General features: G+C 46.6%; 7 non-coding genes across 7 annotated transcripts; 4 read left to right on the top strand and 3 right to left on the bottom strand.

The window, feature by feature from the left end:
• Nucleotides 1-5,945: 5,945 nt before the first annotated feature.
• On the bottom strand, nt 5,946-6,019 carry trnan-guu (transfer RNA asparagine (anticodon GUU)). The gene has a single exon. It is a non-coding gene; the product is annotated as a tRNA-Asn (tRNA).
• Nucleotides 6,020-19,463: 13,444 nt separating this feature from the next.
• trnak-cuu (transfer RNA lysine (anticodon CUU)) lies at nt 19,464-19,536 on the bottom strand. Its single transcript has one exon. It is a non-coding gene; the product is annotated as a tRNA-Lys (tRNA).
• Nucleotides 19,537-33,250: 13,714 nt separating this feature from the next.
• Nucleotides 33,251-33,323, bottom strand: trnav-uac (transfer RNA valine (anticodon UAC)). The gene has a single exon. It is a non-coding gene; the product is annotated as a tRNA-Val (tRNA).
• Nucleotides 33,324-49,052: 15,729 nt separating this feature from the next.
• trnav-cac (transfer RNA valine (anticodon CAC)) lies at nt 49,053-49,125 on the top strand. Its single transcript has one exon. It is a non-coding gene; the product is annotated as a tRNA-Val (tRNA).
• A 1,746-nt stretch (nt 49,126-50,871) lies between these two features.
• Nucleotides 50,872-50,944, top strand: trnai-uau (transfer RNA isoleucine (anticodon UAU)). Its single transcript has one exon. It is a non-coding gene; the product is annotated as a tRNA-Ile (tRNA).
• A 12,660-nt stretch (nt 50,945-63,604) lies between these two features.
• trnae-uuc (transfer RNA glutamic acid (anticodon UUC)) lies at nt 63,605-63,676 on the top strand. Its single transcript has one exon. It is a non-coding gene; the product is annotated as a tRNA-Glu (tRNA).
• An 803-nt stretch (nt 63,677-64,479) lies between these two features.
• On the top strand, nt 64,480-64,552 carry trnak-cuu (transfer RNA lysine (anticodon CUU)). The gene has a single exon. It is a non-coding gene; the product is annotated as a tRNA-Lys (tRNA).
• Nucleotides 64,553-72,089: the final 7,537 nt, after the last annotated feature.

The following is a 72,089-nucleotide window of genomic DNA, read 5'->3' on the forward strand; positions in this document are numbered from 1 at the left end:
TACGCACGGTGGGATTTTATCTTCACAACTGATTTTATTTTGTGTGCACGATAGGAAAAACCGGTGCTGCTCAATTTGATAAAAGTTGCCCCAGATCCCTGAAGACTTTGAACCAGAAAGCTAAAATACAGTGAGTAAAATGGGATATGGTTTTCGAGTTGAGATGCAAAGCACAGGCCAAATGATTGAAGTATTGAATGTCCCTGAGTTAGCATTTGTTTGATTGTGAAAAAGAAGGTGAGGGGTTAATTAATGATGGTTTCCCGTGAAAGCAAGAGAAAATTTTTCGAGCAAACCATTCGGTGACTGTCCGGTGAGCGCTGTTTCTGATACCTGGTGGGAATGGGCGGGGATTTTAAAGCCCCTTGTATTGCAGAACCTTCATATAGACGAACATCGCCAGCTTACTGTGTAGGTCTCATGGTGCAACGGTAGTGTGTCTGATTCCAAATTAGAAGGTTGAGTGTTCAAATCACGTTAGAGTTAGTGTTTTTGTTGGATATTTTTCTTCCAGAATTAATATTTAATTTGCAGTTTGACAATAACCAGACCCTTGCTGCAATGTCTGTCTCACTGTTTACCCGGTGTCAGGCAGAGATACGCCTGCTGCCCTTATTTATTTCATGTGACAGGACACAAAAGTTCAAAATCAACCTGCAGTTGGCCACATAAAGCGCTGCATAGTTAGGATGGACGAGCGGTCTAAGGTTCTGTGTTCAAATTGCAGCCTTTTCTGAAGGTGTGGGTTCGAATCCCATTTGTGACTTTTCTTATCTTTAAGCGGAACCCATTTGTTTTGTCATCACCAACTCCTTAAAAGCGCAATTCAGCAGTCCACCTGCTCGCTTAACATTTCCATCTGACCTCGTGCTGAAGTTTGTTCATTCTTTTGTAGACCATCAATCAGATATTTTGCCCTGAGCATGTGAGGAACTTTTATCCCGATCTCATTGGGTTTAATTTTGGTAATCTGGTGCTGAAAGTGGAGATGTTTCCGCAGTGTAACTGTTAACACGTTCGCCTCACACGCGAAAGCACCTCGGACGGACATATTTTCTGGAGCTTTCTCATGCATGTTCAGAGGAGAGTTTGTTCTCCTGTGAAAGGTCAAGAGATCAGAAGAACGTAAGAGTTAGGAACAGGAGTCAGCCATTCGGCAAATTTTCAAGTTTTCAAGATCTTTCCGCCCAGTTTCGGACCGGGGACCTTTCGTGTGTGAGGCGAATGTGATAACTACTACACTACGGAAACACTATGATAGAATCTATCTCAGGATAAAACCACAGCTCTAACTTACACAGCTAGCCGAGAATTCAGGAACTTGTTTCAAGAGAATAGAATGAGGGTGCTATATTTAAGAAGGCTGTAAGTGTGGCCTTCGACAGCGTGGACCATTTTCCACGCCTCGGGAACCTACTATCAGCAAGGGCAGACATCGAAGACGAGGTCCAATACCGCCTCCCGTGTGCCAGCACAGCCTTCGATCACCTGAGGAGGAGAGTGTTTGAAGACCAGGACCTCAAATCTGGCACCAAGCTTATGGTGTGCAGGGCGGTGGTGATAACTGCCCTGCGGTATGGATCCGAGACATGGACTATATACAGCAGACATCTCAAAGCACTGGAGAAATACCACTAGGGCTGTCTCCGCAAGATCCTGCAAATCCCCTGGGAGGACAGACGCACCAACATCAGTGTTCTCGATCAGGCCAACATCCCCAGCATTGCAGCACTGACCACACTCGACCAGCTCCGTTGGGCGGGCCACATTGTCCACATGCCCAACACGAGACACTCTAAGCAAACGCTGTACTCAGAACTCCGAAACGGTAAGCGAGCCCCAGGTGGGCAGAGGAAACGTTTCGGGCACACCCTCGAAGCCTGCCTGATAAAATGCAACATCCCCACCGGCACCTGGGAGTCCTTGTTCCTCGGGTTGAGTAGCCTGTGCTGCATGATCCGTGCCGGATCGATCATCCTCTTCCACGTGGTATGTCACAGCACGTTTGCACATTCACTGGAGGTACCCCATCGTTGTGCAGCCTTTGCACACGTAGTGCTTGAATCGATATTGATGGGCCCGAGGATTATCCCCGCAGCACCATAACGGTGCTAATAGATTCACATCGATCCCCGATGGCGGACTCTGAGTCATCACAGGTCTTGCAGCGACAGACGTATAGACCCTGCCATATGCAGTTCGGCCTGCTAGCGACATCATTTTATGAGTACTTGCCGATGAGCTTCGATGTTGAGAAGATATCTGTTTGGTGTTATCATCCGTGGCCATGCATACCTGGCCGATCGCGATGGCCCTGCTCAGTTCTCGGGTTTCAGCAGCCAGAAGCTTTCGAATAATGACCTCGTGGCTGATGCCCAGCACGTAAAAGTCCCACTGCATTTGCCCCAACGCAGCTCCAAAATAGCAAGGTCACGCGAGGTGTCTCGGGTCGCTGACATAATCCGCCAGGTCCAGGTCCGCGGAGCGATGGTGCGTGTAAAAACGATATCTGGCCATGAGGATACTCTCCTTCGGCTTTACGTAGTCCCAAACCAGTGTGCACAACTCTGAATATTCCATCTCCGTTGGTTTTGTCAGTGTGAGCAGATTCTTGATGAGATTGTATATTTTAGGCCCACAGATGGTGAGGAGAACCGCCCTGTGCACGGCCACGTTAGTGTCTCCTTCCAGCTCATTGGTCACAAAGTACAGGTCGAGCTGCTCGACGAAGGCTTCCCAATCATCATCCTCTTTGGATCTCTCTGATATTCCAAAAGCAGCCATGGTTGCGTGAAATTTCGAATTCTGTTACTCGTCGCCAATTGTTATGCATAGAAGACTTCCCCGAGGCTGAGTACTGTGAGCTAAACTTAGTGTGACCTTAGTCTTCTTTATTACAACTGCAGTGTGCCTGAACTACATGGCAGCCAACCTTTCATACTGGCCCTGTTCGTGTGGGCAGGTGACCATTAGGAGTCCAACAGTCGCGCGTTCTGGTGGCAAGTATTACATCGTTACATACTTCACATAATTGTTATCATTAAGAAGTTATAATTCCAATGAATGCCTGAATCATCCGAAAGGAGCCTGGTTTGTAGGACAAGGCTACATATCAGGAAGGAGTGTAGTTAGATGACAAGGGAAGTGATATTCTGATTATAAGTTTGGAGAATAAAAAGAGTAAATGCTGGAAACACTGAGCAGGTCAGGCAGCATCTGTGGAGAGAGAAACAGAGTTAACGTTTCAGGTTAATGACCTTCCATCAGAAGTTGGGCAGTTGTGTTAGGTAATACTATTAAAAGTTTAAATTGTCACGTAGCAGGGGTAAGGAAAAGATATACAATGTGGCATTTGGAACAGATAGTTTAGAATCCGATTAATGTTTGATCAATTTGTACACCGAGCTGGGAACTGTAACGTGTTTGAGTTCTTCGGCTAACATTCGCAAGGTTTGGCTGTAAGTACTGTTAAGTGTATGTTTAATTATTGTCTGCTTAATAACTTTGACATTTAATGTTGCGGACCCTATTCCTGCACTGTGCGTGTTCCAGCTCTGTTTGGAGCAGCGATCCCTTCAATCCGTCGCTTACAGGGACAGTTGGATTCACCGTTTCATTGTTTGGTTACATTTCAAAGATTGAAAACGGCGCACATCAACCTGGTCACATACTCACTAACCGCTACACACTGGTCCCATGAGATGGAAGCCCAGTTACTGTTTCAAGCTTGAACGCAGGTACAAGCAAAACTCATTCACAGAAAGTTCAAGTCCCTGAGGCACCTGATTATTTGCACCGAACTCCTTCGCAAAGAGTTGCGGTTCGTGTGGGGTGATTTGGGCACATCTTTCCCCACAATACAACACTTCAACACTTCAAACATAACTCAACGGCTATAAAGCGTTTTGGGGCGTCATGAGTTCCTGAAAAGTGTTGAAGAAATGCAAGACCTTCTTTGCAAAAGTTCGATGCAATTTCAAAATTCTTGGGTAAATTGAGGGCTCGTCCAGGATTTGAACCCGGCCTCTCGCAAATTTCAAACAACAACCCGAAATAGGAATCATACCCCTTGCCAACTGTTTAGAAAATGTGAAGATAAGGTGTAACCATTATTGGAGCATTTTTAGTGTGTTGCTTTTCTTGATTGGAGGAGCACATGAGACGGAGGAGTTTTTTCGAGCTGTCCTCTGAAGCACCGCACAGTCCCACTCCGACAGTCAATGAGCTATTGGGACGTTAGTGTATCCAGGCTGTGGGTGGTCACCACGAGCGCAGCAGAGGGGTTTCTGCATTCGTTCTGGGTGGGGACAGTATTTTTCCCCTTCTCTCTTCCTCTTGTCTATAACCCTGTGCTTTGGTTTCTCTATTTATTCCCCTGTCTCAGTATTCTAGTATTTAAAATTGAACAAAAGATGAGATGGCTGTCACTGTGGAACAATTTCTCTCACTCAAAGTTAGACACACGACCGTTGCACCATGAGGTCTAGGTAGGTAGCCGTTGATATTCAGGTTCATATATAAATATATATAAATATATCGACATGTATCGTAGCTGTTCCCTGGTGGTCGAGGGGTTAAGATCTGGCGCACTAACCTGGTTTCAATCCTCGATCAATTCATCGCATAAAAATAATTGAGGTCTGTGAGAGGATTAATAATTGCTGAAATCACCATAAATACCAAGACTGTCATGTATCTCACACTACTGTACATAACTGTACCTTACCATGCCATAAATGACTGTAACCAGAGATGACCTGTAACCACAAACTTTCCTTACCACCAGGGGTGCATTTGCAGGAGAGAGTGGATACCTTTCCCAGACAGGTATATAAGGACAGTTCTCAGGCAAGTGTGGCATTCGAGACCTGTGTAATAAAGGTGCAAGTCCAGAGTGACCTTGACTTCAGTATGTGCCTCGTGTGAGTCTGTATTACAGGGTCAGGACTTTACAGTGGCGACGAGTTACGGGATTACAGAATCCACAGAATGGCGACCAACGGCTCAGATGAAAATTACAATGCTGGAGATAATTGCGAGGACTTTATAGAAAGGCTCCAGCAAAGCTTTGTAACCAAAGACTGGTTAGGCGACAATAAGGCAGACAAGAGAAGAGCCCATCTCTTGACCAGCTGTGGCTCGAAAACATACGCTTCAATGAAGGACCTGCTGGCACACGAGAAACCAGCAAGCAAGTCGTTTGAAGAATTGATCACACTGGTAAGAGACCACCTGAAGCCAGCAAGCAGCCTACACATGCCAGCTACCTCGGATCCGTGCCAATAGTCCCCGTACACCGAGCACAGGATCAGGAAAACCCCGGGGGAGAGGATATCCCGGTCACTGGGCCTTCCAGCTACAATGAACAAGTGCCCGTTTTGAAACTTTCCAGTGTAATAACTTGCAATTGGAACATCCAACAGTCAGGATTGCCGAGCGGTCTAAGGCGCTGCGTTTAGGTCACTGTCTCTTCTGGAGGCGTGGGTTCAAATCCCAATCCTAAAATTCAGTGTTTTTAATTACAAACTCATTTGTTTGGACACCACTCTGAAGTGCTTTGGGACATCCATCGAACTTGATAAAATGACCCCAATTCAATTACAAACAATGATATCAAAGTTACTTCTCAAACCGGGAATCGATCCTGGGTGGCTGTAGCGAAAGGAATGGTTTTGTGAAGCATTGAAATGTGCCCTCTAAATATCTTGCACTGCTCATTTAAAAACACGGTTATAATTTGTTTCAGTGCAAAATAAGGCAGGCTCGAAGGGCCAAATGGCCGACTCCTGCTCCTGGTTCTTGTGTTCTGAAACAGAGCACAGAATAAATTATTCAATAATCAACTCTCCCTCAGTTCGCATTTCTTTCATTGTGCAAATGAAGATTATGGGTTCATTAATGATGTTTTCCTGTGAAAGCACCATAAAAGTTTAAGGAAAATAATGCGTCCAACGTGGGGTTTGAACTCACAACCTTGAGATTAACAGTCTCATACTCTACCGACTGAACGAGCCAGGACTGCTTAAGTTGCACCTTCCTGTCACTGATCGCTGCCAGTAATTTGTTGGTTCCGCACCATGGGTTAATCTCAAACTTCAAACCTCGAAATTGGTTCTCCTGATTTCCAAGCCCCTTGTATTGCAGAACCTTCATTTCGAAGAACATCTCCACTGCACTGTGTAGGCCTCGTGGCGCAACGGTAGTGTGTCTGACGGTAGATCCGAAGGTTTTGTGATCAAATCAGGTCGGGGTCACTGTTCTTTCAGACATTTGTTTTCCAGAATTAATATTTCCTTTGCTGTTTGGCAATAACCAGACCCTTGCTCCAAGGTCTCTCTCACTATTTCCCCGGTGTCAGGCAGAGATACGCCTGCTGCCCTCATTTATTTCACATAACAGGACACAAAAGTTCAAAATCAACCTGCAGGTGGCCACACACAGCACTGAATCGTCAGGATGGATTGACTATTATCCCTACCACAGTGGATAACCTCATATTTCCCACATTATACTCACTCTGACAATTTACTGCCCAGCCACTGAGCCTATCGATATCGCTTTGCTTATTGTTTGTGTCCTCCTCACAACTTGCTTTCCCACCGATCTTTGGATCATCTTGGCTACATTACCAACATGCAGAGCACACAACCAATTATTGACCGACTGACTTTCCGTCAGTTAGCATTTCTTTCATTGTGCAAAAGCAGATTATCGATTCCTTAACGATGTTATACCATGAAAGCAAAATAAAAGTTAACCGAAAATAATTTGCACACTTGAAAGGAATATTTTTGTTTGGTGCAGTTCCGGTCAGAGAGATGTTGTGAAAGGAACTTTTTGCAGAGAGAGGGATTGAGTATTTCAGCTTGTTGCTGAACATTTCTCTCGGGGCATAGCATTAGGCGCTAGTTTCTGCAGTGTAGCGGTCATCACATTCGCCTCACACACGAAAGGTTCCCGGTTCAAGCCCGAGTGGAAACATTATTTCTGAAACAAACACTGGTTTTAAATGTTCATTGTTCATGTGACAATGGCCTCCTTCCGTGCTGTAAACTTCTCTGATTCCATGATGATCATTGAACATTTAAAACCAGTCTCCTAAAATACAGAGTGTGTAAAATCAGAAAAGGAATAAAACTTCCTCAATGATTCAAGTTTCACAAATTATTAAAATTAAGTTGTTGAAGTTTCGACTGTCCCTCAGTGATCATGTTAGCATTTATTTCATTCTGCTAAACAATGCTATCGGTTAATACCAGCAGATAAAAGCCGCATTTCAAACCCGGAAAAACTCATTCATTATTCACCCTTCCCAGTTCCAGTGCACAGAGGGTTATTCATCCTTCATCCCAGAAACTCAAATCCAACTTCTGACATTCCTTATTTCTAATTACCAACTCATTTGTTTTTACACCACTAAAGTGCTTTGGGTCATCTGTGTAATTTAATTAAATTACTTCACTTTAATTAAAAACGGTGGTAGCAAAATTACTTCTCTAACTGGAAATCGAACCCCGGTAGCTGTCGTGATCAGAATGTTTTTGTGAAGCATTTAAATATGCTCTCTAAAAATCTCGCATTCCTAATTTACAAATAGGGTTACCATTTGTTTCAGTGTGAAAGAAGGAGATTGAAAATGACAACAAAAACACCAGACATCGACTACATTTAGACAAATTCAAACTTTTCACAAAGTTGGTTTTACGAAGTAACGGCTGAGTTAAAGTTGGCACTAACCAGTCCCATCAGAATTTTAAATGTTTCTATGAGATCGCCGCTCATCCTTCTAAATTTCAATGTATAAAGACACAGTTGATCCACTCTCCTCATATGTCAGTCCGGCTTGCCCCTTATCCTTAGACTGTGTCCCCTGGTTCTGGACTTCCCCAACATCGGGAACATTCTTCCTGCATCGAACCTGTCCCGTCCCATCCAAATTTTAAATGTTTCTATGATATCCCCTTTCATCCTTCTAAACTCCAAAGAATACAGGCCCAGTTGATCCAGTCTCTCCACATATGTCCGTCCTGAAATCGCGGGAATCAGTCTGGTGAACCTTTGTTGCACTCACTCAATAGCAAGAACGTCCTTCCTCAGATTAGGAGAACAAAACTGAACACAATATTCCAGGTGGGGCCTCACCAAGGCCGTGCACAACTGCAGTCAGACCTCCCTGCTCCTATACTCAAATCCCCTCGCTATGAATGCCAACATACCATTTGCCTTCTTCCTCGCCTGCTGTACCTGCATGCCAACTTTCAATGACTGATGAACCATGACAACCAGGTCTCGTTGCACCGCCCCTTTTCCTAATCTGCCGCCATTCAGATAATATTCAGCCCTAGTGTTTTTGCCCCCAAACTGGATAACCTCACATTTATCCACATTATACTGCATCTGCCATGCATTTGCCCACTCGCCTAACCTGTCCAAGTCCCCCTGCAGCCTCTTAGCGTCCCCCTCACAGCTCACACCGCCACCCAGTTTAGTGACATCTGCCAACTTGGAGATATTACACTGTTACATGTTCATTACATGTTACAATGAACATTCTGAATCAGACACCTCAAGTAAAGTGCGTGCAATGGGCAATGATTCAACAATTAACATAAGTACGTAAGGAGCAGGAGTCGGCCATTCGGCCCCTCGAGCCTGCTCCACCATCCAATAATATCGTGGCTGTTCTGATCCTGCACCACTGCTCTTTTTATACTCCTCTCGAGTTTCTGCAGTGTCGAGTTCTCGCTATCTGTCCTCAGCTTCCCTTTTTCCTTTATCTTACCCTGTGTGTCCCTTGAGGGATTTTTATCCCCTATCTGACTTTACTCACTCTGTGATTTAGGAGACTGGTTTAAAATGTTAATAGCTCGTCATGGAATAAGAGAAATTTACAGCACGGAAGGAGGCCATTCGGTCCATCGTGTCCGTGCCAGCCGACAAACAGCTCCCCAGCCCAGTCCCACTTTCCAGCTCACGGTCCGTAGCCCTGTAGGTTACGGCACGTCAGGTGCACATCCAAGTGCTTTTTAAATGTGCTGAGTGTTTCTGCCTCGATCACCTTTTCAGGCATTGAGTTCCAGTGATTTCCCCTCAAATTCCCTCTAAACCTTCGACCAATTACTTTAAATCTGTGCCCCCTGGTTGTTGACCCCTCTTCTAAGGGAAACAGGTCCTTCCTGTCCACTCTATCCAGGCCCTTCATAATTTTATACACCTCAATCCTCTCCCCTCAGCATCTTCTGTTCCAAGGAAAACAAACCCAGCCTATCCAATCTCTGCTCAGAGCTAAAATTCTCCAGTCCTGGCAACATCCTCATAAACCTACTCTGTACCCTCTCCAGTGCAATCACGTCCTTGCTGTAATGTGGTGACCAGAACTGCATGCAGTACTCTAGCTGTGGCCTAACAGTTCAAGAATAACCTCCCTGCTCTTGTATTCCAAGCCTCTGTATAATCGATCTGGACAGCAGCCTGTCCTGTCGAGAGGTGATCGTGGGAGGCTGAGCCTCAGTGGAATCGGAGAGGAGGAAGTTCTCTGCTGATCAACATGCAGTCACCCACAATTCCTCATTCTTTAGGCGGGACTGTGTTACTGTAAGTTGGGGTGGATTAGTGAGAGAGTCCATGTCATTACTGGCTTGCAACAAAAGCTATTTACCCAGCGTGGGGCTCAAACCCCCAACCCTGAGATTAAGAGTTTTATGTTTGACCTAGTGAGCTGGCTGGTCTTGGCAAAGCTATGGATCCTTGTTGTATCTCAAACCTTGTGGGTGGATTAATTATTGAAATAATGTTTGAGTATCTCACAAACTTTAATTACTTTTTGCCAACTTGTCATCGGCAACATTCTTCCTGCATCCTCGTGAACCTTGTCTGAACTGCCTACAATGTAAGTATATCGCTCCTTAAATAAGGAGACCAAAACAGTTAGCATTTCTTTCATTGTGCAAAAGAAGATTAATTCCCGTGAAAGCAACATAAAAGTTTAAGGAAAATAATTCACCCGATGTGGGTCTCGAACCCAGGACCCTGAGATTAAGAGCCTCATGTTCTACTGACTGAGCTAGCCGGGCTTCTCAACATTACTCCTGTCAATCCCCTTCAGTTACTGGTCAATGGTGATCCCAGGCTGTTGATGGCGGGGGATTCGGCGATGGTAATGCCGGTGATAGCCGGGTCTGCTTCAGTTGCATCTTCCTGTCGCTGATTGCTGCCAGGCGCCTGTTGGCTCCGCCCCGTGAGTTTATCTCGAACTTCAAACCACGAAACAGGTTCTCCTGAATTCCAAGGTGTGTACGGAGATCAACCATCAAAAGCTGTGTTTTTAACCACAGGGGGTCCGGCAATTTTCTGATCGCAATGCGCTTTCCGTCCTTGTCCTTAAAATTGCGGACGTGTAAATTGGGGAGTTTAATGACTTTGAAAGGAACATTGTTGTTTGGTGCAGTTCCAGTCAGAGAAATGTTTGTGAAAGGAACGTTTTGCAGAGAAGGGATTGAGCACCTGTTGGCGGAAACATTTTTGAAATGAAAACTTGTGGACGATAAAATGGAACAAGAGCAGTCAGGGGTACATTGTCACATGATGCAAGCTATCTCGGACCCGGACCAAAGCTCCCCGTATACCGAGAACAGGCTCAGGAAAACCCCGGGTAGAGGATATCCCGGTCACTGGGCCTTCCAGCAACACTGAACAAGTGCCCGGTCTGAAACTTTCCAGAGTAATAACTTGTAACGAGAGCATCCAACAGTCTCTTGGGATCCCTTGGAACTTCAGTGGATGCGCTACCCTGGTGGTGGAACATGGGAGTGCATGCTTTACAGAGACACAACATCACTCCCCCGCCAAAGTCAAAGTGAAAACTATTTACAAGGTGAGGCGGTCGGGAGCCTTTCTTTCCCTGGTGGACCGCCTCGGTACAAATGTCTGTTCTGGTGTGTAGGCTGTGCCCTCGCTGAGCTGGCGTGTTGTTGGCCCTACAGGGCTGCTGGGTGAGTCTGGCCTTGCTGGTCTGTTGGGTATGATGGGTTCGATTTCCGATCCGTGGTGGTGTCGTTGATCCTTTGGGTGTGTGTTGCGTGTTCGAAAAAGGTGGAGGCTGCTGTGGGTTGTTCAGGGCAGTCTGTAAACCGCAGCCTTGTTTGGTCCAGGTGCTTTCTGCAAATTTGTCCATTGTCTAGTTTGACGACAAACACCGGACTCACTTCGTTAGCTATCACCGTGCCCGCGATCCACTTGGGACCATGTCCACAGTTTAGCACATACACAGGGTTATTCAGATCAATTTCCCGTGACACAGTGGCGCGACCATCATTTACATTTTGTTGCTGACGCCTGCTCTCTAACTGATCATGCAGGTTGGGGTGGACGAGCGAGAGTCTGCTTTTAAGTGTCCTTTTCATGAGTAGCTCAGCCGGATGCACCCCTGTGAGCGAGTGGGGTCTCATGCTATAGCTGAGCAGTACTCGGGACAGGCGGGTTAGGAGTGAGCCTTCTGTGACTCGTTTGAGGCTCTGTTTGATTGTTTGTACTGTCCGCTCTGTCTGCCCATTGGAGGCTGGTTTAAACGGGGTCGAGGTAATATGTTTGATCCCATTGCAGGTCATGAATTCTTTAAATTTGGCACTGGTGGAACAAGGCCCGTTGTCACTGACCAGTATGTCAGGCAGGCCGTGGGTGGCAAACATGGCCCTCAGGCTTTCAATGGTGGCGGTGGCGGTGCTTTCCGACATTATTTCTCATTCAATCAATTTTGAAAAAGCATCCACCACCACCAGGAACATTTTACCAAGAAATGGGCCTGCATAGTTGACATGGATCCTCGACCCTGGTCTGGAGGGCCAGGACCACAAACTTAGTGGTGCCTCTCTGGACGCGTTGCTCAACTGAGCACATACACTGCATTGCCGTACACAGGACTCTAAGTCAGAGTCGATACTGGGCCAGCACATGTGGTATCTCGCTAACGCTTTCATCATTACTATACCCGGGTGTGTGCTGTGGAGATCCGAGATGAACGTCTCCCTGCCCTTTTTTGGTAGCACTACGCGGTTACCCCACAACAGGCAGTCTGCCTGACTGGACAGCTCGTCCTTTCGCCGCTGGAACGACTTGATTGGCTCTTGTATTTCAACGGGGATGCTGGTCCAGCTCCCATGCAATACACAGTTTGTTATTAGGGACAGCAGAGGATATTGGCTGTTCCAAGTCCTAATCTGGCGGGCCGTGACAGGTGATTTATCATTTTCAAATGCTTCCATGACCATCAACAAGTCAGCGGGCTGCGTCACCATCAACAAGTTTGCAGGTTGCGCCATTTCCACCCCCGTGGTGGGCAATGGTAGCCGACAGAGCATCCGCACAGTTCTCAGTGCCTGGCCTGTGGCGGATGGTCTAGTTATACGCTGAGAACGTGAGTGCCCACCTTTGTATGCGGGCTGAGGCATTAGTATTTATCCCCTTGTTTTCAGCGAACAGGGATGTGAAGGGCATGTGATCGGTTTCCAGCTCAAATTTGAGGCCAAACAGGAACTGATGCATTTTCTTTACCCCGAACACACACGCTAATGCCTCTTTCTCAATCATGCTGTAGGCCCTCTCGGCCTTAGACAAGCTCCTGGAAGCATAGGCTTCAGGTTGCAACTTCCCTACAATGTTAGCTTGTTGTAATACACACCCGACTCCGTAGGACGACGCGTCACATCTAGCACAAGTCTTTTATACGGGTTATACAATACAAGCAGCTTGTTGGAGCAGAACAGGTTGCTGTCATTGTCAAAAGCAATTACTTGTTTTTTTTCCCCATACCCAGTTCTCACCTTTGTGCAATAACACATGTAGGGCCTCTAAAAGTTGCTTAACTCCGGTAGGAAGTTACCAAAATAGTTGAGGAGTCCCAGGAATGACCGCAGCTCCGTGACGTTCTGTAGCCTGGGCGCGTACATGATAGCCTCTGTCTTGGCGTCTGTGGCCGAATGCCGACCGCCGTGATCTTTCTCCCGAAAATCTCCACTTCTGTTGCCATGAAGACGCATTTCGACCTCTTCAGCCGCAGCCCTACGCGATCCAGTCGCTGGAGGACCTCCTCCAGGTTTTGTATGTGTTCGACGGTGTCCAGACCCATAACCAATATGTCATCCTGAAAGACCATCGTGTGTGGTACCGACTTGAGTAGGCTCTCCTTTTTTCTCTGGAAGATCGCTGCAGACGACCGAATTCCAAACGGGCATCTGTTGTCGCTGAACAGTCCCTTTTGCATGTTGATGCAGGTGAGGCCCTTCAAAGACTCCTCCAGCTCCTGCGTCATGTAGGCCGAAGTCAGCTCAAGCTTGGTGAACGCCTTGCCTCCTGCCAGCGCGCCAAATAGGTCGTCTGTCTTAGGTAGCGGATATTGGTCCTGTAGCGAGAAACGATTAATAGTTACTTTATAATCGCCGCAAACTCTGACCGTGCCATCACTTTTGAGTACTGGAACAATCGGGCTGGCCGACTCACTGAATTCCACTGGGGAGATGATGTCCTCGCGTTTCAGCCTGTCCAGCTCGATTTCCACTCTCTCCTCATCATATGAGGTACCGCTCGCGCCTTGTGGTGAATGGGTCGTGCCTCTGGGACCAAGTGGATCCGCACCTTCGCACCGGAAAAGTTTCTAATGCCTGGCTCAGAAAGGGAAGGAAATTTGTTCAGAACCTGGGTACATAATGTCTCATCGACATGTCATACCGTTCGGATGGTATCCCAGTTCCAGCGGATTTTGCTCAGCCTGCTCCTTCCATGCTGTGTTGGGACATCGCCCGGGACAATCCAGAGTGGCAGTTCGTGCACCGTGCCCTCGTAGGTGACCTTGACCATGGCGCTGCCCAGGACAGTGATAAGCTCTTTGGTGTACACTCTCAGTTTCGTGTGGATGGGGCTTCGGGCTGGTCTGAATGCGTTGTTGCACCACACTCTCTCAAACATCTTTTTACTCACGATGGACTGGCTAGCGCCAGTGTCCAGTTCCATGGTTACGGGTAAGCCATTCAATTTTACATTTAGCGTTATAGGTGGACATTTCATCGAAAATGTGTGCACCCCGTGTACTTCAGCATCTGCCTCCTCTCTCTGAGGCTCGAAATTGCTTTGATCCACCATGGACCGATCTTCCTCTGCCACATGGTGGTTAGCAGATTTTGCAGAGCTTTCAGCTCATTCGCAAGCTCGTTGGAGATGCCCCATTGTTCCACAGCTCTTGCAAACATACCCTTTGAAGCGGCATGAATAGGCTGAATGGAAGCCTGCACAACACCAACAAGGTGTGAATTGCCTTGCACTTATCCTTTGTTGGGGACTCTGAGTCATCTGGGTCACCTGAGGCCTGCTGGCAGTTGCAGATTCGTGGGTTCTGCCCTGTACATTTCTGCTCACAAACACAGTTCCAGTTAATTTATGAACATTGCTAGCACTTGTGTGCTGAGAGTTTTGTTTGATGTTATCACTAGTGGACATAAATACCTCTGTTTTCGCAATGGCCTTACTGACGATCGGTGTCTCTACAGTCAAAAGTTTTCGTAGGATGGTCTCGTTGCCAATGCCCAGTACAATAAGTCTCTGAGCATTTGCTCCAGGTAGCCATCAAACTCACATTATCCTGCAAGTCGCCTTAGCTCGGCGATGTCGCTCGCCACTTCCTGATCTTCAGTTCGCTGGCACGTATAGAACCGATACCTCGCCATAGCACGCTCTCTCTCGGCTAAAGATGGTCCCGAACCAGTGTACTCACCTCCTCATACGACTTATCTGTGGGTTTCACCAGAGCCAGAAGATTCTTCATGAGGCTGTAGGTCTGAGCCCCACAGACTGTGAGGAGGACCACTCTCCTTTTTTGCAGCACTTCCTTCTCCGTCCAGCTCGTTGGCTAAAAAGTACTGGTCTAGCCGTTCGACATAGACTTCCCAGTCCTCACCGTCCGAGAACTTCTCCAGGATGCTCACAGTTTGCTGCATCTTTGTGTTGGATTCGTATTCTCGACGCCAGTTATTGTGTTCCAAACACAGATGAGGCTGCACACAGGGACGTTAAAGTAACAGTGACTCAGTCTTAAATAATACACTCCAGAGTGAGAAACTGGCCTTAGGGGCCAGCTTAAATATAGTGCTCCCAAGGGGTGTTGGGATCCCTTGGGACTTCAGGCGATGAGATCCCTGATGGTGGAACATGGGAGTGCATGCTTTACAGATACACAACAAATTCGTTGCCTCAACTTTGATTTCTGCCAACATCCCTTGTGTTTAACCTTCGCAGCACCTCCGCCACAATCTCTCACCGCTCCTCCACCACGATCTCTCACAGTTCGTCCACCACGATCTCTCATCACTCCTCCGCCACGATCTCTCACCGTTCCTCCACCACGATCTCTCGCCGTTCCTCCACCACGACCTCTCACCGTTCCTCCACCACGATCTCTCACCGCTCCTCCACCACGACCTCTCACCGTTCCTCCACACTGACCTTCCCGCTCCTCCGCTGTACCTGGGTCCCGCCGATGTTCCTGCCTGCCCACGCACAAAACAGCGAACTGTGTTTTGATGACGTGCAGCACAGCAGGACTCCAGCTGTCCTGGTTAACCCTTACCACTGGACCAAGACCTCGCTCTGTCAAGCCCGTGTGGTGGCTGGTGTCCAACGGTCACACCACGTTAAAATAATCCACCCACAGGCATCTTCCACCCTTTGATTGGAGTTCAGAACTGGAACATCGGGTCCTTCATTGAAACACCTGTGAACCCATGTGGAATTAAGCGTTCCTCGTTCGAGGACCCGCCTATGATGATGATGATGATGATGTATGGGACCTTACCAAATGTCTGCTGGAAACCATCAGATTAAATCTAGTAAGACCCGTCCCTTGATTCACTTTTCACTGACCTTGCCTTAGGAAGGCTATATTGGCGTTGGAGGGAGAACTGCATCGGATTCCCAGAATGATAACTGGATTCCAAGGTTTAAATTAAGATATGAGATTACACCCACTGGAAATTAGAGGGTCGAGCATTGATTTGATGAACATTTTCAAAGATAATAAGGGACGAGATAGAGTAGATAGAGAGAAATGATTCCCGCTGGTTGGGGAGTGCCAGACTAGGGCCATAGTCTAAACATTAGAGACCGACGTTTCAGGAGTGAAATTCGGAAAAATTCCAACACACACATGGTGGGAGAGGTTTGGAACTCCCTTCTGCAAAGGGCAGTTCGTGCTAGGTCAGTTGTTCATTTTACATCGCATTTTGATCAAAGGTATTCAGGAAGATTGTCCAAAGGCGGGTATATGGAGTTTGCTCAGAGATCAGCCATGATCTCATTGAATGGCAGAACCGGCTCGAGGGGCTGAATGGCCTCCTCCTGTTCCTGTGTAACAGGCTCGAGGGCCTGAATGGACCTCCTCCTGTTCCTGTGTAACAGGCACGAGCGGCTGAATAGCCTCCTCCACTTCCTCTGTTACAGGCTCGAGGGGCTAAATGGGCCTCCTCCTGTTCCTGTGTATCAGGCTCGATGGGCTGAATGGGCCTCCTCCTGTTCCTGTGCAACAGGCTCGAGGGGCTGAATGGGCCTCCTCCTGTACCTGTGTGTAAGTTCTGGGAAACAAAGGGAGGTGATATGCGAAAACATAAACTAAATGGTATTGTGTTAAAAGAGAAGCAGAAGGATTGAGTGATTTACACACAGAAATCTTTGAAGCTGGGTAGATAAGTTACTAAGTTGTTTAAAAAGAATACAGGGCCCTTGGCTTTATATGAAGTGAAATAGAGGACACCAGCGAGGAAGTTGTATCATACTTTTTCAATCCCGGTTTAGGCCTCAGTTGGAGAACTGTTTACAGTTCTGAGCACCACAATTTAGGAAGGAATCAAGGCATTGGAGAGAACGTAAGAAATATATAAGAAACATTTTCTATATTTGTAGAAGACACAAACACAGGCATTCATCGAGAATCAACATGCAGGTGACCACACATAGATTAAAGAGCCAGAGAGACCGACAGAATCGGGTCACACCGGCAAATAGACAAGAGATATTGACAAGGACTGAAAGCACTTTGCGATCAGAAAATTGACGGCCCAGCTGTGGTTAATGACACGGCTTTTGATGATTGATCTCCGTACAAGCCTTGAAATTCAGGAGCACCGGTATCGTGCTTTGAAGCTCGAGATAAAGCTCGAGATTAAGCAACGTGGCGATACCAACAGGCGCCTGGCAGCAATCAGCGACAGGAAGATGCACCTTAAGCAGGCCCGGCTAGTTCAGTCGGTAGAATATTATGCTTTTAATCTCCGGGTTGTGGGTTTGAGCCCCATGTTGGGTGAATTATTGTCCTTAAATTTTTTATGGTGCTTTCACAGGAAAACATCATTAATGAACCCATAATCTTCTTTTGCACAATGGACAAAATGCGAACTGAGGGAGAGTTGATCATTTGATCATATGTTCTGTGCTCTGTATAAGAACACAAGAACCAGGAGCAGGAGTCGGCCATTTGGCCCTTTGAGCCTGCCTTCTTTTGCAATGAAGAAAATTATAACCATGTTTTTAAATGAGCAGTGCGAGATATTTATCGGGCACATTTCAATGCTTCACAAAACCATTCCTTTCGTTACAGCCACCCAGGATCGATTCCATGTTTGAGAAGTAACTTTGATATCATTGTTTGCAATTGAAGTGGGGTCATTTTATGAAGTTCGATGGATGTCCCAAAGCACTTGAGAGTGGTGTCCAAACAAATGAGTTTGTAATTAAAAACACTGAATGTCAGGAGTGCGATTTGACCCCACACTTCCAGAGGAGACTGTGACCTAAACACAGCACCTTTGACCGCTTGGCCATCCGGACTGTTAGAAACTCCACTTACAAGTTATTACTCTGGAAAGTTTCAGACCGGGCACTTGTTCAGTGTTACTGCAAGGCCCAGTGGCCGGGATATCCTCTCCCCCGTTGTTTTCCTGAGCCTGTGCACGGTGTCCGGGGAGCTTTAGTCCGGGTCCGAGGTAGCTTGCATCATGTGACAATGCACCCCGGACTGCTCTTGTTCCATTTTATCGCACATTAGTTTTTGGTGCAAAAATAATATCTCCAGAGGAGACAGTGATCGAAACACAGCACCGCATACTGCTCGGCCATCCTGACTATTCACTGCTGTGTGTGGCCACCTGCAGGTTGATTTTAAACTTTTGTGTCCTGTCACATGAAATAAATGAGAGCAGCAGGCGTATCTCTGCCTGACACCGGGGAGACAGTGAGACAGACATTGCATTGTGTTCAGGTTTAATCACAGCAATATCCGCAGTCAGGAGCTGAAAAGGACGAAGAGCTGAAAAAACACAAGAAAAAAGCAAAGAAATGTCAGCAATTGTGGTAAACTCTTTAAGGTTTTTCCTGCTCGTTTCGTGATGCGGCACTCACAGAGGGAGTACGAATTCAGAAAATAATTCTTCCATTCAAAATCTTTAAAATAATGACATGCAACTAATTAAACTGTGTGCCGGGGGCTGGGGATGGGTGAAGATTATTTGTTTTATTCCCCATTCATTAACCGACAGCGTTGTTTTGTAGAATTGTTACTGAGGGACATTGGAAACTTCAATAACTGAACTTTAATAATTTAAGCATTTTGAATCATTGATGAAGTTTTCTCCCCTATCTGACTTTACTCACTCTGTATGTTGGAGACTGGTTTAAAATGTTCAGTGCTCATGCGAGAAGGAACCTGGGGCGACTGTTGTTCAATTTATTTCACAGCAAAAGTATTCTCCAAAATACAATTTCCACCGGGGTTCGAACCGGGGACTTTTCACGTGTGAAGTGAATATGATAACCACTACACTACAGAAACACTGTGTCTAAAGCAATCTTAGGAAGATAACCAGAGCTTTAACCTACACAGCTGGCCGATACTTCAGGAGCTGGTTTTACGAGAAGAGAATGAAGGTGCTATATTTCGGAAGGCTGTGAGTGTGGCAGGAATTGATCTCGTGTTTCCCAGACTTCATAGATAGGAACAGGAGATGGCCATTTAGCAGCGAGTGGTTAGGATCTGGAATGCACGGCTTGAAAGGGCGGTGGAGGATGACTCAATCTTATCTTTCAGACGGGAGTTGGATAAGTGTCTGAAGGAAAAACAATTGCAGGGCAACGGGGAAAGGGCGGGGAGTGGGACTCGCTGAGGGTCGGCACGGGCTCTATGGGCCGAATGGTCTTCCGTGCTGCAACCATTCCATGATTCGATAAGTTAGTGGCACATTTCATAGTGTGGCTGGGAGCACAACATTGCAAAGGGACATGGATTGAGTCGCCAAAACTGGAGGCATCTGATTTAGGAGATTCGCGGGGCGTGGAACTTTCGGAGTTTAATGACTTTGAAAACAACATTTTTGTTTCGTGCCGTTTCGGTCAGAGGTTTTCCATTAAAGCAACATTAAATGAAAAGAAATCGCCCAACGTGGGTCTCGAACCCACGATCCTGAGATTAAGAGACTCATGCTCTACCGACTGAGCTAGCCAGGCTTCCATTCAAAGCAGGTTTTTATCACTCATTGCAGCCAGGCGCCTGTTTGCTCCGCCCCAGATGTTTCAACTTGCTGTTGAAGAACTGCCAGGATCTACATGAATGGTGGACCAGGCTGGAGGGGCCGAATGGCCAACTCCGGCCACTCATCCATACGTGTTTATGTTTACGTCTTTATGCGGAGCTCCATCAGGGTAAACGAGCCAAAGGAGGACAGCGGAAACGTTATAAGGACACCCTCAAAGCCTCCCTGGTAAAGTGCATCATCACCACTGACACCTGGGAGACCCTGGCCGCAGACCGCCCGATGTGGAGAAAGTCCTTCTGGGAGGGCGTTGAGCTATTTGACTCTAGACGCAAGGAGCATGAAGAGACCAAGTGCAGGCAGCGGAAGGAGCACGCGGCAAACCAGTCCCACCGACCACTTCCGTCGATGTATGTCTGTCCCATCTGTAACAGGGTCTGTGGCTCTCGTATCGGAATGTTCAGCCATCAAAGGACTCACTTTGGGATGGAAGCAAGTCCTCCTCGATCCAGAGAGACTGCCTCTGAAGGTGTCTATGATTTGCTGTACACTGCGGAAACATCTCCACTTTCAGCACCAGATTACCAGAATTAAACCCAATGGGATCGGGAGAAAAGTTCCTCATATGCTCAGAGCAAAATATATCATATGACAATAGAATTTTATGTATTAATTAATGATGTTTAAATCAATGCTTCTTTTTTTTTTACACAGGAGATGCATAAAGATGTGTAAAATAGATGAACTATTTTTTTATATGTTTTGAATTAAAAGTACAATTTCCCTTACCGGGAATCGAACCCGTGCCGTGGCGTTGAAAGCACTAAATCCAAACCACTGGACCATCATGGAACATTGTTTCGATAAAGTATTTTTTTAAATAAAAAAAAATCTCTGCCTGACACCTTGGAAACAATGAGACAGCCGTTGGAGCAAGGGTCTGGTTATTGCCAAACAGCAAAGGAAATATTAATTCTGGAAGAACAATATCCGAAAGAACAGTGACCACGACGTGATTTGAACATGCAATCTTCGGATCGGGAGTCAGACACGCTAACATTGCACCATGAGACCTACACAGTCAGCTCGAGATGTTCGTCTCTATGAAGGTTCTGTAATACCATGGGCTTTAAAATCTCCGCAACATTCCCACCAGGTATCACAACCAGCGCTCACCTGACAGGCACTGTATGTTTTCTTCTTAAACTTTTCTCTTGCTTTCACGGGAAACCATCATTAATTAACCTCTCACCTTCATTTGCACAATCAAACAAATGCTAACTCAGGAACAGTCCATACTTCAATCATTTGTCATGTGCTTTGCATCTTAACTCGATAACCATATCCCATTTTACTCACTGTATTATAGCTTTCTGGTTCAAAATCCTCATTGCCGATGACACCACGGTTATTCCTACCGTGCACACAAAATACAATCAGTAGTGAAGATAAAATCCCACCGTGCGTATTTTCAGATTCAACACTGTCGCATTTCAAATAAAGTGAAAGAATTTTACACTGAAAAGATTTGCAAGTGTTGCTTGTATTTGTGTCTTTAATCAAATTTTGTGGCGTCTGACTCCCATTCATGCCACTGCTGAATAAGAAAGGAGGGTTTGACATTGACAAGTCTGCACTGCCCCTGATATTTGTGAGCTCATCCTTTATATTCAGTGTTTTCTCGCCCTTTGATGGGCTGCAGTGTAGCGGATATCACGTTGGCCTCACATTGAGTACTGTTGAGGGGGATGACTCATCAGGGCAGGGCAGCAGCAGCCAAGTTCATGGCACCGTTGCTGGCTCTGCTGCACAGAAGGGCAGGAAAATGAGTGGGACAGCGATAGTGATATGGGATTCGATTTAAAGGGGAATAGATAGGCGTTTCTTTGGCCGCAACCGAGACTCCAGGTTGGTATGTTGCCTCCCTGGTGCCAGGGTCAAGGATGTCTCCTAGCGGGTGCAGGACATTGTGAAAAGGGAGGGAGAACAGCCAGTTGTCGTGGTGCACATTGGTACCAAAGATTTAGGTAAAAAAAGAGATGAGGTCCTACGACATGAAGTTAAGGAGCTAGAAGCTGAATTAAAAAGTATGACCTCAAAAGTAGTAATCTCGGGATTGCTACCAATGCCACGTTCTAGTCAGAGTCGGAATCGCAGGATAGCTCAGATGAATATGTGGTTTGAGCAGTGGTGCAGCAGGGAGGGATTCAAATTCCTGGGGCATTGGAACCGGTTCTGGGGGAGGTCGGACCAGTAGAAACCAGACGGTCTGTACCTGGGCAGATCCGGAACCAAAGTTCTTAGGGGGGAGTGTTTGCTAGTGCTGTTGGGGAGGAGTTAAACTAATATGGCAGGGGGATGGGAACCAATGCAGGGAGACAGATGGAAACAAAATGGAGACAGATACAAAAGACAGAAAGGAGATGAGTAAAAGTGGAGGGCAGAGAAACCCAAGGCAAAAACCAAAAATGGCCACTGTACATCAATATTCTAAAGGGTCAAAGTGGAATAAAAAGGCAAGCCTGAAAGCTCGGTGCATCAGTGCGAGGAGTATTCAGAACGCCGGAGAGGGCTCTGAGCTAGTTAGAGTGGGTGAGAGCGCAGATAAAAAGGACCCCAAGAAAGATTGCAAAAGGCAGGAGGCAACAGAGCAGAGTAGCACTGGGGTAAGTGTAAACCACAAGGTAATAGGAAGGGACAATATGTATGAATATAAAGGGGTTGCAGGAGGGGTCAAAACTAAAAATCATAGATTAAAAACTAGTATTAAATACTTTACCGAAACGCACGCAGCATTCAAAATAAAGTAAATGAGTTGACGGCACAAATCATGACAAATGGGTATGATTTGATGGCCATTACAGAAACGTGGTTGCAGGGTGGCGAAGACTGGGAATTAAACATACAGGGGTAGCTGACAATTCGCAAAGATCGACAAGAAGGGAAAGGAGGTGGCGTAGCTCTGTTAATAAAGGATGACATCAGGGCAGTTGTGAGAGATGATATTGGCTCTAATGAACAAAATGTTGAATCATTGTGGGTGGAGATTAGAGATATTAACGGGAAAAAGTCACTGTTGGGCGTAGTTTATAGACGCCCAAATAATAACTTGACGGTGGGGTGGGCAATAATCAAGGGAATAATGGAGGCATGTGAAAAAGGAACGGCAGTAATCATGGTGGATTTTAACCTACATATTGATTGGTCAAATCAAATTGCACGGGATAGCCTGGAGGAGGAATTCATAGAATGCATACAGGATTGTTTCTGAGAACAATATGTTACAGAACCTACAAGGGAGCAAGCTATCTTAGATCTGGTCCTGTGCAATGAGACAGGAATAATGAACGATGTCCGAGTAAAAGATCCTCTCAGAAGGAGTGATCACAGTGTGGTTGAATTTGTAATATAGATTGAGAGTGAGCAAGTAGTGTCTCAAACGAGCATACAATGCTTAAACAAAGGGGACTACAGTGGGATGAGGGCAGAGTTGGTTAAATTAGACTGGGAACACAGACTAAACGCTGGCACAATTGAGGTACAGCAGAGGACTTTTAAGGAGCTCTTTCATAGTGCACAACAAAAATATATTCCAGTGAAAAAGAAGGGCAGTAAGAGAAGGGATAACTTGCTGTGGATAACCAAGGAAATAAAGGAGAGTATCAAATTAAAAACCAATGCGTATAAGGTGGCCAAGGTTAGTGGGATACTAGAAGATTGGGAAAATTTTAAACGACAGCAAACAATGACTAAGAAAGCAATAAAGAAAGGAAAGATAGATTACGAAATTAAAATTGCGCAAAACATAAAAACAGATAGTAAAAGCTTTTACCGATATATAAAACGGCAAAGAGTGACTAAAGTAAATGTTGGTCCCTCAGAAGATGAGAAGGGGGATTTAATAATGGGAAATGTGGAAATGGCTGAGATCTTAAACAATTATTTTGCTTCGGTCTTCACAGTGGAATACACAAAAACCATGCCAGAAATTGCTGGTCACAGGAATGTGGGAAGGGAGGACCTTGAGACAATCACTGTCACGAGGCGGGTAGTGCTGGACAGGCTAATGGGACTCAAGGTGGACAAGTTCCCTGGTCCTGATGAAATGCATCCCAGGGTATTAAAAGAGGTGGCGGAAGTTATAGCAGATGCATTCGTTATAATATTCCAAAATTCTCTGGACTCTGGGGAGGTACCAGCGGATTGGAAAGCAGCTAATGTAACGCCTCTGTTTAAAAAAGGCGGCAGACAAAATGCAGGTAACAATAGGCCGGTTAGTTTAACATCTGTAGGTGGGAAAATGTTTGAAACTATCATTAAGGAAGAAATAGCGGGACATCTAGATAGGCTTAGTGCAATCAAGCAGACACAGCATGGATTCATGAAGGGGAAATCATGTTTAACTAATATACTGGAATTCTTTGAGGATATAACGAGCATGGTGGATAGAGGTGTACAGATGGATGTGGTGTATTTAGATTTCCAAAAGGCATTCGATAAGTTACCACACAAAAGGTTACTTCCGAAGATAGAGGTACGCGGAGTCAGAGGATAAGTATTAGCATGGATCGAGATTTGGCTGGCGAACAGAAAGCAGAGAGTCTGGATAAATGGGTGCTTTTCAGTTTGGAAATCCGTGGTTAGTGGTGTGCCACAGGGATCGGTGCTGGGACCACAACTGTTTGCAATATACATAGATGACCTGGAAGAGGGGACAGAGTGTAGTGTAAAAGAATTTGCAGATGACACAAAGATTAGTGGGAAAGCGGGTTGTGTAGAGGATACAGAGAGGCTGCAAAGAGATTTCTATAGGTTAAGCGAATGGGCTAAGGTTTGGCAGATGAAATACAATGTCGGAAAGTGTGAGGTCATCCACCTTGGGAAAAAAAACAGTAAAAGGGAATATTATTTGAATAGAGAGAAATTACAACATGCTGCGGTGCAGAGGGACCTGGGAGTCCTTGTGCATGAATCCCCAAAAGTTAGTTTGCAGGTGCAGCAGGTAATCAGGAAGGTGAATGGAATGTTCGCCTTCATTGCGAGAGGGATGGAGTACAAAAGCAGGGAGGTCCTGCTGCAACTGTATAGGGTATTGGTGAGGTCGCACCTGGAGTACTGCGTGCAGTTTTGGTCACCTTACTTAAGGAAGGATATACTGGCTTTGGAGGGGATACAGAGACGATTCACTCGGCTGATTCCGCAGATGAGGGGGTTACCTTATGATGATAGATTGAGGAGACTGGGTCTTTACTCGGTGGAGTTCAGAAGGATGAGGGGTGATCTCATAGCAACATTTAAAATAATGAAAGGGACAGACAAGATAAAGGCAGGGATGTTGTTTCCACTGGTAGGGGAGACTAGAACTAGGGGGCACAGCCTCAAAATACGGGGGAGCCAATTTAAAACCGAGTTGAGAAGCAATTTCTTCTCGCAGAGGTTTGTGAATCTGTGGGATTATCTGCCCAAGGAAGCAGTTGAGGCGAGATCATTGAATGTATTCAAGTCACAGATAGATAGATGTTAAACCACTAAGGAAAATAAGGGTTACGGGGCGCGGGTGGGTAAGTGGAGCTGAGTCCACGGCCAAATCAGCCATGATCTTGTTGAATGGCGGAGCAGGCTCGACGGGGTAGAAGGTCCACTCCTGTTCCTAATTCTTATGTTTCTTATGTTTCTTATGGAGTAGGCGTCTACGACAACCAAAAAAACATTTTTTAAAGGACCTGCATAGTCCTCATGGATGCGTGCCCAAGGCTTGGTGGGCCAGGACCATGGGCTAAGGGGGGCTTCCCTGGGCGCATTACCCAGCTGGGCAAACGTGTTGCACCTGCGAACACAAAGTTCCAGATCTGCGTCTTTCCCTGTACACCAAATGTGTGACTTGGCAATTGCCTTCCTCATGACAATGCCCGAGTGCTCATTGTGGAGATCTCTGATGAACACCTCTCTGCCCATCTGGTTTCTACGCGGTTTCCCCACAGTAGGCAATCGGCCTGAATCGAGAGTTCATCCCTGCGCCTGTGAAATAGTTTAACTTCCTCACGACATGCCCTGTACGTGGCTGCCCAGTCCCCATTCAGGACACATTTCTTGACTGGAGACAATAGCGGGTCTCGATTTGTCCAGACTTTAATCTGACGGGCTGTCGCGGGTGAGCCTTCACTTCCGAAAGCTTCAACAGCCATGACCATCTCAGCAGCATGCTCGGTAGCCCCCTCAGTGGTGGCGAGTGGGAGCCTGCTGAGTGCTTCGGCGCAGTTTTCGGTGCCCGGTCTGTGCCGAATTGTGTAGTCATAGGCGGCTAAAGTGAGTGCCCACCTCTGTATGTGGGCCGATGCATTTGCATTTATGGCCTTGTTGTCTCCCAAAAGGGACGTTAGGGGTTTGTGATCTGTCTCCAGCTCAAATTTCCTGCCAAACATGTATTGGTGCATTTTCTTTACTGCATATACACATGCGAGCGACTCCTTTTCTACCATCCCGTAGCCCCTTTCTGCCTGGGACAGACTTCTGGAGGCCTAAGCTACCGGCTGTAACTGACACTTGGCAGTGACATGCTGCAACACACACCCGACACCATCGGACGACGCATCGCACGTTAACACAAGTTTCTTACATTGGTCATATAGCGTTAACAGAGTGTTGGAACATAACAAATTGCGAGCTCTATTAAAAGTCCTTTTCTGGCTGTCCCCCCAGACACATTCGTGACCTTTGCATAGGAGCACGTGTAGCGGCTCTTGCAGCTTCCTCAATTTGGGAAGAAATTTACCAAAATAGTTCAGGAGCCCCAGGAACGAATGCAGCTCCGTCGTGTTACGGGGTCTGGGTGCTCTCTGGATCGCTTCCGTTTTGGAGGCAGTAGAGCTGATCCCGTCTGCTGCTACCCTTCTCCCCAGGAATTCTACCTCTGGAGCTATGAAGACGCACTTCGCCTTTTTCAGTCGCAACCCTATCCGGACCAGTCTGCGTAGCACCTCCTCCAGGTTGTGGAGGAGTTCTTCAGTATCGTAACCCGTGATGAGGATGTCGTCTTGAAAAACCACCGTCCCTCGAATCGACTTGAGGAGGCTTTCCATATTTCATTGTGAGATCGCGGCAACCGTCGAATCCCGAACGGACATCTGTTGTACTCAAACCACCCCTTGTGTCTCGTGATGGTGGTCAGCTTCTTCGAATCACTCGCCAGCTCCTGGGTCATGTAAGCTGAGTTCAGGTCTAATTTTGAAAAATGTTTGACACCGGATAGCATCGCAAAGAGGTCCTCCGCTCTCAGTAGCGGGTACTGGTCTTGGAATGACACCCGATTGATGGTGGCCTTGTAATCACCACATATCCTGACCGACCTATCCGCCTTGAGCATCGGCACAATCGGGCTCGCCCAGTCACTGAATTCGCCTGGCGAGATGATGCCTTCCCTTAGCAGGCGGTCCAATTCGCCTTCTATCGTTTCCCGCATCACGCACGGGTCTGCCCTGAACTTGTGGTGTACTGGCATGGCGGCCGGGTTCATGTGAATCACTACCTTGGCCCCCATGAAAGTGCCAATGCCGGGTTGAAATAATGAGTCAAATTTGTTCAGGATCTGTGAGCATGATACTCGCTCCACAGAGGAAATTGCATTGACATCGCCCCACTTCCAGTTCATGACAGCAAGCGAAATTTGTGGGTCACGACGACTGTGGCGCTGCCTAGCACCAGAATGATCTCCTTTGCGTACGTTCGTAGCTGTGTGCCAATCGGCAATAATATTGGCCTCCTGGCCTTGGACGCCCACAACTTTTCGAACTATTTGATACCCATCAGGGACTGGCTGGCCCACGTGTCTAGCTCTACTGATACTGGGATGCCATTGAGGAGCACTTTCATCATTATCGGTGGCGTCCTGGTGTATGAACTTTATACGTGCTCAACATGAACTCGCTGAACTTCAGCTTCCAGCGATTTCCCCCAGTGTTCATTTCTGCAATTTCTGCATGTATTTTGCTCATCTCTGCAAACTCTGACTGAGTGTGTGCCTCCATGCCTCCAACATGAGCTGCAGTTGGAAACAAAAGGTCTCTTGCCAGTCGATCGTCACTGACTGCCCCGTGATTGTCCTTGAGTGCACCATTAACAGGTGTTGATGGCCCCATGACTGGCCGCATTGTCCCTTGCAATGACGTGAACCGCTATTCAGCTTGCCATTGTCTCTGTCGAACTCCCCCTCTGGCTTTGGCTACATATTGGGGCATGCCTGACTGCCCTTGGCTGCCTGGAGAACTGTGTGATGCTTTAACAATGTTGAATCTCTGTCCCAACCATTGCTTAACACAAAACCTCTTGTCGGTTCTGCTCGTGGCCATGCTCGTGTGGTTTAAATCCAATTTTCTCGTCGCCATTGATACGTCCTTACTATACAGTGTAAATGCACACGAGGCCCATGCTTCAGAGAACGACAGTCTGTGACCTGTCTTTTATTTCTTAGCACTCAAGTGATGGAAGTGGGTGGAGCTTCCCCTTTTATACCTGAAGGTCCAGGTTAGGAAAGTCTCGAACAAGTTCACCACCAAGTGGTCATTGTTCTCACAGTGTACAACTTAGGTCAGATCATACATGGGTTACAATGCTGGTTGCATACATGACAGTCCCGGCCTCACTCACTGTGGAGCTGGGGACGAGCGATTAGTCGATGGGTTGTTTGCGGCTTCGATCTGCTGTTGTGAAGCGCGGCGGAGATGCAGGATCCTTTAATAATCTCTCACAACTCAACTGAAAGCAGCCGGAACGTGCAGCTTTGAGAGGGTCTTTCTGCACCGTCAGGGCTGGAAACGGGACGGAGTGAGAGACACTGTGTAGAGTTTGAGTGTGTACAGAACTGTACAGAGAAACCAGCCAATGTAACAGGTCTGTGAGACACTGCATTTTGTTAATAGTATAGTATTAGACAGTCCCTCGTATCGAGGATGATTTGTTTCCACACTAAAAAGGGATGAGTTCACAGGTGTTTCGATGAGGGACCTGACAATCTAGGTCCCGAATTACAACCTGAAAGGTGGAAGATGCCTGTGGGTGGATTGTTTTAACGTGGGGTGACCGTTGCACACCTGCCACCACACGGGCTTGACAGAGCTAGGTCTTGGTCCAGAGGCAAGGATTACCCAAGGTGACAAGAGACCAAGCTCTGCTGCATGGACCTAGTGTGTACACATGCGCCGACTATCCAAAGATCGCAGTGTGGGCTGGCCCGTGCTGTCCCTGGAACCTCGCCTCTCCTGAGCCCCGATCTCTCACCGCTCCTCCGCCCCGATCAAATATGGAGCAGTCAGAAACAGGACATAAATTAGTCCCTCGAATCTTGGAGACATCAAATATCAACACTGTTAATTGAAATATCAAAATATTAAACTCCAGCCTAGTTGAAGGGTTATTAACAGCAGCAGAGACAAACACCAACTTTGTTAATATTGAACCATTAATGTCAATTATACCATTTTTTCTAATATTTAATTGAACAATGTCGAAAATGTTTCCACCCGTTTTCGAACCGGGGATTTTTCGCGTGTTAAGTGAACGTGATAACCACTACACTACAGAAACACTGCGATTGACATGTTGCTAGGAACATAACCAGAGCTTTAACCTATACAGCTGACCGATACTTCAGGAGCTGGTTTTACGAGAATAGAATGAATGTGCGATAGTTAGGAAGGCTGTGAGTGTGGCAGGAATTGATCTCGTGTTTCCCAGAATTTACACATAGGAACAGGAGCGAGTGGTTAGGATCTGGGATGCACAGCTTGAAAGGGCGGTGGAGACAGACTCAATCTTATCTTTCAGATGGGAGTTGGAAAAGTGTCTGAAGGAAAAACAATTGCAGTGCTGTGGGGGAAGGGCGGGGCAGTGGGACTCGCTGAGAGTCGGCACGGGCTCGATGGGCCGAATGGCCTTCCGTGCTGTAACCATTCCATGATTCGACAAGTTAGTGGCACATTTCATAGTGTGGGTGGAAGCAGAACATTGCAAAGGGACATGGATTGAGTCGGCAAAACTCGCGCCATCTGATTCAGGAGATTCGCGGGGCACGTAAATTCGGGAGTTTAATGACTTTGAAAGGAACATTTTTGCTTTGTGCCGTTTCGGTCAGAGAAATGTTTGTGAAAGGAATTTTTTGCAGAAAGGGATGCAACATTTAACCTTCTGCCTTAACACTTCTTTCTAGATGTCAGGTCACATTTCGTTTCAATGTTATTCTTCCAGAATTGCTATAAGAACATAAGAACATAAGAATTAGGAACAGTAGTGGGCCATCTAGACTCTCGAGCCTGCTCCAACTTCCCCAACATCGGGAACAATCTACCCGCATCTACCCAGTCCTGTCCCATCAGAATATTGTATGTTTCGACGAGATCCCCTCTCATCCTTCTAAACTCCAATGTAGAAAGGACCAGTTGATCCAGTCTCTCCGCATATGTCAGTCCAGCCATCCCGGGAATCAGTCTGGTGAACCTTTGCTGCACTCCCTCAATAGCAAGAACGTCCTTTCTCAGATTAGGAGACCAAAATTGAAAACAATATTCCAGTTGAGGCCTCACCAAGGCCCTGTACAACTGCACTAAGAACTCCCTGCTCCTATACTCAAATCACCAAGCTATGAAGGCCAACATACGATTTACCTTTTTCCTGCCTACTGTAACTGTATGCCAACTTTCAGTGACTGATGAACCATGACACCCAGGTCTCATTGCACCTCCCCTTTTCCTAATCTGCCACCATTCAGATAATATTCTGTCTTCACGTTTTTGCCCTCAAAGTGGATAACCTCACATTTATCCACATTTTACTGCATCTGCCATGAATTTGCCCACTCACCTAACCTGTCTAAGTCACCCTGCAGTCCCTTAGCGTCCCCCTCACAGCTCACACCGCCACCCAGTTTAGTGTCATCTGCAAACCAGGAGATATTACACTCAATTCCTTCATCCAAATCATTGATGTATTTTGTAAAGAGCTGGGGTCCCAGCACTGAGCCCTGCGGCACTCCACTAGTCACTGCCTGCCATTCTGAAAAGGACCCTTTTATCCCAACTCTCTGCTTCCTGTCAGCCAATCAGTTCTCTATCCACGTCAGTGTATTACCCCCAATACCATGTGCTTTGATTTTGCACAGCAATCTCTTGTGTGGACCCTTGTCAACATCCTTTTCAAAGTCCAAATATACCACATCCACTGGTTCTCCCTTGTCCACTCGACTAGTTACATCCTCAAAAATTCCAGAAGATTTGTCAAGCATGATTTACCTTTCATACTCCATGCTGACTTGGACCGATCCTGTCACTGCTTTCCAAATGCGCTGCTATTTCATCCTTAATAATTGATTCCAACATTTTCCCCACTACTGATTCAGGCTAACCAGTGAATAATTACCCGCTTTCTCTCTCCCTCCCTTATTAAAAAGTGGTTTTACATTAACTACCGTCTAGTCGATAGGAACTGATCCCGAGTCAATAGCCTGATGGAAAATGATCACCAATGCATCCATTATTTCTAGGGTTACTTCCTTAAGTACTCTTAGATGCAGACTATCAGGCCCCGGGTACTTATCATCCTTCAATCCCATCAATTTCCCACCTCATAAGGATATCCTTCAGTTCCTCCTTCTCACTCGACCCTCGGTCCCCTAGTACTTTTGGAAGGTTATTCGTGCCTTCCTTCGTGAAGACGGAACTGAAGTATTTGTTCAATTGGTCTGCCAATTCTTTGTTCCCCATTATAAATTCACCTGAATCCGACTGCAAGGGACCGACAGTTGTCTTCACTAATCTTTTTCTCTTCACATATTTAAATAAGCTTTTGCAGTCAGTTTTTATGTTCCAAGCAAGCTTCCTCTCATAATCCATTTTCCCCCTCCTAATGAAACCCTTAGTCCTCCTCTGTTGAATTCTAAATTTCTCCCAGTCCTCAGGTTTGTTCCTTTCTCTGGCCAATTTATCTGCCTCTTCCTTGGTTTTGACACTATCTTTAATTTCCCTTGTTAGCCACGGTTGAGCAACGTTCTCCGTTCTATTTTTACTCCAGACAGCGATGTGCGATTGCTGAAGTCACCCATGTGATCATTAAATGTTTGCCATTGCCTATACACCTTCAACCCTTTATGTATCCTTGACCAGTCTATTCTAGCCAATTCACACCTCATACCGTCAAAGTTACCTTTCCTTAAGTTCAGGACCCAAGTTTCTGAATTAACTGTGACACTCTCCATCTTAATGAAGAATTCTACCATATCATGTTACTCGTCCCCAAGGGGCCTCGCACAACAAGATTGCTAATTAGTCCCTTCTCATAACATATCACCCAGTCAAGGATGGCCAGCTCTCTTCTGGGTTGAGAAAACCATCCATAATACACTCCATGAAATCCTCCTCCACCACATTACTATCATGTGGTTAGCCCAATCACGATGTAGATTAAAGTCACCCATGACAACTGCTGTCCCACCACTGCACACATCCCTTCTTTCTTTTTTGATGCTGTCCCCAACCTCACCACGACTAACCAGTGAGACAGACATTGCAGCAAGGATCTGTTATTGTGAAACAGCAATTGCTAAAAGAACAGTGACCCCGACATGAATTGAATACGCAACCCTTTGATCTAGAGTCAAACGCACTACCGTTGCACCACAAGGTCTACGCAGTAATTAAGGGATGTTCGTCTATATGAAGGTTCTGCAATACAAGGCGCTTTAAAATCCCCGCCCATTCCCACCAGTTTTCACAAGCAGCGCTCACCTAACAGTCACCGGATGGTTTGTTCGAAAACATTTCTCTAGCTTTCACAGGAAAGCATCATTAATTAACCCCTCACCTTCTTTTGCACAATCAAACAAATGCTAACTCAGGGACACTCCTTACTTCAATCACTTGGCCTGTGCTTTGGGGAGCGGGCAGGGAAGTGGACCTGAGTCCATGATCAGATCGGCCATGATCGTATCAAATGGAGGAGCAGGATCGAGGTGCCGTATGGCCCACTCCTGCTCCTATTTCTAATGATCTTATGTTCTTATGCATGTTAACCCATTTTACGCACTGTATTTTAGCTTTCTGGTTCAAAGTGTTCATTGCCGAATACACCAGGAATCTGGGGCAACTTTTATCAAATTTATCAGCACCGATTATTCCTACCGTGCACACAAAATACAATCAGTAGTGAGGACAAAATCCCACCGTATGTATTTTCAGATTCAACGCAGTAGCATTTCAAATAAAGTGAAATAATTTTACACTGAAAAGATTTGCAAGTGTTACTTGTATTTGTGTCTTTAATTAAACTTTGTGGCGTCTGACTCCCGTTCATGCCACTGCTGAATAAGAAAGGAGGGTTTGACATTGACCAGACTGCACTGCAACTGATATTTGTGAGCTCATCCTTTATATTCAGTGGTTTCTCGCCCTTTGATGGGCTGCAGTGTAGCGGATATCACGTTGGCCTCACACGCAAAAGGTCCCCGGTGGATCCGTTTTCTCTCACTCAAAGTTATCTATTTATTGATGAAATAAAGAGCAATTCATGAATAAGGGAGCCCTTTTGCCAGGAAAATAAATAGCAAATAAAAACAGCAAATGCTGGAAATCTCAGCAGGTCAGGCAGCATTTGCAGGAAGACTGACCTCGCCTCCGATTGTTCATCCACAGCAACTTTAAACATAATGTTTCTGCCTGGGATTGAACCAGGGACCTTTCACGTGTAAAGCAAACGTGATAACCACTACACTACAGAAACCTCTTGTACAACAGCCCCCACAGCGAGGAGCTGACCAGTGAGCTCGCTCTGTGCTGATCGGGAATGTGTTGGCTCACCTGAAACAACTTCTGTCCCACACTGAAAGTTCTCAATCCTTCTCCTCCGCTGCCCTTTCCAGAAATGTCACGGATCACCCAGCCACCGTGTTCACTTCCACATCCTCACAGTGGGGCACAGAGGCTCCTACCGTCTCCCCGCGATCAGCAAACTTACCCAGTTTACAAAATTAAACCCCAAACACGTGCCCGGCAAAGTGCAGGAGAAGCCAGATAGTCTGTAAGCTCGGTCTATCACAGAAAGTATTGGCATTCATGGTGATTACAGCAATTATTAATCGTCTCACAGACATCAATTATTTTTATGCCATGAATTGATCGAGGATTGAAAACAGGTTAGTGCGCCGGGCCTTAACCCCTCGACCACCAGGGAACAGTTACGATACATGTCGAACCAGGTTAGTGCACCGAGTCTTAACCCCTCGACCACCAGGGAAAAGTTACGATACATGTCGATATATTTATATATATTTATATATGAACCTGAATGTCAATGGCTACCTACCGAGACCTCGTCGCGCCCACGGTAGTGCGTCTAACTTTGAGTGAGTGAAACGGTTCCACAGTGACACCTGTCATGTGTTCTACATGGTTACTGCTTGTACTATTACAAGGTGTGCCACCAGAGGGCACTGCGGGGGGTTGAGACTTGCAGCTTACCTGCACAGGTGTGCCTGGCCTAGTATAAAAGTCATGCCACCAATAAAGGTTATCAATAAAGGACTCAGGTCACTACAGTTAAAGAACGACACATTGTCTCGTGGAGTCATTATCAGAGCATTTGAAGGTATAATAAGGGAGCCCAAAGCCTCAGAAACTGGAAATTCTACCAGAGCGTCGTAGTCATGCTGTAGGTGCCTGGGACAACACATTGCTCAAAGTTGTCCACACGTGAAGGCAGAGTGTTTCTTCGACAGAAAGACTGGGCATCTTGCGAAGGCATGCCGACTGAAGGGAAAAACCTGTTTTTAAAGCTATGAGTCCAGCGTTCAAAGCTATGAGTAGAAATCCCAAGAGACGACATAGTATGGAAGACCAACAACAGGACGATGAGATGTTAGAGTTATACATCATCAGGAGCACGATTTTAACGGACAGTGTGATTCGGAAAGCATCAGAATCCACATAGATGTTGCTGGATTCAAGATACCAATGGAAATTGACACGGGTGCATCCGTGAGTGTAATACCGGAGTCACTGTACCGCGACAAATTGCGTGATTTCCAACTGGAGAAACCCAAGATAGAGCTGCGAGGCTACTTGGGAGAGTAAATTCCTGTGGTTGATCATATCACTGTACCGATCGGTGAAATATAAAGATCAATTTCAGAACTTGCCTCTAATAGTAGTGAAAAGAGACAAGTCTGCCTTACAAGGATGAAATTGATTAAGCTCACTGAACCTGGATTGTACTCAGATTTTCTGTGTGGAAGCGATATTTTCATCAACGGATGAGGTTATCAAGAAGCAACCAAAGCTGTTCTGCGAAACGGACAGTCCGATCGAAGGCTTCAAAGCGAGTGTCAGGGTACAGAAGGACGCTAGATTGGTTTACTGCAAGCCCCGTTCCGTACCATATGCACTGAAGGAGAAAGTTGAGCATGAACTCAAAAAACTAGAAGGTGTTAATCGTTACACTGCGGAAACATCTCCACTTTCAGCACCAGATTAACAAAATTCAACCAAATGAGATCGGGAGAAAAGTTCCTCACATGCTCAGGGCAAAATAAATAATTGTCGTTCTACAAAAGAATGAACAAATTTCAGCACCAGGTCAGACGAAATGTTAAGCGAGCAGGTGGACTGCTGAATCGCACTTTTAAGGCATTGTTGGTGACAAATCAAATGGGTTCTGCCCAACGATTCAATATAAGAAATGTCTGAAATAGGATTCGAACACTATCTATAGTGACCAGCGCACCTCATCTTAGACCACGTGGCCATCATTACTATTTAGTGTTGTGTGTGGCCACCTGCAGGTTGATTTTGAACTTTTGTGTCCTGTCACATGAAATAAATCAGGGCAGCAGGCAGATCTCTGCCTGATCCCGGGGAAAGAGTGAGACAGACCTTGGAGCAAGAGTCTGGTTATTGTCAAACAGCAAATGAAATATTAATTCTGGAAGAATAACATTGAAACGAAATGTGATCCTGACACCCAAAAACAAGTGTTAAGGCAGAAGGTTAAATGCTGCATCCCTTTCTGCAAAAAATTCCTTTCACAAGCATTTCTCTGAACAAAAAGTCACAAAACAAAAATGTTCCTTTCAAAGTCATTAAACTCCCGAATTTCCACGCCCCGCGACTCTCCTGAATCAGCTGCCTCTAGTTTTGCTGACTCCATCCATATCCCTTTGCTCCAAGGTCTGTCTCCCTGTTTCCCCGGTGTCAGGCAGAGATCCGCCTGCTGCCCTCATTTATTTCACTCTCTGTGAATCTCTCTAATATTCCAACAGCAGCCATGGTTTTGTGAAGGTTTGTATTCTGTTAATCGTCGCCAATTGTTGTGAAAAGTAGAACACCAGGAAGCTGAGTCCTGTGAGCTAAACTTAGTGTGATCTTCGTCTTCTTTATTCCAACTCCAGAGTGCCTGAACAACATGGAAGCCAACCTTTTATACTGGCCCTGCACGTGTGGGCAGGTGACCATTAGGACTCCAACAGTCACGCCCTCTGATGGCAAGTATTACATAGTTACAACTTCACATAATTGTTATCGTTAAGAAGTTATAATTCCAATGAATGCCTGAATCATCCGAAAGGAGCCTGGTTTTTGTAGGACAATGCTGCATATCAGGAAGGAGCGTAGTTAGATGACAAGGGAAGTGATACTCTGATTATAAGTTTGGAGAATAAAAAGAGTAAATGCTGGAAATACTGAGCAGGCCAGGCAGTATCTGTGGAGAGAGAAACAGAGTTAACGTTTCAGGTTAATGACCTTCCATCAGAAGTTGGGCAGTTGTGTTATGTAATACTATTAAAAGTTTCAATTGTCACGAAGCAGGGGTAAGGAAAATATATAAAATGTGGCATTTGGCACAGATAGTTTAGAATCCGATTAATGTTTGTTCAATTTGTACACCGAGCTGGGAACTGTAACGTGTTTGAGTTCTTCGGCCAACATTCGCAAGGTTTGGGTGTAAGTACTGTTAAGTGTATGTTTAATTATTGTCTGCTTAATAAGTCTGACATTTAATGTTGCGGACCCTATTCCTACACTGCGTGTGTTCCAGCTCTGTTTGGAGAACCGATCCCTTCAATCCGTCGCTTAAAGGGACAGTTGGATTCACCGGATCTTTGTTTGGTGAAATTTCAAAGATTGAAAGCGGCGCACATCAACCTGGTCACCGACTCACTAACCGCTACACGCTGCTCCCGTGAGATGGAAGCCCAGTTACTGTTACAAGCTTGAACGCAGGTACAAGCATAACTCATTCATAGAAAGTCCAAGTCCCTGAGGCACCTGATTTTTTGCACCAAACTCCTTCGCAAAGAGTTGCGGTTCGTGTGGGGTGATTTGGGCACATCTGTCCCCACACTGCAACACTTCAAACATAACTCAACGGCTGTAAAGCGCTTTAGGGCGTCATGAGTTCCTGAAAGGTGTTGTAGAAATGCAAGTCATTCTTTGCAAAAATATGATGCAATTTCAAAATTCTTGAGTAAACTGAGGGCTCGTCCAGAATTTCAACCCGGGACCTCTCGCAAATTTCAAGCAACAACCCCGCAGCAAGAATCATACCCCTAGACCAACGAGCCAACTGCTTGATAAATGTGGAGATAAGGTGTAACCATTATTGAAACATTTTTAGTGTGTTGCTATTCTTGATCGGAGGAGCACATGAGATGGAATCAGTGACTTTGCTTTTTCGACCTGTCTTCTGAAGCACCGCACGGTCCCACTCCGACAGTCAATGAGCTGTTGGGACGTTAGTGTATCCAGTCTGCAAGTGGTCACCCCGAGCACAGCAGAGGGTTTTCTGCATTAGCTCTGGGAGGGGACAGTATCTTTCCCCTTCTCTCTTCCTCTTGTATATAACCCTGTGCTGTGGTTTCTCTATTTATTCCCCTGAATCAGTTTCTAGTGTTTAAAAGGGAACAAAAGATGAAATGGGTGTCACTGTGGAACAATTTCTCTCACTCAAAGTTAAACGCACTACCGTGGGCAGCACGAGGTCTAGGTTGGTAGCCGTTGATATTCAGGTTCATATATAAATATATATAAATATATCGACATGTATCGTAACTGTTCCCTGGTGGTCGAAGGGTTAAGATCTGGCGCAATAACCTGGTTTCAATCCTCGATCAATTCATCGCATAAAAATAATTGAGGTCTGTGAGACGATTAATAATTGCTGTAATCACCATGAATACCAATACTGTCATGTATCTCACACTACTGTACATAACTGTACCTTACCATGCAATACATGACTGTAACCAGAGAAGACTTGTAACCACAAACTTACCTTACCACCAGGGGTGCATTTGCAGGAGACACTGGATACCTTTGCCAGACAGGTATATAAGGACAGGTCTCAGGCAAGTGTGGCATTCGAGAGCTGTGTAATAAAGGTGCAGTTCCAGAGTGACCTTGACTTCAGTATGTGCCTCGTGTGAGTCTGTACTGCAGGGTCAGCACTTTACAGTGGCGACGAGTTGCGGGATTACAGAATCCACAGAATGGTGACCAAAGGCTCAGACGAAAAATACAATGCTGGAGATATTTGGCAGGAATTTATAGAAAGGCTCCAGCAAAGCTTTGTAACCAAAGACTGGTTAGGCGACAATAATGCAGAAAAGAGAAGAGCCCATCTCTTGACCAGCTGTGGCTCGAAAACATACGCTTTAATGAAGGACCTGCTGGCACACGAGAAACCAGCAAGCAAGTCGTTTGAAGAATTGAGCACACTGGTAAGAGACCACCTGAAGCCAGCAAGCAGCCTACACATGTAAGCTACTTCGGACCCGTGTCAAAGCTCGCCGTACACCGAGAACAGGCTCAGGAAAACCCCGGGGGAGAGGATATCCCGGTCACTGGGCCTTCCAGCCACACTGAACAAGTGCCCGTTCTGAAACTTTCCAGTGTAATAACTTGCAACTGGAATATCCAACAGTCAGGATGGACGAGCGGTCGAAGTCGCTGCGTTCAGGTCACTGTCCCCTCTGGAGGCGTGGGTTCAAATCCCAATCCTAAAATTCAGTGTTTTTAATTACAAACTCATTTGTTTGGACACCACTCTGAAGTGCTTTGGGACATCCATCGAACTGAATAAAATGACCCCAATTCAATTACAAACAATGATATCAAAGTGACTTCTCAAACCAGGAATCGATCCTGGGTGGCTGTCGCGAATGGAATGGTTTTGTGAAGAATTGAAATGTGCCCTCTTAATATCTTGCACTGCTCATTTAAAAACACGGTTATAAGTTGTTTCAGTGCAAAAGAAGGCAGGCTCGAAGGGCCAAATGGCCGACTCCTGCTCCTGGTTCTTGTGTTCTTGTACAGAGCACAGAATAAATGATTCTTTCATTGTGCAAAAGAAGATTATGGGTTCATTCATGATGTTTTCCTGTGAAAGCACCATAAAAGTTTCAGGAAAATAATTCATCCAACATGGGGCTCGAACCTACGACCCGGAGAGTAAGAGTCTTATACTCTACCGACTGAGCTAGCCAGGCACTCTGGAGTTGTAATAAAAATGACTAAGGTCACAAAAAGTTTAGCTCACAGTACTCAGCCTCAGGGAGTTCTTCTTTGCAGAACAATTGGCGACGAGTAACAGAATACGAACCTTCACACAACCATTGCTGCTGTTCGAATATTAGAGAGATCCGTAGAGGGTAATGATTGGGAAGCCTGAGTCGAGCACCTCGAACAGTACTTTGTGGCCAACGGGCTGGAAGGAGACACTAACGTGGCCAAGCACAGGACGGTTCTCCTCACCATCTGTGGGCCTAAAATATACAGCCTCATCAAGTATGTGCTCACACCGACAAAACCAACGGAGAGGGAATATTTTGAGTTGTGCACACTGGTTTGGGACTACCTAAGCCGAAGGAGAGTATCCTCATGGCCAGATATCGTTTTTACACGCACCATCGCTCCGGGGACCAGGACCTGGCGGATTATGTCACCGACCTGAGACACCTCGCAGGACCTTGCGATTTTGGAGCTGCGTTGGGGCAAATGCTGTAGGACTTTTACGTGCTGGGCATCAGCCACGAGGTCATTCTTCGAAAGCTGCTGGCTGCTGAAACCCTGGACCTGAGCAGAGCCATCGCGATCGCCCAGGAATGCATGGCCACGGACAAGAACACCAAACAGATACGTTCTCAACATCGAAGCTCACCGGCAAGTACTGTGCATAAAATGATGTCGCTAGCAGGCCGAACTGCTTATGGCAGGGCCCATACGTCTGTGGCTGCAATACCTGTGATGACTCAGAGTGCGCCATTGGGGATGAATGTGAATCTATCAGCACCGTGTTAGTGCTGCGGGGGTGATCATCGTGCCCATCAATGTCGATTCAAGCACGACGTGTGCAAAGGCTGCACAACGATGAGGTACCTCCAGTGAATGTGCAAACGTGCTGTGACATACCACGTGGCAGAGGATGATCGATCCGGCATGGATCATGCAGCACAGGCAACTCAACCCGAGGAACAAGGACTCCCAGGTGCCGGTGGGGATGTTGCATTTTATCAGGGAGGCTTTGAGGGTGTGCCCGAAACGTTTCCTCTGCCTGTAAAATCCTGACCCTTGCAGTACAGACTTACACGAGGCACATGCTGAAGTCAAGGTCACTCTGGACCTGCACCTTTATTTCACAGCTCTCAAGTGCTACACTTGCCTGAGACCTGCCTTTATATACCTGTGTGGAACAGATATGCAGTGTCTCCTGCAAGTGCACCCCTGGTGGTAAAGTACGCTTGTGGTTACAGGTCATATCTAGTTACAGTCATGTATAGCATGGTAAAGTACAGTTATATACAGTAGTGTGAGATACATGACATAGCCCTCCCCCAAGGTCTTATTTTCTTTTTAGGTTCAATCTCTCAGGTGGTCTACGCTGTCGCGTGGAGCGTCTTAGTTGTGGTTCAGTTATTTGCCTTCGTGCCTGTTTTTCTTTCGGTGTGATTGCTGGTATCTCGCCAGGGCTGTCTGTTGAGACTGCCCTTTTCTCAGGTTGTTCCCTCTGTCTGTCCACCAGGTGTGGTGTGAGTTCCACATTGTAGTCTGCCTCTGGTTCTGCAGTGTTATCAGTGAATCTACATTTCACATGGTCTACATGCTTCCGGCAGGCTTGGCCATTGTCCATTCGTACCACAGTGGCCTGTTCCTTCCTTATCTATTACTGTCCCTGCAAACCATTTGGGAATCCGGCCATTGTTTTGCACAAACACTTTGTCCCCTATCTCATTCCGCCTCCCCCTCGAATTTCGGTCATGGTACTTAGTTAGCTTCCGGCGCTTTGCCTCAACAATTTCATGCATGCCTGGGAGGATTAAAGGGAGTCTCGTCTTTAAGGTTCGTTTCATCAATAGTTGCACGGGGGAACCCCAGTCAACGAATGCGGACGAGGTCTGTATGTCAGCAGCAGTCGCGACAGGCGGCTCTGCAGCATGGGAACTTGGATTTTTAGCATCCCTTGTTTCACGATTTGCACTGCTCGCTCCGCCTGTCCATTGGAGGCCGGCTTGAACGGTGCCGGACAAACGCCTCTCTACCTCGCAAGGGCATAACTACTCGGCTGCCCCACATAAGCAGTCTGCCTGTAGTGATAGTTCATGCATGCGCCTATGGAAAGGTTTGACCTCCTCGGAGCAGGCATCACGAGCCTCTGCCCAGTCACCAGTTAAAACACATCTTTTGACTAAGGATAACGTGGGGTCGCTGCTCGTCCAAGCTCTGATTTGGTGAGCCATCATAGGTGAACCTGTGGATTCAAAGGCATTGATTGCCATGACCATCTCACAGTCCTGTTCGTCGGACCCTTCCGTGGTCGCCAGGGATAGCCTGCTAAGCGTGTTGGCACAGTTGTCTGTGCCTGGTCTGTGACTTATTGTATAGTCGTAAGACGCTAGCATGAGTGCCCACCGCTGAATGCGCGCCGAGGCATTGGCGTTTATTGCCTTGCACTCGGATAGCAGGGATGTGAGGGGTTTGTGGTCAGTTTCTCACGCGAACCTGGCCCCGAAAGGGTATTGGTGCATCTTTATGACACCGTACACGCACACGAGCGCCTCCTTCTCAACCATACAGTACCCGCGCTCCGCCCGCGAAAGTGAACTGGAGTCATAAGCAATGGGTTGTAATTTACCCGCATCATTGACATGTTGTAAAACGCACCCAACCCCATACACTGACGCATCACATGTGAGAACTAGCTTTTTACCTGGATCAAAGAAAACCAAAACACTGTTGGACCATAGAAGGTTGCATGCCTTATGAAGGCGCGTTCCTGGGCGTCCCCCCAAAACCAATCGCACCCCTTCCTGAGTAGCACATGGAGAGGCTCCAGCAGCATGCTTAAATTCTGCATAAAGTTCCCAAAGTAATTGAGTAGCCCGAGAAAGGCGCACAGTTCTGAGAATTCCGGGGCCTGGGTGCCAGGCGAATTGCTTCCGTTTTGGATTCTGTTGGGCGGATTCCATCAGCGGCAATCCTTCTGCCCAAAAATTCAACCTCCGGCGCGAGAAACAGACACTTGGATTTCTTAACTCTTAGGCCTATCCGAACCAATCGACTTAGTACTTCCTCCAAATTGCAGAGATGGGAGTCGGTGTCCCTGCCCGTGATAAGTATGTCGTCTTGAAATAGAACCGTCCCCGGGATGGACTTGAGCAGACTCTCCATGTTGCGCTGGAATATAGCAGCTGCCGACCTGATGCCGAATGGGCATCGATTGTACATGAAAAGGCCTCGATGTGTGTTGATGGTGGTGAGCAGCTTAGTCTCTTTGGTCAGTTCTTGCGTCATATATGCAGATGTGAGATCTAGTTTCAAGAAACATTTTTCTCCAGCCAATGTGGCAAATAGATCCTCCGCTCTGGGCAGCGGGTACTGGTCCTGTCGGGAGACTCTGTTTATGGTAGACTTATTATCCCCACAGATTCGTACGGATCCATCAGGCTTCATGACGGGGACGATGGGACTTGCCCAGTCGCTAAATTCCACGGGTGAGATAATGCCTTCCCGAAGAAGCCGGTCCAGTTCGTGTTCAATCTTTTCCGTCTTCACATAAGGCACAGCTCTAGCCGTGTGATGGACCGGTCTGGCATCCTGTGTGACGCAGATTTTAACTTTCGCCCCTTTGAAGGCTGAAAGAGATGTTCAAAACGATTTGGAACTGTTGAGCAGGTTGTCCGTTCCTCTGACGGCATGCTGCGAACATCATCCCATTTCCATTTTATTTTTGCCAGACAGCTTCTTCCCAACAATGCTGGGAGATCTCCGGGGACATTCCACATGGAAATCGGTTCACTGTCCCTTTGTGTGTGGTAGAGAGCATGGCGCTGCCAGGGACTGGGACGATTTCTTTGGTATAGGTCCTTAGTTTGGTGTCGACCCTTGTGAGTTTCGGTCTGTCGCTTTTGTGCGGCCACAGCTGTTCAAATTGTTGGATGCTCATGAGGGATTGACGAGCTCCCGTGTCCAGTTCCATGTTGACGGGTATCCCGTTGACTAGGACCCTCATCATTATTGGAGGCGTCTTGTTGTAAGAACAGTGGACATTGATCGTTTTGACCCGCTGTACCTCGGTGTCCCGGGCACTGTCCCCACCTTCTTCTGGTCCGCTTTCCGACCCTTCTGATTCGTATACCAGCCGAGCTGCTGTTTTTTTGCACGTGAGCCAGATGTCCTGTATAGTTGCAGTTTCTGCAAACAGCATGGTGAAATCGACACCCCCTTGTTGAGTGCCTTCCCCCACATCTCTAACACAGACCGCTTCCATTGTTTCCAAAGGATGAGCTGCGTCTGGCCGATCTCTCTTGAGCTTCTCTCAGTCTGTAGTTGATTGCTCGCATTGTGGGTTGATGAGGTGTGGAAGGACGTCAATGTGGCCCTTGATGGCTTCTGGCGCCACTGCCTGCTGTTGAAGGCCTGCTCTCCTGCCTTTGTCTGTGTGTGGGGGTAGCGGCTTGTTTCACGCTGTGAACCCCTTGTTCCGATGTTTCGTTAGTTGTCGTATCCGCAGTGTAGATCAACCTTGTTTCTTCTTCTCCTTCCAAGAATGTCTGTGCGATCAGTGCAGCTGCCTTTAGGTTCATGTTCTTGGTCTCTATAAGCTTTCGGAATATGCCTGCGTGGCCTAATCCTTCAATAAAAAAGTCTCTCAGTACTTCTCTCCTTAGTTCATTGGAGAACTTACATAAACTCGCCAACGTCCGAAGTTCCGCCACGAAGTCAGGTATGCTCTGGCCCACACAACGTCTGTAGTTGTAGAACCTGTGTCTGGCCATGTGTCGGCTGCTCTCTGGCTTCAGGTGGTCTCTCACTAGTGTGCTCAACTCCTCAAACGACTTGCTTGCTGGTTTCTCGGGTGCCAGCAGGTCCTTCGTAAGGCGTATGTTTTCGAGACACAGCTGGTCAAGAGATGGGCTCTTCTCTTGTCTGCCTTATTGTCGCCCAACCAGTCTTTTGTTACAAAGCTTTGCTGGAGCCTTTCTATAAAGTCCTCCCAATTGTCTCCGGCATTATATTTCTCATCTGAGCCGTTGGTCGCTATTCTATGGATTCCGTGATCCCGTAACTCGTCGCCACTGTAAAGTCCTGACCCTGCAGTACAGACTTACACGAGGCACATGCTGAAGTCAAGGTCACTCTGGACCTGCACCTTTATTTCACAGCACTTGAGTGCCACACTTGCCTGAGACATGCCTTTATATACCTGTGTGGAACAGGTATGCAGTGTCTCCTGCAAGTGCACCCCTGGTGGTAAAGTATGCTTGTGGTTCAGGTCATATCTATTTACAGTCATGTATAGCATGGTAAGGTACAGTTATATACAGTAGTGTGAAATAAATGACACTGCTCACCTGGTGCTCGCTTACCGTGTCGGAGTTCTGTGTAGAGCGCTTGCTTAGTGAGTCTCGTGTCGGGCATGTGGACAATGTGGCCCGCCCAGCGGAGCTGGTCGAGTGTGGTCAGTGCTTCAATGCTGGGGATGTTGGCCTGAGCGAGAACACTGATGTTGGTGCGTCTGTCCACCCAGGGGATTTGCAGGATCTTGCGGAGACAGCCCTGGTGGTATTTCTCCAGTGATTTGAGATGTCTGCTGTATGTAGTCCATGTCTCGGAGCCATACTGCGGAGCAGGTATCACCACCGCCCTGCAGACCATAAGCCTGTTGCCAGATTTGAGGTCCTGGTCTTCAAACACTCTCCTCCTCAGGTGAACGAATGATGTGCTGGCACACTGGAGGCGGTGTTGGACCTTGAAATCGATGTCTGCCCTTGCTGATAGTAGCTTCCCGAGGCGTGGAAAATGGTCCACGCTGTCGAAGGCCACACTTACAGCCTTCATAAATGTAGCACCCTCATTCTATTCTCTGAAAACAAGTTCCTGAATTTTCGGCTATCTGTGTATATTTAGAGCTGTGGTTTTATCCTAAGATAGATTCTATCACAGTGTTTCCGTAGTGTAGTCGTTATCACATTCGCCTCACACACGAAAGGTCCCCGGTCTGAAACCTGGCGGAAAGATCTTGAAACCTTGAAAATGAGACGAATGGCTGACTCCTGTTCCTAACTCTTACGTTCTTCTGATCTCTTGACCTTTCACAGGAGAACAATCTCTCCTCTGAACATGCATGAGAAAGCTCCAGAAAATATTTCCCCCCGAGGTGCTTTCGCGTGTGAGGCGAACGTGTTAACAGTTACACTGCGGAAACATCTCCACTTTCAGCACCAGATTACCAAAATTACACCCAATGAGATCGGGATAAAAGTTCCTCACATGCTCAGGGCAAAATATCTGATTGCCGGTCTACATAAGAATGAACAAACTTCAGCACCATGTCAGACGGAAATGTTAAGCGAGCAGGTGGACTGCTGAATCGTACTTTTACGGAGTTGCTGGTGACAAAACAAATGGGTTCCGCTTAATGATTAAACATAAGAAATGTCAGAAGTGGGACATAAACCGACATTTCCAGAGAAGACAGTGATCTGAACACAGCACCTGAGACCGCACGGCCATCCTGACTATTCAGTGCTGCATGTGACCATCTGCAGGTTGATTTTGAACGTTTGTGTCCTGTCACATGAAATAAATGAGTGGTGCATGCGTGTGTCTGCCTGACACCGGGGAAACAGTGAGACAGAGCTTGGAGAAAGGGTCTGGTTATTGCCAAACAGCAAAGGAAATATTAATTCTGGAAGAAAAATATCCAAGAGAACAGTGACCCCGAAGTGATTTGAACACACAACCCTTTGAACTGGAGTCAGACACGCTACCGTTGCACCATGAGACCTACACAGTGACTTGGAGATGTTCGTCTATATGAAGATTCTGAAATACAAGGGTCTTTAAAATCCCCGCCCATTCCCACCAGGTGTCACAAGCAGCGCTCACCTGACAGGCACCGTATGATTTCATCTTAAACTTTTCACGGGAAACCATCATTAATTAACCCCTCATTTTCTGTTGCACAATCAAACAAATGCTAACTCAGGAACAGTCCATACTTCAATCATTTTTCCTGTGCTTTGCATCTTACCTCGAAAACCATATCCCATTTTACACACTGTATTTTAGCTTTCTGGTTCAAAGTCTTCAGGGATCTGGGGCAACATTTATCAAATTTAACAGCACCGGTTATTCCTATCGTGCACACAAAATGTAATCAGTTGTGAAGATACAATCCCACTGTGCATATTTGCAGATTCAACCCAATAGGATTTCAAATAAAGTGAAAGAATTTTGCACTGAAAAGATTTGCAAGTGTTACTTGTATTTGTGTCTTCAATTAAAATTTGTGGCGTCTGACCGCCGTTCATGCCACTGCTGAATAAGAAAGGAGGGTTTGACGTTGACCAGACTACACTGCCCCTGATATCTGTCAACTCATCCTTTGTTTTCAGTGGTTTCTCGTCCTTTGATGGGCTGAAGTGTAACGGATATTACGTTGGCCTCACACGCAAAAGGTCTCCGGTGGATCCGTTTTCTCTCAGTCAAAGTTATCCATTTATTGAAGTGAAATAAAGAGCAATTAATAAATAAGGGAGCCCTTTTGCCAGGAGAATAAATAGCAAATAAAATCAGCAAATGCTGGAAATCTCAGCAGGTCAGGCAGCATTTGCCGGGAGACTAAACTCGCCTCCGATTGTTCATCCACAGAAAGGTTAAGCAAAATGTTTCTGCCCGGGATTGAACCAGGCACATTTGGCGTGCAAAGCAAACGTGATAAACACAGCATAAGTTTCAACAGCAAGTTTCAACATCTGTGGCGGAGCCAACAGGCGCCTGGCTGCAATGAGCGATAAAAACCTGCGTTGGGCAGAATCCCGTCGAGCTCAGTCGGTGGAGTTTGAGACTTTTAATCTCAGGTTCGTGGGTCCGAGCCCCACTTTGGGTGATTACATTTCTTTTAATTTAATGCAGCTTTCATGGAAACACATCATTAATTAACCCACAATCTTCTCTTGCACAATTAAAGAAATGCTCACTGAAGGAACTCCAAAATTCAAGTCTGTGAGATACTCAATCATGATTTCAATCATCACTAATCCACCCACAACATTTGACATACGTCAAGGATTCCACATTTGCCAAACCCGGCTAGCTCAGTCGATAGAGCATGAGACTCTTAACCTCAGAGTCGTGGGTTCCATCCCCACGTTGCGCGAATAAGTTTTGTTAAATTTCTATGTTGCTTTCACGGGAAAACATCATTAATTAACTGATCAATTGGAGAGGCTGGGTCCGTTTCCTTTGGAACAAAGTATTTGTCCTCCAGGATCGATAGTTTCCTTGCTGAATCACAATAACCAGACCCAATATCACCCTCTGGATGTTCGGGGGTCTCTCGTACACTCCCAGTCGTGTGATCGCCCCTTTTCTGTTCTCCAATTGAATCCATATGGCCTCGTTCAAAAATCTGTCTATCACCACCTTAAATATATTCAATGACCCAGCCTCCACAGCTCTCTGGGGCAGAGAGCTCCAAAGATTCACCACCCTCTGAGAGAAGAAATTCCACATCATCTCCGTTTTAAATGGGCGACCCTTAAACGGTCAGGATCGAAGGGGTTATGGGGATTAGCCATGATCGTATTGAATGGTGGAGCAGGCTCGAAGGACCATGTGGCCTACTCCTGCTCCGACTTCTTATGTTCTTATGACCCCTTATTCTGAAACTGTGCCCCCAAGTTCTAGATTCCCCCACAAGGGGAAACATAGAAACATAGAAAATAGGTGCAGTAGTAGGCCCTTCGGCCCTTTGAGCCTGCACTGCCATTCACTATGATCAGAGCTGATCATTCCCTCAGTACCCCTTTCCTGCTTTCTCTCCATACCCCTTGATCCTTTTAGCCATAAGGGACATATCTAACTCCTTTTTGAATGTGTGGGTTAATTCCCGTGAAAGTAACATAAAAGTTTAAGGAAAATAATTCATGCAAGGTGGGGCTCGAACGCATAACCTTAAAATTAAAAATCTCATGTTTCACAGACTGAACTAGCCAGGCTTGCCCACATCTACTTCATCAATGATAACCCCCAGGATGTTGATTTGTATTAGTCAAAGGAACATAAGAAATAGGAGCAGGAGTCGGCCATACAGCCCTTCGAGGCTGCTCCACAATTTAATAAGATCATGGCTGATCCGATCATGGACTCAGCTCCACTTCCCCGCCCGCTGCCCATAACCCCTTAACCCCTTATTGTTTAAGAAACTGTCTATTTCTGTCCTAAATATATTCAATTTCCCAGCTTCCACAGCTCTCTGGGACAGTGAATTCCACAGATTTACAACCCTCTGAGAGAAGAAATTCCTCCTCATCTCAGTTTTAAATGGGCGGCCCCTTATTCTAAGATCATGCCACTAGTTCTAGTCTCCCCCATCGGTGGAAACATCCTCTCTGCATCCACTGTTAGTGAAAATAAATTCACATAGACTCTGGTAAGCTAAGAGAGACAACTTTATTGCTAGCAGAGCTCTGGGAGAAGAGTTGAGATCCAGCGATCTCCCCGAGTGCCTTGTGCCGCGGGGTTATAAGCAGTTTAGAAGGGGGCGGAATACAATCATTTAAATTCAGTTACATACAACCAATCGATCCATATGGCAACGCAATTCATTTACATTCAACTTTTTAGTGTTAGCGAAACCTGATAGCATGGTGCGAGTTTGGAACTCTTCCTCTTTATCTTATTTTGTGTTTCGTTCATCTGTTGCAAAGCTTTCGATGAAAGAGTGGCCTGCACCTGGCCAGGACTCACTTGTTGCTGCAGAGTTCATATCAGGGACAGCAGATAGGCTTCTTGGTACAAAGTTCACTCCGTGGTGGCTTACCCCATCATGCTTTGCTATGTCTGAAAATCCACTCCAACACCGTCGTTCTATTCTCGTAAAACCAGCTCCTGAAGTATCGGCCAGCTGTGTAGGTTAAATCTCTGGATATATTACTAAGATTACTTTAACCACAACGTTTCTGTAGTGTAGCGGTTATCACATTCACCTCACATGCGAAAAGTTCCTGGTTCAAGCCCAGGTGGAAACATTATTTTGGAGGCTATTTTTGCTGCAAATATATTGAACAAAAGTCGCCCAAGGTTTCTTGTCGCATGAGCAGTGAATATTTTAAACCAGTCTCCTAAACACAGACTGTATAAAGTCAGATAGGGAAGAAAACTTCATCAATGATTCAAGCTCCTGAAATGATAAGAACATCCGAAATAGGAACAGTAGTCGGCCATTCGGCCTCTCGATCTTGCTCTTCCATTCAATAAGATCATGGCTGATCTGACCATGGACTCTGAGTTAAGGGACTCTGGGGCCTGTTCTCTCTCCCCTGAGAAGGTTCACGTTCTACAGTCCAGCCTCCAAAAGGCACCACTCTATGTACAGTACTTGCCGGGTTTGAGACCTGAGGAGGAGTCATCCGCCGAGAGCCACAGGTCGAGGTCATGAATGTTTGGCTCACGGAGATGGCCTTCTGCAGTGTGACTGTGGTATCCGGTGACAGTAGCTTAAGAAGGAGGCCCTCGTGCCGATTGCGATGACAAAGATATCCCGCAGTGATTCGGTGAGGTGGTCACAAAAATCCCACGGTGCTTCCAGCCTCCTGAGGTCTGCAGCATATTTCTTGATCTTCTGGCCTTCGGGCAGTCGGTGTGTATAAAACCGGTGTCTGGCTGTGAGGATGCTCTCTTTGGGCTTGAGTTGCTCTTGGATCAGTGTTACAAGCTCCTCGTACGTCTTGGTCATTATCATCGCTGGTGCCAGCAAGTCCCTGACGAGGCCATAGACGGTGGGCCCATAACTGGTTAGCAGGATAGCTCTGCAATTATCAGCCAGTGTGGCCGGGTTGTCACCTGCCAGATCGTTTGCTGTGAATTAATGGTCGAGCCTCTCCACAAAGGCTTCCCAATCATCACCATCAGCGAACTGCTGCAACGTACCAAGGTTAGCCATTTTCGTGTGAAGGTCCGTAATCTCGTCGCCAATTGTTATACCTTCAGATGCTCTGATGATGACTCCACGAGACAATGTGTCATGCTTGACCTGTAGTGACCTAAGTCCTTTATTGATAACCACAGAGGGAGGATCACACCTGGTGGCCTGCCTTTTACATTCGGCCAGGCACACCTGTACAGGTAAGCTGCAAGTCTCCCACTGCAGTGCCCTCTGGTGCACACCTTGTAACCATGTAGAACACATGAAAGGTGTCACTGTGGAACAATTTATCTCACTCAATGTTAGACACACGACCGTGGGCACCACGAGGTCTAGTTAGCTAGCCATTGACATTCATATACAAATATATATAAATATATCGACATGTATCGTAACTGTTCCCTGCTGGTCAAGGGGTTAAGATCTGGCGCACTAACCTGGTTTCAATCCTCGATCAATGCATCGCATAAAAATAATTGAGGTCTGTGAGACGATTAATAATTGCTGTAATCACCATGAATACCAATACTTTCTGTGATAGACCGAGCTTACAGACTATCTGGCTTCTCCTGCCCTTTGCCAGGCACGTGTTTGGCGTTTAATTTTGTAAACTGGGTGAGTTCGCTGATCGCGGGGAGACGGTAGGAGCCTCTGTGGCCCCACTGTGAGGATGTGGAAGTGAACACGGTGGCTGGGTAATTGGTGACATTTCTGTAAAGGGCAGCGGAGGAGAAGGATTGAGAACTTTCAGTGTGGGACAGAAGTTGTTTAAGGTGAGACAACACATTCCCGATCAGCACAGAGGGAGCTCACTGGTCAGCTCCCCTCTGTTGGGGGCGTTGTACCAGAGGTTTCTGTAGTGTAGTGGTTATCACGTTTGCTTTATATGTAAAAGGGCCATGGTTCGATCCTGGGTAGAAACATTATGTTTAAACTTTCTGTGGATGAACAATCGGATGCGAGTTTCGTCTCGCTGCAAATGCTGCCTGACCTGCTGAGATTTCCAGCGTTTGCTGTTTTTATTTGTTATTTATTCTTCTGGCAAAAGGGCTCCCTTATTCCTTAATTGCTTTTTATTTCACTTCAATAAATAGAAAACCTTGAGTGAGAGAAAACGGATCCACCGAGGACCTTTCGCGTGTGAGACCAACGTGATATCCGCTACACTACAGCCAATCAAAGGGCGAGAAACCACTGAATATAAAGGATGAGCTGACAAATATCAGGGGCAGTGCAGTCTGGTCAATGTCAAAACCTCCTTTCTTATTCAGCAGTGGCATGAATGGGAGTCAGACGTCACAAAGTTTAATTAAAGACACAAATACAAGTAACACTTGCAAATATTTTCAGTGTAAAATTATTTCACTTTATTTGAAATCCTACTGCGTTGAATCTGAAAATACGCAAAGTGGGATTTTATCTTCACTACTGATTGTATTTTGTGTGCACGGTAGGAATAACCGGTGCTGTTAAATTTGATAAAAGTTGCCCCAGATTCGTGGTGTCATCGGCAATGAAGACTTTGAACCAGAAAGCTAAAATACAGTTAGTAAAATGGGATATGGTTTAACAGTTAACATGCAAAGCACAGTACAAATGATTGAAGTATGGAGTGTCCCTGAGTTAGCATTTGTTTGATTGTGCAAAAGAAGGTGAGGGGTTAATTAATGATGCTTTCCTGTGAAAGCAAGAGAAAAGTTTTCGAACAAACCATCCGGTGACTGTCAGGTGAGCTTTGCTTGTGATACCTGGTGGGAACGGGCGGGATTTTAAAGCCCCTTGTATTGCAGAACCTTCATATAGACGAACATTTCTTAACTATTGTGGTGCAATGGCAGTGCGTCTGACTCGAGATCAAAGGGTTGCTTGTTCAAATCATGTCGGGATCACTATTCTTTTAGCAATTGCTGTTTCACAATAACCAGACCCTTGCTGCAATGTCTGTCTCACTGGTTAGCAGTGGTAGGGTTGGGGACAGCATCAAACAAGAAAGAAGCGATGTGTGCAGTGGTGGGACAGCAGTTATCATGGGTGACTTTAATCGACATAGTGATTGGGCTAACCACATGGTAGTAATTTGGTGGAGGAGGATTTCATGGAGTGTATTATGGATGGTTTTCTCAACCAAGAAGAGAGCTGGCCATCCTTGACTGGGTGATGTGTAATGAGAAAGGACTAATTCGCAATCGATTTGTGCGAGGCCCCTTGGGGATGAGTAACATAATATGGTAGAATTCTTCATTAAGATGGAGAGTGTCACAATTAATTCAGAAACTTGGGTCCTGAACTTAAGGAAAGGTAACTTTGACGGTATGAGGTGTGAATTGGCTAGAAGAGACTGGCCAAGGATACTTAAAGGGTTGACGGTGGATAGGAAATTGCAAACATTTAAAGATCACACGGGTGACTTCAGCAATTGCACATCCCTGTCTGGAGTAAAAATAGAACGGAGAACGTTGCTCAACCGTGGCTAACAAGGGGAATTAAAGATAGTGTTAAAACCAAGGAAGAGGCAGATAAATTGCCCAGAAAAAGGAACAAACGTGAGGACTGGAAGAAATTTAGAATTCAACAGAGGAGGACTAAGGGTTTCATGAGGAGGGTGAAAATGGATTGTGAGAGGAAGCTTGCTTGGAACATAAAAACTGACTGCAAAAGCTTCTGTAGATATGTGAAGAGAAAACGATTAGTGAAGACAACTGTAGGTCCCTTGCAGTCGGATTCAGGTGAATTTATAATGGGGAACAAAGAAATGGCAGATCAATTGAACAAATACTTCAGTTTTGTCTTCACGAAGGAAGACACGACTAACCTTCCAAAAGTACTAGCGGACCGAGGGTCTAGTGAGAATGAGAAACTGAAGGATATCCTTATGAGGTGGGAAATTGATGGGATTGAAGGATGATAAATCCCTGGGGCCTGATAGTCTACATCCAAGAGTACTTAAGGAAGTCGCCCTAGAAATGGTGGATGCATTGGTGCTCATTTTCCAATAGTCTTTTGACTCGGGATCAGTTCCTATGGACTGGAGGTTAGCTAATGTAAAACCACTTTTTAAGAAGGGAGGAGAGAGAAAGCGAGTAATTATAGACCGGTTAGCCTGACATCAGTCATGGGGAAAATGTTGGAATCAATTATTAAGGATGAAACAGCAGCGCATTTGGAAAGCAGTGACAGGATCGGTCCAAGTCAGCATGGATTTATGAAAGGGATGGATTTATGCTTGACAAATCTTCTGGAATTTCTGAGGATGTAACTAGGAGAGTGGACAAGGGAGAACCAGTGGATGTGGTGTAATTGGACTTTCAAAAGGCTTTTGACAAGGGTCCACACAAGAGATTGGTGTGCAAAATCAAAGCACATGGTATTGGGGGTAATATACTGACGTGGATAGAGAACTGGTTGGCAGACAGGAAGCAGAGAGTCGGGATAAAAGGGTCCTTTTCAAAATGGCAGGCAGTGACTAGTGGAGTGCCGCAGGGCTCAGTGCTGGGACCCCAGCTCTTTACAATGTTCATCAATGATTTGGATGAAGGAATTGAGTGTAATATCTCCATGTTTGCAGATGACACTAAACTGGGTGGCGGTGTGAGCTGTGAGGGGAACGCTAAGAGACTGCAGGTTGACTTGAACAGGTTAGCTAAGTGGGCAAATTCATGGCAGATGCAGTATAATGTGGATAAATGTGAGTTTTCCACTTTGGGGGCAAAAACGTGAAGACAGAATATTATCTGAATGGTGGCAGATTAGGAAAAGGGGAGGTACAATGAGACCTGGGTGTCATGGTTCATCAGTCACTGAAAGTTGGCATACAGGTACAGCAAGCAGGAAAAAGGTAAATGGTGTGGTGGCCTCCATAGCAAGGTGATTTGAGTATAGGAGCAGGGAAGTCTTACTGCAGTGGTACAGGGCCTTGGTGAGGCCTCACCTGCAATATTGTTTTCAATTTTGGTCTCCTAATCTGAGGAAGGACGTTCTTGCTATTGAGGGAGTTCAGCGAAGGTTCAGCAGACTGATTCCCGGGATGGCTGGACTGACATCTGAGGAGAGATTGGATCAATTGGGCCTTTATACATTGGAGTTTAGAAGGATGAGAGGGGATCTCATCGAAACATACAAGATTCTGATGGGACAGGACTGGGTAGATGTGGGTAGATTGTACCCGATGTTGGAGAAGTTGGAGCTGGCTCGAGGTAAAGATGACCCACTCATGTTCCTAATTCTTATATTCTTACGTTCTTATAGCAATTCTGGAAGAATAACATTGAAACCAAATGTGACCTGACACCCAGAAAGAAGTGTTAAGGCAGAAGGTTAAATGCTGCATCCCTTTCTGCAAAAAAATCCTTTCACAAACATTTCTCTGACCGAAAAGGTACAAAACAAAAATGTTCCTTTCAAAGTCATTAAACTCCCGAATTTCCGTGCCCTGCGAATCTCCTGAATCAGATGCCTCTAGTTTTGCCGACTCAATCCATGTCCATTTGCAATGTTCTGATTCCACCCACACGATGAAATGTGCCACTAACTTATCGAATCATGGAATCGTTACAGCACGGAAGGCCATTCAGCCCGTCGAGACCGTACCGACTCTCAGCGAGTCCCACTCCCCCGCTCTTTCCCCATAGCCTTTCAATTGTTTTTCCTTCAGACACTTATCCAACTCCCATCTGAAAGATAAGATTGAGTCTGTCTCCACCGCCCTTTCAAGCCGTGCATTCCAGATCCTAACCACACGCTGCTATATGGCCAGCTCCTGTTCCTATGTGTAAAACCTGGGAAACACGAGATCAATTCCTGCCACACTCACAGCCTTCCGAAATATAGCACCTTAATTCTATTCATTTAAAACCAGCTCCTGAAGTATCGGCCAGCTGTGTAGGATAAAGCTCTGGTTATGTTCCTAGCATTGTGTCAATCGCAGTCTTTTTGTAGTGTAGTAGTTATCACGTTCGCCTAACCCGCGAAAAGTTCGCCGTTCGAATCCGGGTGGGAACATTTTGAACATTGTTCAATTAAATATTAGAAAAAATGGAATAATTGACATTAATGTTTCAATATTAACAAAGTTGGTGTTTGTTTCTGCTGATGTTAATAACCCTTCAACTAGGCTGGAGTTTTTAATATTTTGATATTTCAAATAACAGTGTTGATATTTAATGTCTCCATGATAAGAGAGACTGTTTGATTTTCTGTTTCTGACTGCTCCATTTTTGATTGGGGCGGAGGAGCGGTGAGAGATCGGGGCCCAGGAGCGTCGTGATCGGGGCTCAGGAGAGGCGAGGGCCCATGAACAGCACGGGCCAGCCCACACTGCGATCTATGGATCGTCGGCGCATGTGTACACACTACGTCCATGCAGCAGAGCTTGGTCTATGGTCGTCTTGTGTAATCCTTGCCACTGGACCAAGACCTAGTTCTGTCAAGCCCGTGTAGTGGTTGGTGTGCAACGGTCACCCCACGTTAAAACAATCCACCCACAGGCATCTTCCACCTTTCAGCATGTAGTTCTGGACCTAGATTGTCAGGTCTCTCATCGAAACACCTGTAAACTTATCCCTTTTTAGTCTGGAAACAAGTCATCCTCGATACGAGGGACTGCCTAATACTATACTATTAACAAAATGCAGTGTCTCACAGCCCTGTTAAATTGGCTGGTTTCTCTGTACAGTTCTGTACACACTCAAACTCTACACAGTGTCTCTCACTCCCTCCCGTTTACAGCCCTGACGGTGTAGAAAGCCCCTCTCAAAGCTGCACGTTTCGGCTGCATTCAGTTGAGTTGGGAGAGATTATTAAAGGATCCTGCATCTCCGCCTCGCTTCACAACAGCAGATCGAAGCCGCAAACAACCCATCGACTCATCGCTCGTCCCCAGCTCCAGAGTGAGTGAGGCCGGGACTGTCATGTATTCAACCAGCATTGTAACCCATGTATAATCTGACCGATGTTGTACACTGTGAGAACAATGACCACTAGGTGGTGAACTTGTGGGAGACATCGTAACCTGGACCTTCAGGTATAAAAGGGGAAGCTCCACCCACTTCCATCACTTGAGTGCTAAGGAATAAAGGACAGGTCATAGACTGACCTTCTCTGAAGCATGGGCCTCGTGTGCATTTACACTGTATAGTAAGGACGTATCAATAGCGATGAGAAACTGGGATTTAAACCACGCGAGCATGGCCACTAGCAGAACAGACGAGAGGTACTGTGTTAAGCAATGGTTGGGACAGAGATTCAACATTGTTAAAGCATCACACAGTTCTCCAGGCAGCCAAGGGCAGTCAGGCATGCCCCAATATGTAGCCGAACCCAGAGGGGGAGTTCGACAGTGACAATGGCAAACTGAACGGCAATTCACGTCATTGCAAGGGACAATGCTGCCAGTAATGGGGCAATCAACACCTGTTAATGGTGCACTCAAGGACAATCACGGGGCAGTCAGTGACGATTTACTGGCAAGAGACCTTTTGTTTCCAACAGCAGCTCATGTTGGAGGCGTGGAGGCAAACACTCAGCCGGAGTTTGCAGAGATGAGCAAAATACCTGCAGAAATTGCAGAAATGGACACTGGGGGAAATCGCTGGAAGGTGAAGTTCAGTGAGTTCATGTGGAGCACGTATACAGTTCATACACCAGGACGCCACCGATAATGATGAAAGTGCTCCTCAATGGCATCCCAGTATCAGTGGAGCTAGACACGTTGGCCAGCCAGTCCCTGATGGGTATCAAATAGTTCGAAAAGTTGTGGGCGTCCAAGGCCAGGAGGCCAAAATTATTGCCGATTGACGCACAGCTACGAACGTACACAAAGGAGATCATTCAGGTGCTCGGCAGCGCCACGGTAGTCCTGACCCACAAAGTTGGCTTGCTGTCATGAACTGGAAATGGGGCGATCTCAATGCATTTTCCTCTGTGGAGCAAGTATCATGCTCACAGATCCTCGACAAATTTGACTCATTCTTTCAACCCGGCATTGGCACTTTCATGGGGGCCAAGATAGTGATTCACATAAACCCGGACGCCAGGCCAGTACACCACAAGGCCAGGGCGGAGCCGTATGTGATGCGGGAAAAGATAGAAGGCGAATTGGACCGCCTGCGAAGGGAAGGCATCATCTCGCCAGTTGAATTCAGTGACTGAGCGAGCCCGATTGTGCCGCTGCTCAAGGCGGATGGGTCGGTCAGGATATGTGGTGATTACAAGGCAACCATCAATCGGGTGTCACTCCAAGACCAGTACCCGCTACTGAGAGCGGAGGATCTCTTTGCGACGCTATCCGGTGGCAAACTTTTTTCAAAATTAGACCTGACCTCAGCTTACATGACCCAGGAGCTGGCGAGTGAGTCGAAGAAGCTGACCACCATCAAGACACACAAGGGGTTTTTGAGTACAACAGATGTCCGTTCGGGATTCGCTCGGTTGCCGCGATCTTCCAATGAAAAATGAAAAGCCTCCTCAAGTCGATTCCAGGGACGGTGGTTTTTCAGGACGACATCCTCATTACGGGTTACGATACTGAAGAACATCTCCACAACCTGGAGGAGGTGCTGCGCAGACTGGACCGGATTGGGCTGCGACTGAAAAAGGCAAAGTGAGTCTTCATAGCTCCAGAGGTAGAATTCCTGGGAAGGAGGGTAGCAGCAGACGGGATCAGCCCTACTGCCTCCAAAACGGAAGCGATCCGGAGAGCACCCAGACCCCGTAACACGACGGAGCTGCATTCGTTCCTGGGGCTCCTGAACTATTTTGGTAACTTTCTTCCCAAATTGAGCAAGCTGCTAGAGCCGCTACACGTGCTCCTACGCAAAGGTCGCGAATGTGTCTGGGGGGACAGCCAGGAAAGGACTTTTAATAGAGCTCGCAATTTGTTATGTTCCAACACTCTGTTAACGCTATATGACCTATGTAAGAAACTTGTGTAACGATGCGTCGTCCTATGGAGTCGGGTGTGGGTTGCAGCATGTCAATGCCAAGTGTCAGTTACAGCCGGTAGCTTAGGCCTCCAGCAGTCTGTCCCAGGCAGAAAGGGGTTACGGGATGGTAGAACAGGAGGCGCTCGCATGTGTATATGCAGGAAAGAAAATGCACCAATACCTGTTTGGCAGGAAATTTGAACTGGAGCCAGATCACAAACCCCTAACGTCCCTTTTGGCCGACAACAAGGCCATAAATGCAAATGCATCGGCCCGCATACAGAGGTGGGAACTCACGTTAGCCGCCTATGACGACACAATTCGGCACAGACCGGGCACCGAAAACTGCGCCGATGCACTCAGCAGGCTCCCACGAGCCACCACTGAGGGGGCTACCGAGCATGCTGCTGAGATGGTCATGGCTGTTGAAGCTTTCGGAAGTGAAGGCTCACCCGTGACAGCCCGTCAGATTAAAGTCTGGAGAAATAGAGACCCGTTATTGTCTCCAGTCAAGAAATGTGTCCTGAATGGGGACTGGGCAGCCACGTACAGGGCATGTCGTGAGGAAGTTAAACTATTTCACAGGCGCAGGGATGAACTCTCGATTCAGGCCGATTGCCTACTGTGGGGAAACCGCGTAGAAACCAGATGGGCAGAGAGGTGTTCATCAGAGAACTCCACAATGAGCACCCGGGCATTGCCATGAGGAAGGCAATTGCCAAGTCACACATTTGGTGTCCAGGGAAAGACGCAGATCTGGAACTTTGTGTTCGCAGGTGCAACACGTTTGCCCAGCTGGGTAATGCGCCCAGGGAAGCCCCCCTTAGCCCCTAGTCCTGGCCCACCAAGCCTTGGGCACGCATCCATGAGGACTACGCAGGTCCTTTCAAAAATGTTTTTGGTTGTAGTTTACGCCTACTCCATAAGAAACATAAGAAACTTAAGAATTAGGAACAGTAGTAGACCATCTACACCCTCGAGCCTGCTGAACCTTAGCCCATTCGCTTAACCTATCCAAATCTCTTTGCAGCCTCTCTGTGTCCTCTACACAACCCGCTTTCCCACTAATCTTTGTGTCATCTGCAAATTCTTTAACACTACACTCTATGTATATTGCAAATAGTTGTGGTCCCAGCAGCAATCCCTGTGGCACACCATTAACCACCGATTTCCAACCTGAAAAGCACCCATTTATCCCGACTCTCTGCTTTCTGTTCGCCAGCCAATTCTCGATCCATGCTAATACATATCCTCTGACTCCGCGTACCTCTATCTTCGGAAGTAACCTTTTGTGTGGTACCTTATCGAATGCCTTTTGGAAATCTAAATTCACCACATCCATCGGTACACCTCTATCCACCATGCTCGTTATATCCTCAAAGAATTCCAGTAAATTAGTTAAACATGATTTCCCCTTCATGAATCCATGCTGTGTCTGCTTGATTGCACTAAGCCTATCTCGATGTCCCGCTATTTCTTCCTTAATGATAGTTTCAAACATTTTCCCCACTACAGATGTTAAACTAACCGGCCTATTGTTACCTGCCTTTTGTCTGCCCCCTTTTTTAAACAGAGGCGTTACATTAGCTGCTTTCCAATCCGCTGGTACCTCCCCAGAGTCCAGAGAAGTTTGGAAGATTATAACGAATGCATCTGCAAAAACTTCCACCATCTCTTTTAATACCCTGGGATGCATTTCATCAGGACCAGGGAACTTGTCTACCTTGAGTCCCATTAGCCTGTCCAGCACTACCCGCCTAGTGATAGTGATTGTCTCAAGGTCCTCCCTTCGCACATTCCTGTGACCAGCAATTTCTGGCATGGTCTTTGTGTCTTCCACTGTGAAGACCGAAGCAAAATAATTGTTTAAGATCTCAGCCATTTCCACATTTCCCATTATTCAATCACCCTTCTCATCTTCTGAGGGACCAACATTTACTTTAGTCACTCTTTGCCGTTTTATATATCGGTAAAAGCTTTTACTATCTGTTTTTATGTTTTGCACAATTTTAATTTCGTAATCTATCTTTCCTTTCTTTATTGCTTTCATGTCATTGTTTGCTGTCGTTTAAAATTTTCCCAATCTTCTAGTTTCCCACTAACCTTGGCCACCTTATACGCATTGGTTTTTAATTTGATACTCTCCTTATTTCCTTCGTTATCCACGGCAAGTTATCCCTTCTCTTAATGCCCTTCTTTTTCACTGGAATATATTTTTGTTCTGCACTATGAAAGAGCTCCTTAAAAGTCCTCTGCTCTACCTCAATTGTGCCACCGTTTAGTCTGTGTTCCCAGTCTACTTTAGCCACCTCTGCCCTCATCCCACTATAGTCCCCTTTGTTTAAGCATTGTATGCTCATTTGCGACACTACTTCCTCACTCTCAATCTATATTACAAATTCAACCATATTGTGATCACTCATTCCGAGAGGATCTTTTACTAGGAGATCGTTTATTATTCCTGTCTCATTGCACAGGACCAGATCTAAGATAGCTTGCTCCCTTGTAGGTTCTGTAACATATTGTTCTCAGAAACAATCCTGTATGCATTCTATGAATTCCTCCTCCAGGCTACCCCGTGCGATTTGATTTGACCAATGTAGGTTAAAATCCCCCATGATTACTGCCGTTCCTTTTTCACATGCCTCCATTATTCCCTTGATTATTGCCCACCCACCGTCAAGTTATTATTTGGGCGCCTATAAACTACACGCACCAGTGACTTTTTCCCCTTACTATCTCTAATCTCCACCCACAATGATTCAACATTTTGTTCATTAGAGCCAATATCATTTCTCACAACTGCCCTGATATCATCCTTTATTAACAAAGCTACGCCACCTCCTTTCCCTTCTTGTCTATCTTTCCGAATTGTCAGCTACCCCTGTATGTTTAATTCCCAGTCTTCGCCACCCTGCAACCACGTTTCTGTAATGGCCACCAAATCATACCCATTTGTCATGATTTGTGCCGTCAACTCATTTACTTTATTTTGAATGCTGCGTGCGTTTAGGCAAAGTATTTAATACTAGTTTTAATCCATGATTTTTAGTTTTGACCCCTCCTGCAGCCCCTTTATATTCATACATATTGTCCCTTTCTATTACCTTGTGGTTTACACTTACCCCAGTGCTACTCTGCTCTGTTGCCTCCTGCCTTTTGCATTCTTTCTTGGTGTCCTGTTTATCTGCGCTCTCACCCACTCTAACTAGCTCAGAGCCCTCTCCTGCGTTCTGAGTACTCCTCGCATTGAGGCACCGAGCTTTCAGTCTTGCCTTTTTATTACACTTTGACCCTTTAGAATTTTGATGTACAGTGGCTATTTTTGGTTTTTGCCTTGGGTTTCTCTGCCCTCCACTGTTACTCATCTCCTTTCTGTCTTTTGTATCTGTCTCCATTTTGTTTCCCTCTTTCTCCCTGCATTGGTTCCCATCCCCCTGCCATATTAGTTTAACTCCTCCCCAACAGCACTAGCAAACACTCCCCCGCGAATGACTTTGGTTCCGGACATGCACAGGTACAGACCGTCTGGTCCCACCTCCCCCAGAACCGGTTCCAAGGCCCCAGGAATTTGAATCCCTCCCTGCTGCACCACTGCTCAAGCGACGTATTCATCTGAGCTATCCTGCGATTCCGACTCTGACTAGCACGTAGCATTGGTAGCAATCCCGATATTACTATTTTTGAGGTCCTACTTTTTAATCCAGCATCTAGCTCCATAAATTCATCTCGTAGGACCTCATCCCTTTTTTTTACCTAAATCTTTGGTAACAATGTGCACCACGACAACTGGCTGTTCTCCCTCCCTTTTCAGAATGTCCTGCACCAGCTCCGAGACATCCTTGACCCTTGCACCAGGGAGGCAACATACCATCCTGGAGTCTCGGTTGCGGCCGCAGAAACGCCTATCTATTCCCCTTACAATCGAATTCCCTATCACTATCGCTGTCCCATTCTTTTTCCTGCCCTTCTGTGCAGCAGAGCCAGCCACGGTGCCATGAACTTGACTGCTGCTGCACTCCCCTGATGAGTCATCCCCCTCAACAGAACTCAATGTGAGCACAACTTGATATCCGCTACACTGCAGCCCATCAAAGGGCGAGAAACCACTGAATATAAAGGATGAGCTCACAAATATCAGGGGCAGTGCAGTCTGGTCAATGTCAAACCCTCCTTTCTTATTCAGCAGTGGCATGAATGGGAGTCAAACGCCACAAAGATTAATTAAAGACACAAATACAAGCAACACTTGCAATACTTTTCAGTGTAAAATTCTTTCACTTTATTTGAAATGCTACTGCGTTGAATCTGAAAATACGCACGGTGGGATTTTATCTTCACGACTGATTGTATTTTGTGTGCACGGTACGAATAACCGGTGCTGTTAAATTTGATAAAAGTTGCCCCAGATTCATGGTGTCATCGGCAATGTAGATTTTGAACCAGAAAGCTATAACACAGTGAGTAAAATGGGATATGGTTTTCGAGTTAAGATGCAAAGCACAGTACAAATGATTGAAGTATGAACTGTTCCTGAGTTAGCATTTGTTTGATTGTGCAAAAGAAGGTGAGCGGTTAATTAATGATGGTTTCCGGTGAAAGCAAAAGAAAAGTTTAAGAAGAAAACATACGGTGCCTGTCAGGTGAGCGCTGCTTGTGATACCTGGTGGGAATGGGCGGAGATTTTAAAGCCCATTGTATTACAGAACCTTCATATAGACGAACATCTCCTGCTCACTGTGTAGGTCTCATGGTGCAACGGTAGTATGTCTGACTCCAGATTCGAAGATTGCGTGTTCAAATCACGTCGTGGTCACTGTTCTTTTGGATATTGTTCTTCCAGAATTAATATTTCCTTTGCTGTTTGGCAATAACCAGACCCTTGCTCCAAGGTCTGTCTCACTGTTTCCAAGGTGTCAGGCAGAGATATTTTTTTAATTTAAAAAAATACTTTATTCAGATAAAAATTTGTACAGTACTTTCAAAAGCAGTTCAGTCCATTTAGCTGCGGTCAGTAATCCCATGCACGACATTTGGGTGCTGACGGCAGTTCTGGTCGATGTATTCCATGCTTTTCAGTTCCAGTACAATTCGGTACAATACGGGATACCTTGTAGTACATTCAACAAACTACATTACTCGTGTCACTATACAGTACATGGAATGGGTGACGGAACATTAAACATTTTTTCAACGTGCATCACGAAACAGACCTTACATTGTACATGGCACTCCATAGGTGTTTACAGATCATGGTGCTCCATGTACACAATAGAGAAGTTACAAGTACGGCCCGAGCGGAGCTTTATTCTGATTCCTGCCCCGGGATTTACCGTGTCAGAAGGGCTTTAAACTGTGGCCCTTCCCCACCCTGCCTTTGCGGCAACTACACCAATTTTAAGTGTGTCCCTCAGCACGTAATCCTGGATCTTGGATTGCGCCAGTCTGCAACACGCAGACGTGGACATCTCCTTGCTCTGGAAGACCAGCAAGTTTCGGCAAGACCAAAGAGCATCTTTGACTGAGTTGATGGCACTCCAGCAGCAGGTGATGTCTGTCTCGGTGTGTGTCGCTGGGAACAGTCCGGAGAGCACAGAGTCCTGTGTTACGGATCTGCTCGATGTGAACCTCGACACAACCACTACATCTGAATCCAAACCAGGTTCCCTGATGGTCTAGTGGTTAGGATTTAGTGCTTTCAACGCCACGGCACGGGTTCGATTCCCGGTCAGGGAAATTGTACTTTTAAATCAAAACCTTATAAAAAAATAGTTCATCTATTTTACACATCTTTATGCATCTCCTGTGTAAAAAAAAAAAAGAAGCATTGATTTAAACATCATTAATTAATACATAAAATTCTATTGTCATATGATATATTTTGCTCTGAGCATATGAGGAACTTTTCTCCCGATCCCATTGGGTTTAATTCTGGTAATCAGGTGCTGAAAGTGGAGATGTTTCCGCAATGTACCGCAAATCAAAGACACCATCAGAGGCAGACTCTTGGGATCGAGGAGGACTTGCTTCCATCCCAAAGTGAGTCCTTTGATGGCTGAACATTCCGATACAAGAGACACAGTCCCTGTTACAGGTGGGACACGTCGAGGGAAGGGGTCGGTGGGACTGGTTTGCCGCGTGCTCCTTCCGCTGCCTGCGCTTGGTCTCTTCATGCTCCTTGCGTCTAGAGTCAAAGAGCTCAACGCTCTCTCAGAAGGACTTTCTCCACATCGGGCGGTCTGCGGCCAGGGTCTCCCAGGTGTCAGTGGTGATGTCGCACTTTACCAGGGAGGCTTTGCGGGTGTCCTTATAACGTTTCCGCTGTCCTCCTTTGGCTCGTTTACCCTGAAGGAGCTCCGCATAAAGACGTAAACATAAACACGTAAGGATTAGGGGCCGGAGTTGGCCATTCGACCCCTCGAGCCTGGTCCACCATTCAAGAAGATCCTGGCAGTTCTTCAACAGCAAGTTTAAACATCTGGGGCGGAGCCAACAGGCGCCTGGCTGCAATGAGTGATAAAAACCTGCTTTGAATCGAAGCCTGGCTAGCTCAGTCGTTAGAGCATGAGACTCTTAATCTCAAGGTCGTGGGTTCGAGACCCACGTTGGGAGATTTCTTTTCATTTAATGTTGCTTTAATGGAAAACCTCTGACCGAAACGGCACAAAACAAAAATGTTGCTTTCAAAGTCATTAAACTCCGAAATATCCATGCTCCGCGAATCTCCTGAATCAGATGCCTCTAGTTTTGGCGACTCAATCCATGTCCCTTTGCAATGTTGTGCTCCCAGCCACACTATGAAATGTGCCACTAACTTATCGAATCATGGAATGGTTACAGCACGGAAGACCATTCGGCCCATCGAGCCCGTGCCGACCCTCAGCGAGTCCCACTCCCCGCCCTTTCCCCGTAGCCCTGCAATTGTTTTTCCTTCAGACACTTATCCAACTCCCGTCTGAAAGATAAGATTGAGTCTGCCTCCACCGCCCTTTCAAGCCGTGCATTCCAGATCCTAACCACTCGCTGCTAAATGGCCATCTCCTGTTCCTATGTATGAAGTCTGGGAAACACGAGATCAATTCCTGGCACACTCATAGCCTTCCGAAATATTGCACCGTCATTCTCTTCTCGTAAAACCAGCTCCTGAAGTATCGGCCAGCTGTTTAGGTTAAAGCTCTGTTTGTTTTCCTAAAATTGCTTTAGACACAGTGTTTCTGTAGTGTACTTGTTATCATATTCCCCTCACACGTGAAAGGTCCCCGGTTCGAACCCGGGTGGAAATTGTATTTTGGAGAATACTTTTGCTGTGAAATAAATTGAACAAAAGTCGCCCCAGGTTCCTTGTCGCATGAGCACTGAACATTTTAAACCAGTCTCCAACATACAGAGTGAGTAAAGTCAGATAGGGGAGAAAACTTCATCAATGATTCAAAATCCTTAAATAATTAAAGTTCAGTTATTGAAGTTTCCACTGTCCCTCAGAAACAATTCTGCAAAACAACGCTGTCGGTTAATGAATGGGGAATAAAACAAATAATCTTCACCCATCCCCATCCCCCGGCACACAGTTTAATTAGTTGCATGTCACTATTTTAAAGATTTTGAATTGAAGAATTATTTTCTGAATCCGTGCTCCCTCTGTGAGCGCCGCATCACGAAACGAGCAGGAAACACATTAAAGAGTTTACCACAATTGCTGACATTTCTTTGCTTTTTTCTTGTGTTTTTTCAGCTCTTCGTCCTTTTCAGCTCCTGACTGCGGATATTGCTGTGATTAAACCTGAACACAATGCAATGTCTGTCTCACTGTTTCCCCGGTGTCAGGCAGAGATACGCCTGCTGCCGTCATTTATTGCATGTGACAGGACACAAAAGTTCAAAATCAACCTGCAGGTGGCCACACACAACAGTGAATAGTCAGGATGGCCGAGCGGTATGCGGTGCTGTGTTTAGATCACTGTCTCCTCTGGAGATATTATTTTTGCACCAAAAACTAACGTGCGATAAAATGGAAAAAGAGCAGTCCGGGGTGCATTGTCACATGATGCAAGCTACCTCGGACCCGGACCAAAGCTCCCCGGACACCGTGCACAGGCTCAGGAAAACAACGGGGGAGAAGATATCCCGGCCACTGGGCCTTCCAGTAACACTGAACAAGTGCCCGGTCTGAAACTTTCCAGAGTAATAACTTGTAACTGGAGCTTCGAACAGTCCGGATGGCCAAGCGGTCGAAGGTGCTGTGTTCAAGTCACAGTCTCCTCTGGAGGTTTGGGTTCAAATCACACTCCTGACATTCAGTGTTTTTAATTACAAACTCATTTGTTTGGACACCACACTCAAGCGCTTTGGGACATCCATCGAACTTCATAAAATGACCCCGCTTCAATTGCAAACAATGATATCAAAGTTACTTCTCAAACCGGGAATAGATCCTGGGTGGCTGTAACGAAAGGAATGGTTTTGTGAAGCATTGAAACGTGCCCTATAAATATCTCGCACTGCTCATTTAAAAACACGGTTATAATTTGTTTCAGTGCAAAAGAAGGCAGGCTCGAAGGGCCAAATGGCCGACTCCTGCTCCTGGTTCTTGTGTTCTTATACAGAGCACAGAACATATGATCAAATGATCAACTCTCCCTCAGTTCGCATTTCGTTCATTGTGCAAAAGAAGATTATGGGTTCATTAATGATGTTTTCCTGTGAAAGCACCATAAAAGTTTAAGGACAATAATTCACCCAACATGGGGCTCAATCCCACGATCCGGAGATTAAAAGTCTATACTCTACCGACTGAACTAGCCGGGCCTGCTTAAGGTGCATCTTCTTGTCGCTGATTGCTGCCAGGCGCCTGTTGGTATCGCCCCGTGGTGTTATCTCGAGCTTTATCTCGAGCTTCAAACCACGAAACCGGTTCTCCTGAATTTCAAGGCTTGTCCGGAGATCAATCATCAAAAGCCGTGTCATTAACCACAGCTGGGCCTTCAATTTTCTGATCGCAAAGTGCTTTCAGTCCTTTTCAATATCTCTTGTCTATGTGCCGGTGTTTCCCGATTCTGTCGGTCTCTCTGGCTCTTTAATCTGTGTGTGGTCACCTGCAGGTTGATTCTCGATGAATGCCTGTGTTTGTGTCTTCTACAACAATAGAAAATGTTTCTTATATATTTCTTACGGTCTCTCCAATGCCTTGATATCCTTTCTAAATTGTGGTGCTCAGAACTGTAAACAGTTCTCCAACTGAGGCCTAAACCGGGTTTGAAAAGGTATGGTACAACTTCCTCGCTGGTGTCCTCTATTTGACTTCATATAAAGCCAAGGGCCCTGTATTCTTTTTAAACAACTGAGTAAGTTATCTACCCAGCTTCAAAGATTTCTGTGTGGAAATCACTCAATCCTTCTGCGTCTCTTTTAACACAATACCATTTAGTTTATGATTTCTCATATCACCTCCCTTTGTTTCCCAGACCTTACACACAGGTACAGGAGGAGGCCCATTCAGCCCCTCGAGCCTGTTGCACAGGAACAGGAGGAGGCCCATTCAGCCCCTCGAGCCTGATACACAGGAACAGGAGGAGGCCCATTTAGCCCCTCGAGCCTGTTACACAGGAACAGGAGGAGGCTATTCAGCCGCTCGTGCCTGTTACACAGGAACAAGTGGAGGCCCATACAGGCTCTCGAGCCTGTTACACAGGAACAGGAGGAGGTCCATTCAGGCCCTCGAGCCTGTTACACAGGAACAGGAGGAGGCCATTCAGCCGCTCAAGCCTGTTACACAGGAACAGGAGGAGGCCATTCGGCCCCTCGAGCCGGTTCCGCCATTCAATGAGTTCATGGCTGATCTGTGAGCAAACTCCATATACCCGCCTTTGGACAATCTTCCTTAATACCTTTGATCAAAATGCGATGTAAAATGAACAACTGACCCAGCACGAACTGTCCTTTGCAGAAGGGAGTTCCAAACCTCTCCCACCATGTGTGTGTTGGAATGTTTCCGAATTTCACTCCTGAAACGTCTGTCTCTAATGTTTCGACTATGGCCCCTAGTCTGGGACTCCCCAACCAGCGGGAATCATTTCTCTCTATCTACTCTATCTCTTCCCTTATTATCTTTGAAAATTTTGATCAAATCAATGCTCGACCGTCTAATTTCCAGTGGGTGTAATCTCATATCTTAATTTAAACCTTGGAATCCAGGTATCATTCTGGGAAACCGACACAGTGCTCCCTCCAACGCCAATATAGCCTTCCTAAGGCAAGGTCAGTGAAAACTGAATCAAGGGACGGGTCTTACTAGATTTAATCTGATGGTTTCCAGCAGGCATTTGGTAAGGTCCCACACATCATCATCATCATCATCATTGGCGGGTCCTCGAACGAGGAAGGCTTACTTCCACATGTGTTCACAGGTGTTTCAATGAAGGTCCCGATGTTCCAGTTCTGAACTCCAATGAAAGGGTGGAAGATGCCTGTGGGTGGATTGTTTTAACGTGGTGTGACCGTTGGACACCAGCCACCGCACGGGCTTGACAGAGCGAGGTCTTGGTCCAGTGGCAAGGGTTACCCAGGACAGCTGGAGTCCTGCTGTGCTGCACGTCATCAAAACACAGGTCGCTGTTTTGTGCGTGGGCTGGCAGGAACATCGGCGGGACCCAGGTACAGCGGAGGAGCGGGAAGATCAGTGTGGAGGAACGGTGAGAGGTCGTGGTGGAGGAGCGGTGAGAGATCGTGGTGGAGGAACGGTGAGAGGTCGTGGTGGAGGAACGGCGAGAGATCGTGGTGGTGGAACGGTGAGAGATCGTGGCGGAGGAGTGACGAGAGATCGTGGTGGACGAACTGTGAGAGATCGTGGTGGAGGAGCGGTGAGAGATTGTAGCGGAGTTGCGGCGAAGGTTAAACACAAGGGATGTTGGCAGAAATCAAAGTTGAGGCAACGAATGTGTTGTGTATCTGCAAAGCATGCACTCCCATGTTCCACCATCAGGGATCTCATCGCCTGAAGTCCCAAGGGATCCCAACACCCCTTGGGAGCACTGTATTTAAGCCGGCCCCTAAGGCCAGTTTCTCACTCTGGAGTGTCTTATTAAAGACTGAGTCACTGTTACTTTAACGTCCCTGTGTGCAGCCTCATCTGTGTTAGGAACAAATAACTGGCGTCGAGGATACGAATCCAACACAAAGATGCAGCAAACTGTGGGCATCCTGGAGAAGTTCTCGGACGGTGAGGACAGGGAATTCTATGTCGAACGGCTAGACCAGTACTTTGTAGCCAACGAGCTGGACGGAGAAGGAAGTGCTGCAAAAAAGGAGAGTGGTCCTCCTCACAGTCTGTGGGGCTCAGACCTACAGCCTCATGAAGAATCTTCTGGCTCTGGTGAAACCCACAGATAAGTCGTATGAGGAGCTGTGTACACTGGTTCGGGACCATCTTAACGCGAGGGAGAGCGTGCTATGGCGACGTATCGGTTTTATACGTGCCAGCGAACTGAAGATCAGGAAGTGGCGAGCTACATCGCCGAGCTAAGGCGACTTGCAGGATAATGTGAGTTTGATGGCTACCTGGAGCAAATGCTCAGAGGCTTTTTTGTACTGGGCATTGGCCACGAGACCATCCTACGAAAACTTTTGGCTGTAGAGACACCGACCGTCAGTAAGGCCATTGCGATAACAGAGGTATTTATGTCCACTAGTGATAACACCACACAAATCTCTCAGCACACATGTGCTAGCAATGTTCATACATTAACTGGAACTGTGTTTGTGAGCAGAAATGTACAGGGCTACCCACGAATCTGCAACTGCCAGCAGGCCTCAGGTGACCCAGATGACTCAGAATCTCCAACAAAGGATGAGTGCAAGGCACTTCACACCTTGTTGGTGATGTGCATGCTTCCATTCAGCCTATTCATGCCGCTTCAAAGGTTATGTTTGCAAGAGCTGTGGAACAATGGGGCATCACCAACGAGCTTGCGAATGAGCTGAAAGCTCTGCAAAACCTGCTAACCACCATGTGGCAGAGGAAGATCGGTCCATGGTGGATCAAAGCAATTTCGAGCCTTAGAGAGAGGAGGCAGATACTGAAGTACACGGGGTGCACACATTTTCGAAGAAATGTCCACCTATAATGCTAAATGTAAAATTGAATGGCTTACCCGTAACCATGGAACTGGACACGGGCGCTAGCCAATCCATCGTGAGTAATAAGATGTTTGAGAGACTGTGGTGCAACAACGCATTCCGACCAGCCCGAAGCCCCATCCACACAAAACTGAGAGTGTACACCAAAGAGCTTATCACTGTCCTGGGCAGCGCCATGGTCAAGGTCACCTACGAGGGCACGGTGCACGAACTGCCACTCTGGATTGTCCCGGGCGATGGCCCAACACAGCTTGGAAGGAGCTGGCTGGGCAAAATCCGCTGGAACTGGGATACCATCCGAACGCTATCACATGTCGATGAGGCCTTATGTACCCAGGTTCTGAACAAATTACCTTCCCTTTCTGAGCCAGGCATTGGAAACTTTTCCGGTGCGAAGGTGCGGATCCACTTGGTCCCAGAGGCACGACCCATTCATCAGAAGGCGCGAGCTGTACCTCATATGATGAGGAGAGAGTGGAAATCGAGCTGGACAGGCTGCAACACGAGGGCATCATCTCCCTAGTGGAATTCACCGAGTGGGCCAACCCGATTTTTCCAGTACTCAATAGCGATGGCACGGTCAGGGTTTGCGGCGATTATAAAGTAACTATTAATCGTTTCTCGCTACAGGACCAATACCCGCTACCTAATACAGACGACCAAATTGGCGCGCTGGCAGGAGGCAAGGCGTTAACCAAGCTTGAGCTGACTTCGGCCTACATGACGCAGGAGCTGGAGGAGTCTTTGAAGGGCCTCACCTGCATCAACATGCAAAAGGGACTGTTCAGCGACAACAGATGCCCGTTTGGAATTCGGTCGTCTGCAGCGATCTTCCAGAGAAACATGGAGAACCTACTGAAGTCGGTACCACACACGGTGGTCTTTCAGGAGGACATATTGGTTATGGGTCTGGACACCGTCGAACACATACAAAACCTGGAGGAGATCCTCCAGCGACTAGATCGCGTAGGGCTGCGGCTGAAGAGGTCGAAATGCGTCTTCATGGCAACAGAAGTGGAGATTTTCGGGAGAAAGATCACGGCGGACGGCATTCGGCCCACAGACGCCAAGACAGAGGCTATCATGAACGCGCCCAGGCCACAGAACGTCACGGAGCTGCGGTCATTCCTAGGATTCCCCAACTATTTTGGTAACTTCCTAGAGGAGTTAAGCACCTTTTAGAGCCCCTACATGTGTTATTGCACAAAGGTGAGAACTGGGTATGGGGAAAAAAAACAAGTAATTGCTTTTGACAAAGCCAGCAACCTTTTATGCTCCAACAATCTGCTTGTATTGTATAACCCGTGTAAAAGATTTGTGCTAGCATGTGACGCGTCGTCGTACGGAGTCGGTTGTGTTTTACAACAAGCTAACATTGTAGGGAAGTTGCAACCTGTAGCCTATGCTTCCAGCAGCTTGTCTAAGGCCGAGAGGGCCTACAGCATGATTGAGACAGAGGCATTAGCGTGTGTGTTCGGGGTAAAGAAACTGCATCAGTTCTGTTTGGCCTCAAATTTGAGCTGGAAACCGATCACATGCCCCTCACATGCTTGTTCGCTGAAAACAAGGGGATAAATACTAATGCCTCAGCCCGCATACAAAGGTGGGCACTCACGTTCTCAGCGTATAACTAGACAATCCACCACAGCCCAGGCACTGAGAACTGTGCGGATGCTCTGTCGGCTACCATTGCCCACCACGGGGGTGGAAATGGCGCAACCTGTAAACTTGTTGATGGTGGCGCAGCCCGCTGACTTGTTCATGGTCATGGAAGCGTTTGAAAATGATAAATCACCTGTCACGGCCCGCCAGATTAGGACTTGGACCAGTCAAGTTCCTCTGCTGTCCCTAATAACAAACTGTGTATTGCATGGGAGCTGGGCCAGCATTCCCGTTGAAATACAAGAGCCAATCAAGCCGTTCCAGCGGAGAAAGGACGAGCTGTCCAGTCAGGCAGTCTGTCTGTTGTGGGGTAACCGCGTAGTGCGACGAAAAAAGGGCAGGGAGACGTTCATCT

The sequence above is a fragment of the Pristiophorus japonicus genome, unplaced genomic scaffold (assembly GCF_044704955.1).
Source record: "Pristiophorus japonicus isolate sPriJap1 unplaced genomic scaffold, sPriJap1.hap1 HAP1_SCAFFOLD_29, whole genome shotgun sequence".
Taxonomy (NCBI): domain Eukaryota; kingdom Metazoa; phylum Chordata; class Chondrichthyes; family Pristiophoridae; genus Pristiophorus; species Pristiophorus japonicus.